At 40.0% G+C, this 72,089-nt stretch overlaps 1 protein-coding gene and 1 pseudogene across 1 annotated transcript; both read right to left on the bottom strand.

Moving 5' to 3' along the window:
- Nucleotides 1–39,124: 39,124 nt before the first annotated feature.
- LOC124967944 (vomeronasal type-2 receptor 116-like) lies at nucleotides 39,125–50,758 on the bottom strand. The gene is given in 8 exon segments (XM_047530371.1): nucleotides 39,125–40,047; nucleotides 44,264–44,383; nucleotides 45,685–45,916; nucleotides 46,815–47,145; nucleotides 47,147–47,597; nucleotides 47,994–48,134; nucleotides 48,137–48,275; nucleotides 50,645–50,758. Coding segments are annotated over 8 exon segments (2,451 nt in total).
- Nucleotides 50,759–58,552: 7,794 nt separating this feature from the next.
- On the bottom strand, nucleotides 58,553–67,387 carry LOC124967943 (vomeronasal type-2 receptor 116-like; annotated as a pseudogene).
- Nucleotides 67,388–72,089: the final 4,702 nt, after the last annotated feature.

Genomic DNA, 72,089 nt, shown 5'->3' with positions numbered 1-72,089 from the left:
GAAACTCAGATGTCCTGCCTTTGAAGTGATGTCAGAAGGTGAGAGAGTGAATCCAGGTGTGCTTCCCTTTACAAATAAAGACCAAGAAGAGAAGCCAAGATCTGTTGTTCCCCTGTTGAGGGTGATAACTGGAGTGGAGGAGGGAGGTCACAGCGACACTGCAGAGCTTTGTGAGTTCTGGGAGAAAGCACGGGGCATCCTTGTCCCATCTCCCCAGTTCAGATCAATCCTGATCCAAAATGGCATTTTCACGGTGGAAGAGAGGTCAGCTGGAGGACCAAGCAATACCTACTCTGTGCTGAGACTCAAGAAGTGTTCTTGTTTAGATGTCTTTGGACTTCAGAGGATCTCAGCTCAGTTTGTGGGAGCTACTGAGGGGTCCACACTGCTGCATCTCCAAAGAGAAAGGGTCCAGTTCATGTTGCACCCTCTGCTAGCTAAGCTCTGTGCTACAGTGTCCTCTTAGGACCTCCCCGACCGATGATGTAGGAAGCATCCACAGGGTTTTTCCCTCTGACTTGGGCCTCAGACTACTCAATTTCCACCTTGCAAAGTATGTGGGGAGCACTGCCATGCCTCCTGCATTATGCAGGTGACCTGTCCAGACTCTTGCAGCACATGAACAGTATACCAGAAGTTCACCTTGAGGAGCTTAGCATTCTGTGGACTCAGTGAGAAACTCCTTCACCGAGTTCATGCACCCATGGCCCAAAAAGCTTTTTACTATCTTCCAACCATCCCTTAGTCTCACTGATCTTCCAGGCAGCTCTGCTGACCCATCTATGGCCTCCATAGCACCTGAGAAGCATACTCCACGTGATTTGGTCTGAAAATGTGCCAAGAAGCAGCTGGGAGGACATTCCTCTCCCCCTGTGTCATATGCCAGTAGCTAACCAGCTTGATCTCAGCTACTTGGCCTCTGGAACCTCCATGAAGACAAACCCACAGTGCTCGGGCACTGAATGGAGCCTGCCTGTGCCATGACCTCATCTCTGCCAATCCACAGGCCTCAGACACCTCAATCAAGACATCCTGCCTCTACTTTCTCACACTGTGTACTTAATGTGCCCAGGCCTGCTAGAGTGAGCTCAACCAAGTGATCCACCCAAACTGACAGCAACCTGCACCTACAGATGTGAATGGCACACCATGGTTTGCCACCATGTCCAGGAAACTATATCCCAGCCCATAAAATAATCACACAAACCACGTCAGTTGGGACTAGTGAGTCACCACAGGCATAGCTAATGTTGGTCACTGTTGGGGAAGGTACCTGGGGACAGCACTACTGTGCTCACATGGAACCAAGTACAACTTAGTCCACCCAACTGAAATCTGAGTTCACAAGTACAGGATGGACTTTTACTACAACAGTCATCATATAAAACTGGGAGAATAGATGGGCATAGTGGTGCACACTGTAATCTCAGTGACTTGGGAGGCTGAACAGGAGGATTACCAATTTGAATCCAGATTCAGTAACTTAGTGAGACCCTAAGCAACTTAAGGCAAACCTGCCTTAAAATAAAAAATAAAAAAGGGCAGGGATATGGCTCAGTGTTTAGGCACCATGGGTTTAATTCCTGATACAAAAAAAAAATAGTAGATGTAATTGGTACATTAGACACACAAATACACTTTTAAGAACAAAATCAAGAAAAACCAAGGTACCATGACAATAACTTTCTAGAAACATATTCTTTAGAAAAGGGTATGAATGAATTGCCTGATAAGGTAATCAAAACACTATTTTTAAGAAAAAACAATGAAATATGAGAGGTCATCCACAATTCAATCACAAAATTGAAACAATATATCATTTGAATGGAAATAGAGAAAGGAGATATGTCATAACAAGCAGCAAACTAAAATATTGGAACTGGAAAAACTCAATGAAATCAAATATACAGTTAAGAACCCCAACAGAAGAGTATAAGAAGCAGAACAATGAATATCTCAATTACAAGATAGGTCATTTGAAATTACCCGGTCAGAATTTTTTTTTAATTTTAAACAAATGGAATACATGTTGTTTCTCTGTTTGTACATGGCTTAAAGGCATACCATTTGTGTAATCATAAATTTACATAGAGTAATGCTGTTTGATTCATTCTGCTTTTTTTCCCCTTCCCCCCACCCCTCGCACCCCTCTTTTCCCTCTATACAGTCCTTTCTTCCTCCATTCTTGCCTCCCTCCCTAACCCTAACACTAACCCCTACCACCCCGCATTATGTGTCATCATCCACTTATAAGCAATATCATTCGTCCTTTGGTTTTTTGAGATTGGCTTATCTCACTTAGCATGATATTGTCCAATTTCATCCATTTGCCTGCAAATGCCATAATTTCATCATTCTTTATGGCTGAGTAATATTCCATTATATATATATATATATATATATATATATATATATATATATACCACAGTTTCTTTATCCATTCATCAACTGAAGGACATCTAGGTTGGTTCCACAATCTGGCTATTGTGAACTGAGCAGCTATGAACATTGATGTGGCTGTATCTCTGTAATATGCTGATTTTAAGTCCTTTGGGTATAGGCCAAGGAGTGGGATAGCTGGGTCAAATGGTGGTTCCATTCCAAGTTTTCTAAGGAGTCTCCACACTGCTTTCCAGCATGGCTACACTAATTTTCAGCCGCACCAGCAATGTATGAGTGTACCTTTCTCCCCACATCCTCCCCAACACCTGTTTTTGCTTGTATTCTTGATAATCGCCATTCTAATTGGGGTGAGATGGAATCTTAGGGTGGTTTTGATTTGCACTTCTCTTATTACTAGAGATGTTGAACATTTTTCCATATGTTTGTTGATTGCTTGTACATCTTCTTCTGTGAAGTGTCTATTCATTTAAAATTTATTTATTTCATGGAACGCATTTAATAAAAGAAGTAAAACTCAACAAATCAATGACCTAACACTACAGCTCAAAGCACTAGAAAAAGAAGAGCAGACCAGTACCAAAAGTAGTAGAAGACAGGAAATAGTTAAAATCAGAGCCGAAATCAACGAAATCGGAACAAAAGAAACAATTGGAAAAATTAACAAAATAAATAGTTGGTTCTTTGAAAAAATAAATTAAATTGATAAACCCTTAGCCACACTAACAAAGAGAAAGAGGGAGAAAACTCCAATTACTAAAATTCGGAATGAACAAGGAAACATCACAACAGACACGAGTGAAATACAAAACATAATTAGAAGCTATTTTGAAAATCTATACTCCAACAAAACAGAAAACCTTGAAGACATCAACAAGTTTCTAGAGACATATGAATTACCTAAACTGAACAAGGAGGATATACACAACTTAAATAAATCCATTTCTAGCAATGAAATAGAAGAGGTCATCAAAAGCCTACCAACAAAGAAAAGTCTGGAACCAGATGGGTTCACAGCCGAATTCTACAAAACCTTTAAAGAAGAGCTCATTCCAATACTCCTCAAAGTATTCCATGAAATAGAAGAGGAGGGAACCCTCCCAAACTCATTCTTTGAAGCCAATATCACCTGATACCTAAACCAGACAGAGACACATCGGGGAAAGAAAATTTCAGACCAATATCCTTAATGAACATCGACACAAAAATTCTCAACAAAATTTTAGCAAATTGCATCCAAAAATACATTAAAAAGATAGTGCACCACGATCAAGTGGGTTTTATCCCAGGAATACAATGTTGGTTCAACATCCAGAAATCAATAAATGTCATTCACCATATCAACAGACTTAAAGTTAAGAATCACATGATTATTTCAATAGATGCAGAAAAAGCATTCGATAAAATACAGCATCCCTTCATGCTCAAAACACTAGAAAAAATACGGATAGTGGGAACATTCCTTCACATTGTAAAGGCCATCTATGCTAAACCCATGGCCAATATCAGTCTAAATGGTGAAAAACTGAAAGCATTCCCCCTAAAAACTGGAACAAGGCAGGGATGCCCTCTTTCACCACTTCTATTCAACATTATCCTTGAAATTCTAGCCAGAGCAATTAGACAAACCAAAGAAATTAAAGGGATACTACTAGGAAAAGAAGAACTCAAACTATCCCTGTTCGCTGATGACATGATTATATATTTAGAGGAACCTGGAAATTCCACCAGAAAACTTTTAGAACTCATAAGTGAATTCAGTAAAGTAGCAGGTTACAAGATCAATGCTCATAAATCCAATGCATTTTTATACATAAGTGATGAATCTTCAGAAAGAGAAGTTAGGAAAACTACCCCATTCACAATAGCCTCAAAAAAAATAAAATACTTGGGAATCAATCTCACAAAAGAGGTGAAAGACCTCTACAATGAGAACTACAGAACACTAAAGAAATAAATTAAAGGAAATCTTAGAAGATGGAAAGATCTCCCATGTTCCTGGATAGGCAGAACTAATATTGTCAAAATACCCATACTACCAAATGTGCTATACATATTCAATGCAATTCCAATTAAAATCGCAATGATGTACATTACAGGAATAGAGAAAGCAATTATGAAATTCATCTGGAAGATTAAGAAAGCCAGAATAACTAAAGCAATCCTTAGCAGAAAGAGTAAAGCTGGGGCCCACAAATTGGGAGACCAGGAGAAAATCTTTCTTGCTACTCCTCTGAGAGGGGATTAATATCCAGAATATATAAAGAACTCAAAAAACTTAACATACGGATAGCAGTAGACTTCTCAACCCAGACACTAAAAGCTAGAAAGGCCTGGAACAACGTATTTCAAGCTCTGAAGGAACATGGTTGTCAACCAAGAATCCTATACCCAGCAAAACTAACCTTCAGATGAGGAAGAAATAAAATCATTCCATGATAAAAAAAAAGTTAAAAGAATTTACAAATAGAAAGCCTGCGCGACAGAATGTTCTCAACAAATTATTCCATGAGGAGGAAATGAAAAATGACAATGGAGGTCAGCAAAGGAAGGAACTACCTTAGAGAAAAACCACTCAAAGGAGAAACCAAGCCAACTTAAAAACCAAAAATAAGCCAAATGACTGGGATTACAAATCATATCTCACTAATAACCATGAACATTAATGGCCTAATCTCATCAATCAAAAGACACAGACTAGCAGAATGGATTAAAAAGAAAGACCCAACAATATGCTGCCTGCAAGAGACTTGTCTCATAGAAAAAGACATCGACAGACTAAAGGTGAAAGGATGGGAGAAAACCTACCACACACATGGACTCAGTAAAAGAGCGGGGGTTTCCATCCTTATATCAGATAAACTGAACTTCAAGCCAAAGTTAGTCAGAAGGGATAAAGAAGGACATTTCATACTACTTAAGGGAACCATAAATCAGGAAGACATAACAATAGTAAATATTTATGCCCCAAACCATGGTGCATCCCTTTACTTCAAACAAATCCTTCTCAATTTCAGGAATCACAAAGACCACAACACAATAATTCTGGGTGACTTTAATGTACCACTGTCACCACTAGATAGATCTTCCAAACAAAAACCAACCAAAGAAACAATAGAACTCAATAACACAATCAATAACCTAGACTTAGAAGACATATATAGAATATTCCATCCATCAATGAGCAGATTCATTTTCTTCTCAGCAGCACATGGAACCTTCTCAAAAATAGACCATATGTTATGCCACAAAGAAGCCCTTAGGAAATGCAAAAATATAGAGATACTGCCTTGTGTTCTATCAGATCATAATAGACTGAGAGTAGAAATCAATGACAAAATAAAAAACAGAAATTACTCCAACACATGGAGAATAAATAATATGCTATTGAATGAAACATGGATAACAGAAAACATCAGAGAGGAGATTAAAAAATTTTTGGAGGTCAATAAGAATGATGATACAACATATCAAAATCTCTGGGACACTATGAAAGTGGAACTAAGAGGAAAATTCTTTCCATGGAACACAGTCCAGAAAAGAATGAAAAGTCAACAACTAAATAACCTAATATTACAGCTCAAAGCCCTAGGAAAAGAAGAACAGAATAACAGCAAAAGTAGTAGAAGACAGGAAATAATTAAAATCAGAGCTGAAATAAATGAAATTGAAACAAAAGAAACAATTCAAAAAATTGACAAAACAAAAGTTGGTTCTTTGAAAAAGTAAACAAAATAGACAAAACCTTAGCCACGCTAACAAAGAGAAGGAGAGAGAAAACTCAAATTACTAAACTTCATAATTAAAAAAGAAATATCATGAAAGACACCACTGAGATACAGAACATAATGAGAAGCTACTTTGAAAATCTGTATTCCAACAAAATAGAAACTACTGAAGACATTGACAAATTTCTAGAGACATATGCTCCTCCCAAACTGAACCAGGACGACATACATAATTTAAACAGATCAATATCAAGCAATGAAATAGAAGAAATCATTAAAAACCTACCATCCAAGAAAAGCCCAGGACCAGATGGATTCTCAGCCGAGTTCTACAAGACCTTCAAAGAAGAACTCATTCCAATACTTCTCAAAGTATTCCAGGAAATAGAAAATGAGGGTACCCTACCGAATTCATTCTATGAAGCTAATATCACCCTTATACCCAAACCAGGAAAAGACACATCAAGGAAAGAAAATTTTAGACCAATATCCTTGAAGAATATAGATGCAAAGATCCTTAACAAAATATTGGTAAATTGTATCCAAAAACATATTAAGAAAATTGTGCACCATGATCAAGTGGAGTTCATCCCTGGAATATAAGATTGGTTGACAAATGTAAATCAATAAATGTAATCCATCATGTCAATAGACTTAAGGATAAGAATCATATGGTTATTTCAATTGATGCAGAAAAAGCGTTTGACAAAATACAACACCCTTCATGCTCAAAACACTAGAAAAAATAGGGATAGTAGGAACATACCTGACCATTGTAAAGGACATTTATGATAAGCCCATGGCCAACCTCATTCTTAATGGAGAAAAACTGAAACCATTTTCTTAAAAAATGGGAACAAAACAGGGATGTTCTCTTTCACCACTTCTATTCAACATTGTCCTCAAAACTCTAGCCAGAGCAATTAGGCAAACCAAAGAAACTAAAGTGATACGAATAGGAAAACAGGAACTTAAGCCATCACTATTTGCTGATGACATGATTCTATATTTAGAGAATCCAAAAACCTCTTCCAGAAAACTTCTATACCTCATCAATGAATTCAGCAAAATAGCAGGCTATAAAATCAACACGCATAAATCTAAAGCATTTTTATATGCAAGCAATGAAACATCTGAAAGGGAAATGAGGAAAACAACCCCATTTGCAATAGCCTCAAAAAAAATAAAATAAAATACTTGGAATCAATCAAACCAAAGAGGTAAAAGATCTCCACAATGAAAACTTCAAAACATTGAAGAAAGAAATTGAGGAAGACCTTAGAACATGGAAAGATGTCCCAGGTTCTTGGATAGACAGAATTAATATTGTCAAAATGGCCATACAACCAAAAGTACTATACAGATTCAATGCAATTCCAATTAAAATCCCAAAGATGTACCTTACAGCAATAGAGCAAGCAATTATGAAATTCATCTGTAAGAATAAGAAACCCAGAATAGCTAAAGCAATCCTTAGCAGGAAGAATGAAACAGGAGGTATCGCAATACCAGAACTTCAACTATACTACAAAGCAATAGTAACAAAAACGGCATGGTATTGGTACCAAAATAGACAGGTAGATCAATGGTACAAAATATAGGACATGGACACAAACCCAAATGAATACAATTTCCTCATACTAGACAAAAGTGCCAAAAATATGCAACAGAGAAAAGATAGCCTCTTCAAAAAATGGTGCTGGGAAAACTGGAAATCCATATGCAACAGAATGAAACTAAACTCCTATCTCTCACCCTGCACAAAAATCAAGTTACAGTGGATCAAGGACCTTGAAATCATACCAGAGACCCTGCATCTTATAGAAGAAAAAGTAGGTCCAAACCTTCAATTTGTTGGCTTAGGATCAGACTTCCTTACCAGGATTCCCATAGCACAAGAAATAAAAGCAAGAATCAACAACTGGGATAGATTCAAACTAAAAAGCTTTCTCTCAGCAAAGGAAACTGTCATCAATGTGAAGAGAGAGCCTACAGAGTGGGAGAATACCTTTGCCACTCATACTTCAGATAGAGCACTAATTTCCAGAATATATAAAGAACTCAAAAAAATCTACACAAAGAATACAAAAAACCCAATCAACAAATGGGCTAAGGATATGAACAGAAACTTCACAGAAGATCTACAAGCAATCAACAAATATATGAAAAAATGTTCAACATCTTTAGTAATAAGAGAAATGCAAATCAAAACTACACTAAGATTCCATCTCACCCCAATTAGAATGGCAATTATCAAGAATACAAGCAACAATAGGTGTTGGAGAGGATGTGGAGAAAAATGTACACTCATACATTACTGGTGGGGCTGAAAATTAGTGCAGCCACTCTGGAAAGCAGTGCGGAGATTCCTTAGAAAACTTGGAATGGAACCACCATTTGACCCAGCTATCCCACTCCTCCACTGATACCCAAAGGACTTAAAATCAGCATACTACAGAGATACAGCCACATCAATGTTCATAGCTGCTCAATTCACAATAGCCAGACTGTGGAACCAACCTAGATGTCCTTCAATTGATGAATGGATAAAAAAAAAAAACTGTGGTGTAAATATATACATATATATATATATATATATATATATACACAATGGAATATTACTCAGCTATAAAGAATAATAAAAGTATGGCATTTGCAGGCAAATGGATGAAATTGGAGAATATCATGCTATGTGAGATAAACCAATCTCAAAACTCCAAAAGACGAATGATCTCACTGATAACTGGATGATGACACATAATGGGGGTGGGAGGGGGGCAAGAATGGAGGAAGGAGGGACTGTATAGAGGGAAAATAGGGTTGGGAGGGGTGGGGGACAGGAAAAAATAACAGAATGAATCAAACTTCATTACCCTATGTGAATGTATGATTAGTCAAATGGTACGCTGTTACTCCATGTACAAATGGAAACAACATGTATCCAATTTGTTTGCAATAAAAATAAATTTTAAAAAAATTTCAACAAATATCTGAGGACATATTCAACAACCTTAACAACATCCTTAGCAATCCGGGAAATGCAAGAAAACTACATTGAGATTTTTATTAGCAGTTCAGGATTATGTAATAATAATAAATGCTGGCAAAGATGTGGGGAATAAAGGATAGTTATGTGATGTTGCTGGGGGATTGTATATGAAGACAGTCACTACGGATTTAGAGTGGTCATTCCTCCAAAGGCTAAGAGTGGAACTCCATATGACCCAGTTACAGCCCTCTTCAGTGTTTTTCCAAAAGAATTAAAGTCAGCATACTATAGTGATGCAATCACACCCATGCAATTCACAATAGCCAGGTTATGGAGCAAATATAGAATTGTCTAGCAACCTATGAATGGATGAGGAAAAGGTGGCATACTGACCCAATGGAGTTTTGTTCAGCTGTAAAGAAGAATGAATTATGTCATTTGGAAGAAATGGATGGAAATAGAGAGCATCATTATGATGAGCAAGTTAGACTGAGGAAATGTTTTATCGCATATGTGAAAGAGAGAAAAAACTTTTTAAGAAATGACCTCAAGAAATCAGACAGGAGATGGGTGGACAAAGGTGGAGTTGAGCAAGAGGTAACAGGGAGGGAGGAGAAGAGGTATGCGGAGCTACTGGGGAATGCAATCTACCAAAATTCTGTCCTTGTATGTAGGAACATACCACAGTGAATTCAATCACTATGTTAATCATAACGCTGCAATGACAAGGTCATAATATGGTAATTGACCATATATTGTACCATTCTGTATGCTGTGTCCTCACTCTGGTGATTATTTCCTTTGCTATTTAGAAACTTTTCAATTTGAAGCAATCTCATTTTCATATTTATGTTTTTGGTGGATTTTGAGGTGGATCACATCCTAAATGCCTTTCCCCAGACCCATGTCATGGAGCTGTTCCCCCAGGTTTGACTCCAGTAATTTTCAGTTTCAATGTTTAAATCACTTGAGGTTTTTTTTGTTTCTTTGTTTAGAGTGCTTTAATTCACTTGAGTTTTATTTTTGTTTAGTGTTTAAAACAAAGATCTAAATCTGTATTTGGGTTAATGCTTGCTGAGTGTCATTTATTATTAAAAGAGACTCGCTGTGTGTTTTTGGTGTATTTTCTGAAACTCAGATATTTTACCTTTGAAGTGATGTCAGAAGGTGAGAGAGTGAATCCAGGTGTGCTTCCCTTTACAAATAAAGACCACGAAGAGCAGACAACAGTTGTTGTTCCCCAATTGAGGGTGAAAACTGGAATGGAGGAGAGAGGTCACAGCGACACTGCAGAGCTTTGTGAGTTCTGAGAGAAAGCACGTGGCATCCCTGTCCCATCTCCCCACTTCAGATCAATCCTGATACAAAATGGCATTTTCATGGTGGAAGAAGGGTCAGCTGGAGGACCAAGCAATACCTGCTCTGTGCTGAGACTCCAGAAGTGTACTTTTTTAGAGGTCTTTGGACTTCAGAGGATCTGAGCCCAGATTGTGGGAGATACTGAGGAGTTCACACTGCTGCATTTCCAAGGAGAAAGGCTCCAGTTCATGTTGCGCCTCTGCTCGCTAAGCTCTGTGCTACCGTGTCCTCTTAAGACCTCCCCGACCCATGATGTAGGAAGCATCCACAGGGCTTTCTCCCTCTGACTTGGGCCTCAGACTACTCAATTTCAACCTTGCAAAGTATGTGGAGAGCACTGCCATGCCTCCTGCAACATGCAGGTGACCTGTCCAGACTCCTGCAGCCCATGAACAGCATCCCAGAAGTTCACCTTGAGGAGCTTAGCATTCTGTGGACTCAGTGAGAAACTCCTTCACCAAGTTCATGCACTCATGACCCGGAAAGCTTTTTACCATCTTGCAACCATCCCTTAGTCACATTGATCTTCCAGGCAGCCCTGCTGACCCATCAATGGCCTCCATAGCACCTGAGATTCATACTCCACGTGATTTGGTCTGAAAATGTGCCAGGAAGTAGCTGGGAGGACATTTCTCTCCCCCTTGTGTCATATGCCAGTAGCTGAACAGCTTGATCTCAGATACTTGGCCTCTGGAACCACCATGAGGACAAACTCACAGTGCTCAGGCAGTGAATGGAGCCTGCCTGTGCCATGGGCTCATTCCTGCCAATCCACAGGCCTCAGACACCTCAATCAAGATGTCCTGTCTCTACTTTCTCACACTGTGTACTTAATGTGCCCAGGTCTGCTAGAGTGGACTCTCCAACAAGTGACCCAATCAAACTGACAGCAACCTACACCTAGATATGTGACTGTCACACCATGGGTTGCAACCATGTCCAGGAAACTACATCCCAGCCCGTATAATAATCACACAAACCACTTCAGTTGAGACTAGTGAGACAACCACAGGAATAGCTAATGTTGGTCACTGTTGGGGAAGGTACACAGGGACAGCACTACTGTGCTCACATGGAACCAAGTATAACTTAGTACACCCAACTGAAACCTGAGTTCGCAAGTACAGGAGGGACTTTTACTACAACAGTGATTATATAAAATTAGGAGAAAAGATGGGCATAGTGGTGCACACTGTAATCTCAGTGACTTGGAAGACTGAACAGGAGGATTGCTAATTTGATTCCAGATTCAGTAACTTAGTGAGGCCCTTAGAAAATTAAGGCACACCTCCCTTAAATTAAAAAATAAAAAAGGGCAGGGATATGGCTCACTGTTTAGGCACCATGGGTTTAAATCCTGATACAATAAAAAATTAGTAGATGTAATTGGCACATTAGACACACAAATACACTTTTAGGTACAAAATCAATAAAAAAGTAAGGTACCATGACAATGACTTTCTAGCAACATATTCTTTAGAAAGGGGTATGAAAAAAATAGCCTGAGAAAATAAACAAAATACTATTTTGAAGAAAAAACAATGAAATATGAGAGATCATCCACAATTCAACCACAATATTGAAATGATTCATCATTTGAATGGAAATACAGAAAAGCGATATGTCATAACAAGCAGGAACTAAAATATTGGAACTGGAAAAACTCAATGAAATCAAATATACAGTTAAGAATCCCAACAGAAGAGTATAAGAAGAAGAACAAAGAATATCTTAACTACAAGATAGGTCATTTGAAATTACCTGGTCAGAATTTTTTAAAAAATATATTAAATAAAGAAAAATGAAGAGAGCCAATGAGACTTTTGGGACAACATTTGGTGAACAATGAGCTTTTTGGAATGATAAGAGAGGAGAGTCACAGTATAACTATATTTTTATAATAATGGCTGAAATCCTTCCAAATTTTGGGGAAAATACAGACATCCAGGTCAAAGAAGCTCAATGGACCTTAATTATCTTTGACCAACAAGGACCAACAAGGGTCCTGTCTCAGGCATCTTACTGCCAAACTGTCAAAAATTGAAAACAAAGGGAGAATTTTCAAAACACCAAAAGGAAAGTTTCAAGACACGTGTTAGTCTAGTAGACTAACAGCAGATTTCTCAGCAGAAACCTGATAGGCCAGGAGAGAGTAGAATGATGCATTCAGGATCCTGAATGACAAAAACTTTTAACCAAGAATACTATACCCAGCAAACTGTGCTTTAGAAATGAAGGGAAAATGGTATCTCGCCAAGACAAGCAGGTACTGGAACAAATCATAACTGCAAAACAGTCTCAGAAGAAATGCTTCAGGTAATACTGAATCTAGAAGCAAAAATAAGAAATTATCATCATGAAAACACAAGAAACTATAAAGGTCGTTACTAGAGAAGATATAGAAAAATGAAAGAAAAACATCAAAACTTCTTAATTCACAAATCACAAAGATGAACCACAAGAGAGGAAGAGGGGACCAAAGCACACAAGACAGCTGGAAAAAAATAACAAAATAACAGGAGAAGCCATTCCATGTCAAAAATAATCTAGAGTATGAATGGATTACACTCTCCAATTAACTTCTGAACACAATTCTTGTGATCATCTCAATAGGTGCATGACATCATTTGATAAAAGCCCTCAACTGAATGGATATAGAAGGAGTGTTCCTCAATTAAATAAAGGCTGTATATGAGGAACAAAAAGAAGAGTGGGAGACACCCTGAGGGATTGCACGTTTCATTCTGCCCCTTTTTCCTCTGTCGCCAACACTACAATTCACTGTTGCTCAGATTCCTGTCACACTAGTTGATTTGTCAGTTCTTAACATTCACACACATGGGACCCTACCTCATGCTCTCCTGGTGTCTGCCTTCTCTCTAAACATGGTGATTTTGGAGGGCAATCCAAGATGGCAGGCTAGAGGGTGACTGCATCTCCTGTCACTCCAGAACCCAGGATTCAAGAAGGGGAGGCATTGAGAGACTCAGATTAACATAGAGCCACAGGTGAGTCTCCCCCAATAGATGACGCTCGGCCTGGGTGGCAGGATCAGACAGGGGTGTCTTCTCAGAGCAGGACAGGCAGCTAGAGTCTTCCCCAGGCAGCCCTGCTCCCTCCGGCGGCGGGCTCCCTGTATGGCCAGCTTCTCGGAGCAGGCCACCCAGTGAGAGCCTTTCTGCACAGAGCCGGCTCCAAGTCCTAGAGCCAGTGGTGAGCTCCGGCCCACACGCAGCCTCTGGGACCAGGACAGGGCAGCCAGAGACTTCTCCAAGCAGCCCTGCTCCCTCTGGCAACAGGCTAGTTCCACGGCCAGCTTCTCGGAACAGACAGACCAGTGAGAGCCTTTCCACACAGTGCCAGCTCCAAGCCCTAGAACCAGTAGCGGTCTAGGGGCAGTTTTCTTCAGAAGCACTGCATTATCAACTTTCTACAAGACTTCAGGCTACTGAAGGCTGGGAGGTGATATACTGGAAATCTACAGCGACACTATGAGCCAATAGAGGAAATCTGCAATATCTCAGAGTCCCACTGATATCAGACCAATATAAGAAAACAAGGGAAGAAAATGTCCCAAACAAACCTAGATACTATATCAATAAAACCCAATGACAGCCCAGCAGAAGAAATGTCAGAAAGGGAGTTCAGAATGTACATAATTAAAACAATCAGAGATACAAACGAGGAGATGAAAGAGCAAATGCAGGCATTAAATGATCGCACCAATCAACAGTTAAAAGAGGAAATACAGGAAGCAAGTGATCATTTCAATAAAGAGTTAGAGTTACTGGGAAAAAAAGCAAACAGAAATCCTAGATGAAGGAAACAATATACCAAATTTAAAACTTCATAGAAAGCATAACCAATAGGATAGAACACCTGGAAGACAACCTCAGACATTGAAGAAAAAATATTTAACCTTGAAAACAAAGTTCAACAAACAGAGAAGATGGTAAGAAGTCATGAACGAAATCTCTAAGAATTATGGGATATCATGAAAAGGCCATTTTAAGAATTATTGGGATTGAGGAAGGCTTAGAGAAACAAACCAAAGGAATGAACAATCTATTCAATGAAATAATATCAGAAAATTTCCCAAATATGAAGAATGAAATGGAAAACCAAGTACAACAGACTTATAGGACTCCAAATTTACAAAATTACAACAGACCCACACCAAGGCACATTATTATGTAAATATCTAACATACAAAATAAAGACAGAATTTTAAAGGCCGCAAGAGAAAAGAATCAAATTACATTCAGGAGGAAACCAATAAGAATCTCAGCAGATTTTTCAAACCAGATCCTAAAAGGTAGAAGGACCTGGAACAACATTAACCAAGCCCTGAGAGAAAACGGATGCCAACCAAGAATCTTATATCCAGCAGAACTTACTTTCAGATTTGACGACGAAATAAGATCCTTCCATGATGAACAAAAGCTAAAGGAATTTACAAAAAGAAAGCCAGCATTACACAACATTCTCAGCAAAATGTTCCATGAGGAAGAGATGAAAAACAACAATGCAAATCAGCAATGGGAGGAACTAACCTAAAGGAATAGCCAAATAAAGGAGAAACCAAATCATGTCAAAAAACAAAAATGAGTCAAATGACTGTGAATATTAATCATATCACAATAATAAACCTGAATGTTAATGGCTTGAACTCATCATTCAAAAGACATAGACTGGCAGATTGGATTAAAAAGAAAAATCCAACAATATGCTGCCTGCAAGAGACTCATCTCATAGAAAGAGATACCCAAAGACTACAGGTGAAAGGATGGGAAAAACATAGCATGCACATGGACACAGCAAAAAAGCTGGAGTATCCATCCTCATTTCAGATAATGTGGACTTCAAGCCAAAACTAGTCAGAAGGGATAAAGAAGGACATTACATACTGCTTAAGGGAAGCATAAATCAGCAAGACATAACAATCATAAATATCTATGCCCCGAACATTGGCTAATCCATCTACATCAAACAAATCCTTCTCACTTCCACAAAACAAATAGATGACAACACAATAATACTAGGTGATTTTAACGCACCACTCTCACCACTAGATAGATCTTCCAGACAAAAATTGAATAAAGAAACCATAAATCTCAAGTGTACTCCGGCACACAAGCAGCTTCAGGGACCAGGATAGGGCAGCCAGAGACTTCCCCAAGCAGCCTGGACCCCTGCGGTGGGAGGTGACTTTCAAGGCTAGCTTCTCAGAGCAGACCACCCAGTGAGAGGCTTTCTACATAGAGCCAACCACAAGCCCCCAAACCAACAGAGCACTTCAATCCGCAAGCAGCCTCTGGGATCAGGGCAGGGCAGCCAGAGACCTCTTCAGGCGTCTCTGCCCACTCCGGCCACAGGTTCTTTCCACGGGTGGTCCAAGATGGCAGCCTAGAGGGTGACTGCACCCCCAGTCGCTCCAGAACCCAGGAGTTAAGAAGGGGAGGCATTGAGAGACTCGAACTGAAATAGAGCCACCGATGAGTCTGCCCACTGGCTAAAGCTCGGCCCGGGTGGCAGGCCCAGATAGAGTTGGCTTATTGGAGCAGGGCAGGGTGGCTAGAGTCTTCCACAGGCAGCCCTGCGCACTCTGGCGGTGGGCCCCGCCCACACAGCCAGCTTCTCCAGGTTCTCGGAGCAGGCCCCCTAGTGAGAGCATTTCTGACCAGAACAAGCTCCAAGTCCTGGAGCCAGTGCTGTGTACTCCGGCATGCAAGCAGCTTCAGGGACCAGGATAGGGCAGCCAGAGACTTCCCCAAGCAGCCTGGACCACTGCAGTGGGAGGTGCCTTTCAAGACTAGCTTCTCGGAGCAGACCACCCAGTGAGAGCCTTTCTACAAAGAGCCAGCCACATGTCCCCGAACCAACGGAGAGCTTCGATCCGCAAGCAGCCTCTGGAATCAGGGCAGGGCAGCCAGAGACTTCTCCAGGTGGCTCTGCCCACTCCAGCCGCAGACTCTTTCCATGGGGTGATCCAAGATGGCAGTCTAGAGGGTGACTGCATCTCCAGTCGCTCAAGAAGGGGAGGCTTTGAGAGACTTGGACAAAAATAGAGTCATGGGGTGAGTCTCTCCCACTGGGCAAAACTTGGCCTGGGCAGCAGGAACAGATAGGGGTGGTTTATCAGAGCAGGGCAGGGCAGCTAGAGTCTTCCCCAGGTAGCCCTCCACACTCCGGCAGTGGGCACCTCCCACACGGCCAGCTGCACGGTGCAGGCCCTCAGTGAGAGCCTTTACGCACAGAGCCAGCTCCAAACACTGGAACCAGTAGGGGGCTAGGGGCTACTTTCTTTGGATGCACTGCATTATCAAATTCCTCCAAGACATCAGGCTACTGAAGGCTGGGAGGTGATACACTGGAAATCTACAGGGACACTATAAGCCAATAGAGGAAATCTGCAATATTTCAGGGTCCCACTGACAGCTGACCAATAAGAGAAAACAAGGGAAGAAAATGTCCCAAACAAACCCAGATACTACATCAATAAAACCCAATGACAGCACAGCAGAAGAAATGTCAGAAAGGGAGTTCAGAATGTACATAATTAAAATGATCAGAGAAGCAAATGAGGAGATGAAAGAGCAAATGCAGGCATTGAAGGAGGAGATGAAAGGGCAAATGCAGGCATTAAATGATCACACCAATCAACAGTTAAAAGACCAAATATGGGAAGCAACAGATCATTTCAATAAAGAGTTAGAGATACTGAAAAAAAAAAACTGAAATACTTGAAATGAAGGAAATAATAAACCAAGTTAAAAACTCCATAGAAAGCATAACAAATAAGATAGAGCACCTGGAGACAGAACCTCAGACATTGAAGACAAATTATTTAATCTTGAAAACAAAGTTGAACAAACAGAGAAGATGGTCAGAAATCATGAACAGAATCTACAAGAATTATGGGATATCATGAAAAGGCCAAATTTAAGAATTATTGGGATTGAGGAAGGCTTAGAGAAACAAACCAAAGGAATAAACAATCTATTCAATGAAATAATATCAGAAAATTTCCCAAATATGAAGAATGAAATGGAAAACTAAGTACAAGAGGCTTATAGAACTCCAAAATTACAAAATTACAACAGACCCACACCAAGGCACATTATTATGAAAATACCTAACACACAAAATAAAGACAGAATTTTAAAGGCCACGAGAGAAAAGAATCAAATTATATTCAGAGGGAAACCAATAAGAATATCAGCATATTTTTCAATCCAGACCCTAAAAGCTAGAAGGGCCTGAAACAATATTTATCAAGCCCTGAAAGAAAACGGATGCCAACCAAGAATCTTATACCCAGCAAAACTTACCTTCAAATTTGACAATGAAATAAGATCCTTCCATGATAAACAAAAGCTAAAGGAATTTACAAAAAGAAAGCCAGCATTACAGAACATTCTCAGCAAAATATTCCATGAGGAAGAGATGAAAAACAATGATGCAAATCAGCAACAGGAGGCGCTAGCCTAAAGGAATAGCCAAATAAAGGAGAAACCAAATCATGTCAAAAACAAATATGAGTCAATTGACTGGGAATACAAATCATATCACAATAATAACCCTGAATGTTAATGGCCTGAACTCATCAATCAAAAGACATAGACTGGCAGATTGGATTAAAAAGAAAAATCCAACAATATGCTGCCTACAAGAGACACATCTCATAGAAAGAGACACCCATAGACTAAAGGTGAAAGGATGGGGAAAAACATACCATGCACACGAACACAGCAAAAAAGCTGGAGTATCCATCCTCATTTCAGATAATGTGGACTTCAAACCAAAACTAGTCAGAAGGGATAAAGAAGGACATTACATGCTGCTTAAGGGAAGCATAAATCAGCAAGACAAAACAATCATAAATATCTATGCCCCAAACATTGGCTCATCCATGTACACCAAACAAATTCTTCTCAATTCCAGAATTCAAATAGACCACAACACAATAATACTGGGCGATTTTAACACACCTCTCTCACCACTGGATAGATCGTCCAAACAAAAAATGAATAAAGAAACTATAGATCTCAACAACACAATCAACAATTTAGACTTAACGGACATATATAGAATATACCATCCAACAAAGAATGAATACACTTTCTTCTCAGCAGCACATGGATCCTTCTCTAAAATAGACCATATTTTATGCCACAAAGCTACTGTTAGCAAAAAGAAGATAGAGATACTACCTTGTACTCTATCAGATCATAATGTATTGAAAGTAGAAATAAATGACAGAATAAAAAACAGAAACTTCTCCAATACCTGGAGATTAAATAATACACTATTATGTGATGAATGGATAACAGAAGACATCAGGAGGGAAATAAAAAAAATTCTTAGAAGTAAACGAGAACAAAGACACATCACATCAAAATCTCTGGGACACTATGAAAGCAGTACTTAGAGGAAGATTTATTTCATGGGGCGCATTCAAAAAATGAAGTAGAAGTCAACAAATAAACGACTTAACACATCAGCTCAAAGCGCTAGAAAAATAAGAGCAGACCAACACCAAAAGCAGTAGAAGACAGGAAATAGTTAAAATCAGAGCCGAAATCAAAGAAATCGGAACAAAAGAAACAATTGGAAAAATTAACAAAATAAATAGTTGGTTCTTTGAAAAAATAAATAAAATTGATAAACCCTTAGCTACACTAACAAAGAGAAAGAGGGAGAAAACTCAAATTACTAAAATTCGGAAGAAACAAGGAAACATCACAACAGACACGAGTGAAATACAAAACATAATTAGAAGCTATTTTGAAAATCTATAATCCAACAAAACAGAAAACCTTGAGACATCAACAAATTTCTAGAGACATATGAATTGCCTAAACTGAACGAGGAGGACATACACAACTTAAACAAAGCAATTTCAAGCAATGAAATAGAAGAGGTCATCAAAAGCCTACCAACAAAGAAAAGTCTGGGACCAGATGGGTACTCAGCCAATTTCTACAAAACCTTTAAAGAAGAGCTCATTGAATACTCCTCAAAATATTCCATGAAATAGAAGAGGAGGGAACCTTCCCAAACTCGTTCTATGAAGCCAATATCACCCTGATACCTAAACCAGACAGAGACACATCGAGGAAAGAAAATTTCAGACCAATATCCTTAATGAACATCAACACAAAAATTCTCAACAAAATTTTAGCAAATCGCATACAAATATATATTCAAAAGATAGTGCACCACGATCAAGTGGGTTTTATCCCAGGGATGCAAGGTTGGTTCAACATTCGGAAATCAATAAATGTAATTCACCATATCAACAGGCTTAAAGTTAAGAATCACATGATTATTTCAATAGATGCAGAAAAAGCATTCGATAAAATACAGCATCGCTTCATGCTCAAAACACTAGAAAAAATTGGGGTAGTGGGAACATCCCTTAACATTATAAATGCCATCTATGATAAGCCCATGGCTAATATCATTCTAAATGGTGAAAAACTGAAAGCATTCCCCCAAAAAACTGAAACAAGGCAGGGATGCCCTCTTTCACCACTTGTATTCAACATCATCCTTGAGACGCTAGCCAGAGCAATAAGACAAACCAAAGAAATTAAAGGGATACGAATAGGAAAAGAAGAACTCAAACTATCCCTGTTTTCTGATAACATGATTATATATTTAGAGGAACCTGGAAATTCCACCAGAAAACTTTTAGAGCTCATAAGTGAATTCAGTAAAGTAGCAGGTTACAAGATCAATGCTCAAAAATCCAATGCATTTTTATACATAAGTGATGAATCTTCAGAAAGAGAAATTAGGAAAACTACCCCATTCACAATAGCATTGAAAAAAATAAAATACTTGGGAATCAATCTCACAAAAGAGGTGAAAGACCTCTACAATGAGAACTACAGAACACTAAAGAAAGAAATTAAAGAAAACCTTAGAAGATGGAAAGATCTCCCATGTTCCTGGATAGGCAGAATTAATATTGTCAAAATGGCTATACTACCTAAAGTGCTATACAGATTCAATGCAATTCCAATTAAAATCCCAATGATGTACCTTGCAGAAATAGAGCAAGCAATTATGAAATTCATCTGGAAGAATAAAAAAACCTAGAATAGCTGAAGCAATCCTCAGTAGCCAGAGTGAAGCAGGGGTTATTGCAATACCAGATCTTAAACTCTACTACAAAGTAATAGTAACAAAAACGGCATGGTATTGGTACCAAAATAGAAAGGTAGATCAATGGTACAGAATAGAGGACATGGACACAAACCCAAATAAATACAATTTTCTCATACTAGACAATGGTGCCAAAAATATGCAAGGGAGAAAAGATAGCCTCTTCAACAAATGGTGCTGGGAAAACTGGAAAACCATATGCAATAGAATGAAATTAAACCCCTATCTCTCACCCTGCACAAAACTCAACTCAAAATGGATCAAGGACCTCAGAATCAGACCAGAGACCCTGCATCTTATAGAAGAAAAAGTAGGTCCAAATCTTCAACTTGTTGGCTTAGGATCAGACTTCATTAACAGGACTCCCATAGCACAAGAAATAAAAGCAAGAATCAACAACTGGGGTAGATTCAAACTAAAAAGCATTCTCTCAGCAAAGGAAACTATCAGCAATGTGAAGAGAGAGCCTACAGAGTGGGAGAATATCTTTGCCAACCATACTTCAGATAGAGCGCTAATTTCAAGAATCTATAAAGAACTCAAAAAACTCTACACCAAGAATACAAATAATCCAATCAACAAATGGGCTGAGGAAATGAACAGACACTTCACAGAAGAAGATGTACAAATAATCAACAAATATATGAAAAAATGTTCAACATCCCTAGTAATAAGGGAAATGCAAATCAAAACTACCCTAAGATTTCATCTCACCCAATTAGAATCGTGATTATCAAGAACACAAGCAACAACAGATGTTCGCGAGGATGTGGTGAAAAAGGAACACTCATACATTGCTGATGGGGTTGCAAATTAGTGAAGTCACTCTGGAAAGCAGTGTGGATATTCCTCAGAAAGCTTGGAATGGAAACACCATTTGACTCAGCTATCCCACTCCTTGGCCTATACCCAAAGGACTTAAAATCACCATACTACAGAGATACAGCCATATCAATGTTCACTGCTGCTCAATTCACAATAGCCAGATTGTGGAACCAACCTTGATGCCCTTCAGTTGATGAATGGATAAAGAAACTGTGGCATATATGTACAATGGAATATTACTACGCAATGAAGAATGATAAAATTATGGCATTTGCAGGCAAATAAATGAAATTGGAGAATATCATGATAAGTGAGATAAGCCAATCTCAAAAAACTAAAGGACAAATGATCTCGCTGATAAGCGGATGAGGACATATAATGGGGGGTGGTAGGGGTTAGCATTAGGTTTAGGGTTAGGTTTAGGGTTAGGGATAAGGAGAGCAGTAAGAATGAATGAAGGAAGGACTGCATAGAGGGAAAAGAGGGGTGGGAGGGGTGGGGGGGAAGGGAAAAAATAATCAAACATCATTGTCCTATGTAAACGTATGATTACACAAATGGTATGGATTAACTCTATGTACAAATAGAGAAACAACATGTATCCCATTTGTATACAATAATAAAAAAAAGAAAGAAAAAAGAAACCATATATCTCAATAACACAATCAAAAATTTAAACTTAATGGACATATATATATAGAATATACCATCCAACAAATAACGAATACACTTTCTTCTCAGCAGCACATGAATCCTTCTCTAAAATAGACCATATTTTATGCCACAAAGCTTCTGTTAGCAAATATAAGAAGAGAGAGATACTCTATCAGATCATAATGGATTGAATTTAGAAATAAATGACATAATAAAAAACAGAAACTTCTCCAATACCTGGAGATTAAATAATACACTATTATATGATGAATGGATAACAGAAGACATCAGGAGGGAAATAAAAAAATTCTCAGAAGTAAACAAGAACAAAGACACATCATATCAAAATCTCTGGGACACTATGTAAGCAGTACTTAGAGGAAGATTTATTTCATGCATTCAACAAAAAAAGTAGAAATCAACAAATAAATGACTTAACACTACAGCTCAAAGCCCTAGAAAAATAAGAGCAAACACAAAAAGTAGTTGAAAACAGGAAATAGTTAAAATCAGAACAAAAATCAATGAAATTGAAACAAAAGAAACAATAAGAAAAATTAAGAAAATAAATAGTTGGTTCTTTGAAAAATTAAACAAAATTGATAAACAGCCACACTAACAAAGAGAAAGAGGAAGAAAACTCCAATTACTAAATTTGGAATGAACAAGGAAATATCACAACAGACAAGAGTGAAATACAAAACATAATTAGAAGCTATTTTGAAAATCTATACTACAACAAAACAGAAAACCTCAAAGACATCAACAAGTTTCTAGAAACATATGAATTACCTAAACTGAACGAGGAGGACATACACAACTTAAATAAATCCATTTCAACCAATGAAATAGAAGAGGTCATCAAAAGCCTACCAACAAAGAAAAGTCTGGGACCAGATGGGTTCTCAGTCAAGTTCTACAAAACCTTTAAAGAAGAGCTCATTCCAATACTCCTCAAAGTATTCCATGAAATAGAAGAGGAGGGAACCCTCCCAGACTCATTCTTTTTTTTTTTTTTTATTGTGAACAAATGGGATACATGTTCTTTCTCTGTTTGTACATAGAGTAAAGGCATACCATTTGTGTAATCATACGTTTACATAGGGTGATGTTGGTTGAATCATTCTGTTATTTTTCCCCTTCCCCCCACCCCTCCCATCCCTCTTTTCCCTCTATACAGTCCTTCCTTCCCCCATTCTTGCCCCCCTCCCGAATCCTCACTCTAACCCTAAAACTAACCCCTCCCACGCCCCATTATGTATCATCATCCACTTATCAGCGAGATCATTCTTCCTTTGGTTTTTTGAGATTGGCTTATCTCACTTAGCATGATATTCTCCAATTTCATCCATTTGCTTGCAAATGCCATAATTTCATCATTCTTTATGGCTGAGTAATATTCCATTGTATATATATGCCACAGTTTCTTTATCCTTTCATGAACTGAAGGGCATCTAGGTTGGTTCCACAATCTGGCTATGGTGAATTGAGCAGCAATGAACATTGATGTGGCTGTATCTCTGTAGTATGCTGATTTTAAGTCCTTTGGGTATAGGCCAAGGAGTGGGATAGCTGGGTCAAATGGTAGTTCCATTCCAAGTTTTTTAAGGAATCTCCATACTGCCTTCCAGAGTGGTTGCACTAATTTGCAACCCCACCAGCAATGTATGAATGTACCTTTTTCCCCACATCCTCGCCAACACCTGTTGTTGCTTGTGTTCTTGATAATCGCCATTCTGATTGGGGTGAGATGGAATCTTAGGGTGGTTTTGATTTGCATTTCTTTTATTACTAGAGATGTTGAACATTTTCCCATATGTTTGTTGATTGTTTGTAGGTCTTCTGTGCAGTGTCTGTTCATTTCCTTAGACCATTTGTCGATTGGATTATTTGTAGTCTTGGTGTTGAGTTTTTTGAGTTCTTTATAGATTCTGGAGATTAGTGCTCTATCTGATGTATGATTGGCAAAGATTTTCTCCCACTCTGTAGGCTCTTTCTTCACATTGCTGATAGTTTCCTTTGCTGAGAGAAAGCTTTTTAGTTTGAATCTATCCCAGTTGTTGATTCTTGCTTTTATTTCTTGTGCTATGGGAATCCTGGTAAGGAAGTCTGATCCTAAGCCAACAAATTGAAGGTCTAGACCTACTTTTTCTTCTATAAGATGCAGGGTCTCTGGTCTGATTCCGAGGTCTTTAATCCATTTTGAGTTTAGTTTTGTGCACGGTGAGAGATATGGGTTTATTTTCATTTTGTTACATATGGATTTCCAATTTTCCCAGCACCATTTATTGAAGAGGCTATCTTTTCTCCATTGCATATTTTTGGCCCCTTTGTCTAGTATGAGGAAATTATATTTGTTTGGGTTTGTGTCCATGTCCTCTATTCTGTACCATTGATCTACCTGTCTATTTTGGTACCAATACCATGCCGTTTTTGTTACTATTGCTTTGTAGTACAGTTGAAGTTCGGGTATTGCAATACCCCCTGCTTCATTTTTCCTGCGAAGGATTGCTTTAGCAATTCTGGGTTTCTTATTCTTCCAGATGAATTTCATGATTGCTTGTTCTACTTCTGTAAGGTACATCGTTGGGATTTTAATTGGAATTGCATTGAATCTGTATAGCACTTTTGGTAGTATGGCCATTTTGACAATATTAATTCTGCCTATCCAGGAACATGGGAGATCTTTCCATCTTCTAAGGTGTTCTTTAATTTCTTTCTTTAGTGTTCTGTAGTTCTCATTGTAGAGGTCTTTCACCTCTTTTGTGAGATTGATTCCCAAGTATTTTATTTTTTTGAGGCTATTGTGAATGGAGTAGTTTTCCTAACTTCTCTTTCTGAAGATTCATCACTTATGTATAAAAATGCATTGGATTTATGAGCATTGATCTTGTATCCTGCTACTTTACTGAATTCACTTATGAGTTCTAAGAGTTTTCTGGTGGAATTTCCTGGTTTCTCTAAGTATATAATCATATCATCAGCAAATAGGGATAGTTTGAGTTCTTCTTTTCCTATTCGTATCCCTTTAATTTCTTTGGTTTGTCTAATTGCTCTGGCTAGAGTTTCAAGGACGATATTGAATAGGAGTGGTGAGAGAGGGCATCCCTGCCTTATTCCAGATTTTAGGGGGAATGCTTTCAGTTTTTCACCATTAAGAATAATATTAGCCATGGGCTTAGCATAGATGGCCTTTACAATGTTAAGGAACGTTCCCACTATCCCTATTTTTTCTAGTGTTTTGAGCATGAAGGGGTGCTGTATATTATCAAATGCTTTTTCTGCATCTATTGAAATAATCATGTGATTCTTGACTTTAAGTCTATTGATATGGTGAATTACATTTTTTGATTTCCTGATGTTGAACCAACCTTGCATCCCTGGGATGAAACCCACTTGATCATGATGCACTATCTTTTTAATACATTTTTGTATGCGATTTGCTAAAATTTTGTTGAGAATTTTTGCGTCGATGTTCATTAAGGATATTGGTCTGAAATTTTCTTTCTTCGATGTGTCTCTGTCTGGTTTAGGTATCAGGGTGATATTGGCTTCGTAGAATGAGTTTGGGAGGGTTCCCTCCTCTTCTATTTCATGGAATACTTTGAAAAGTATTGGAATGAGCTCTTCTTAAAGGTTTTGTAGAACTCGGCTGAGAAACCATCAGGTCCTGTACTTTTCTTTGTTGGTAGGCTTTTGATGACTTCTTCTATTTTATTACTTGAAATTGGTCTATTTAAGTTGTGTATGTCCTTCTCGTTTAGTTTAGGCAATTCATAGGTCTCTAGAAACTTGTTGATATCTTCAAAATTTTCTATTTTGTTGGAATATAGATTTTCAAAATAGCTTCTAATTATGTTTTGTATTTCAATCGTGTCTGTTGTGATATTTCCTTGTTCATTCCGAATTTTGGTGATTTGGGTTTTCTCTCGTCTTCTCTTTGTTAGTGTAGCTAAAGGTTTATCAATTTTGTTTATTTTTTCGAAGAACCAACTATTTATTTTGTCAATTTTTTGTATTGTTTCTTTCGTTTCAATTTCGTTGATTTCAGCTCTGAGTTTAACTATTTCCTGTCTTCTACTACTTTTGGTGTTGGTCTGTTCTTCTTTTTCTAGGGCTTTGAGCTGTAGTGTTAGGTCATTTATTTTTTGAGTTTTACTTCTTTTATTAAATGCGCTCCATGAAATAAATCTTCCTCTAAGTACTGCTTTCATAGTGTCCCAGAGATTTTGATATGATGTTTCTTTGTTCTCGTTTACCTCTAAGAATTTTTTAATTTCCTTCTAATGTCTTCTGTTATCCATTCCTCATATAATAGCATATTGTTTAATCTCCAGGTGTTGGAGTAATTTCTGTTTTTTGCTCTTTCATTTATTTCTAGTTTCAATCCATTATGGTCTGATAAAATACAAGGAAATGTCTCTATCTTCTTGTATTTGCTAACATTAGCTTTGTGGCATAATATATGGTCTATTTTAGAGAAGGATCCATGTGTTGCTGAGAAGAAAGTGTATTCACTCTTCGTTGGATGGTATATTCTATAAATGTCTGTTAAGTCTAAATTATTGATTGTGTTATTGAGATCTATGGTTTCTTTGTTCGATTTTTGTTTGGAAGATCTGTCCAGTGGTGAGAGAGGCGTGTTAAAATCACCTAGTATTATTGTATTGTGGTCTATTTGGTTTCTGAGATTGAGAAGGATTTGTTTGACATACATGGGTGAGCCACTGTTTTGGGCATAGATATTTATGATTGTTATGTCTTGCTGATTTATGGTTCTCTTAAGCATTATGAAATGTCCTTCTTTATCCCTTCTGATTAACTTTGGCTTGAAGTCCACTTTATCTGAAATGAGGATGGATATCCCAGCTTTTTTGCTGAGTCCATGTGCATGGTAAGTTTTTTCCCATCCTTTCACCTTTAGTCTATGGGTATCTCTTTCTAAGAGATGAGTCTCTTGCAGGCAACATATTGTTGGATCTTTCTTTTTTATCCAATCTGCCAGTCTATGTCTTTTGATTGATGAATTCAGGCCGTTAATATTCAGGGTTATTATTGAGATATGATTTGTATTCCCAGTCATTTGACTCATTTTATTCATTTATTTGCTTATTTTTGACACGACTTGGTTCCTCTTTATTTGAGAGTTCCTTTAGGATATCTCCTCCCTTTGCTGATTTGCTTGTTTTTCATATCTTCTTCATGGAATATTTTACTGAGAATGTTCTGTAATGCTGGCTTTTTTTTGTATATTCTTTTAGCTTTTGTTTATCATGGAAGGATTTTATTTCGTCGTCAAATCTGAAGGTAAGTTTTGCTGGGTATAAGATTCTTGGTTGGCATCCATTTTCTTTTAGGGCTTGAAAAATGTTATTCCAGGCCCTTCTAGCTTTTAGGGTCTGGATTGAAAAATCTGCTGATATCCATATTGGCTTCCCCCGGAATGTAATTTGGTTCTTTTCTCTCACAGCCTTTAAAATTCTGTCTTTATTTTGTATGTTAGGTATTTTCATTATAATGTGCCTTGGTGTGGGTCTGTTGTAATTTTGTGTATTTGGAGTCCTGTAAGCCTCTTGAACTTGATTTTCCATTTCGTTCTTCAGATTTGGGAAATTTTCTGATATTATTTCATTGAATAGATTGTTTATTCCTTTGGTTTGTTTCTCTAAGCCTTCCTCAATCCCAATAATTCTCAAATTTGGCCTTTTCATGATATCCCATAGTTCTTGGAGATTCTGTTCATGATTTCTTACCATCTTCTCTGTTTGTTCGACTTTGTTTTCGGGGTTAAATATTTTGTCTTCAATATCTGAGGTTCTGTCTTCCAGGTGTTCTATCCTATTGGTTGTTCTTTCTATGGAGTTCTTAATTTGGTTTATTGTTTCCTTCATTTCAAGGATTTCTGTTTGTTTTTTTTCAATATCTCTAACTCTTTATTGAAATGGTCTTTTGCTTCCTGTATTTGCTCTTTTAACTGTCTATTGGTGCGTTCATTCAATGCCTGCATTTGCTCTTTCATTTCATCGTTTGCTTCTCTTATCATGTTGATTATATACATTCTGAACTCCCTTTCTGACATTTCTTCTGCCATGTTGTCATTGGATTTTATTGATATAACATCCAGATTTGTTTGAGGCATTTTCTTCCCTTGTTTTCTCATATTGTTCAGTTATCCGTGGACTGCAGAGAAGTTGCAGATTTCCTCTATTGACTTATAATGTCCCTGAAGATTGCTAGTGTATCCCCTCTTATCCTTCAGTAGCCTGAAGTCTTAGAGGAAGTTGATACTTCGGTGTTCCCTAGGTAGCTGCCTCTCTAGGGGTGGTGGTCTTCAGGTGGGGTATATTCCCTGCTAGTGGGCAGAGGTGCCTCTACTTGTTCACCAATGGTCATCCAAAGGGGAACTAGACTGCGGGCTGAGGCAATGCCTGTTTGGGCCTGTGTCTCTGGTTTTACCATCTTTGTGGGAAAACCTCACTCGCCGGGGAAGACCCACCTGGTGGGGAGGTCTCGCTAGTCCGTTCCCCTCCTAGAGGTTCCCCTCAGTCCACAACTACCGCCTGGGCAGGGCAGCCTTCCCAAGCAACGTTTCCAGGGGCCTGGACTACTTCCTGGGCTTGGGAGCCCTGCCCTTCGCAGACGAGTCTCCTTAGGTGGCCCCTCCTCAGAGAAGCTGCCCGCAGTCCTGGAACCTTCGCTCCACCCCTCAGCTGGTCTCTGTGTAGCTCTTTCAAGAAAAGGTGCTTAGATCCCCGGCTCGGACCGTGCTTTGCACCTAATCGCCTAGCTATGCGACCCCTCCTCTGAAGAGTCACTTGGAGCCTGGTACATATGCTCCAAGCCCCAGTGACCCGTCACTCGTCTCTTCCTCCAGGCAGCCACCCGGTGTTCTGTGTGGGCGCTTGGAGACCAAGTCACTCACTGCACACCTCCACCTCCTCAGGACAGCCCCCTCCCCGTTGCTCAGGTGGTTGTTGAATCCAAATAGCTCGCCGCCCAACTCTTTCTCTGGCAGCCCCCGGAGCCCTGGCAGATTGCTCCAAAAAACCAAAAAACCAAGCAGTGTGCTGCTCGGCCTCCTCTGCAAGGGTCCCCACTTTCCGAGCTCACTGTTCCAACGGGGGTAGGTGTGTCTTGCTGCCTGGGCAGGGCAGCCTTCCCAGGGGCCCAGACCTACCTCCTGGGCCTGGGAGCCTCACCCTTCGTAGACGAGTCTCCTTAGGTTGTCCCTTCTTAGAGAAGCTGCCCGCAGTCCTGGAACCTTCACTTCGCCCCTCAGCTTGTCTCTGTGTAGTTCATTCAAGAAAAGGTGCCTAGGTCCCCGGACCGGACCTTGCTATGCAACTAATCACCTGGCTATGCGACCCGCCCTCTGACCAGTCACTTGGAGCCTCGTACATATGTTCCAAGCCCCAGTGACCCGTCGCTCGTCTCTTCCTCCAGGCAGCCACCCGGTGCTCTGTGTGGGCGCTTGGAGACCAAGCCACTCACTGCGTACCTCCACCTCCTCTGGGCAGCCCTCTCCCCGTTGCTCAGGCGGTTGCTGGATCCAAACAACTCGCCGCCCCACTCTTTCTCTGGCAGCCGCTGGAGCCCTGGCAGATCGCTTCAAAACCAAGCGGTGTGTTGCACAACCTCCTTTGCAAAGTTCCCCGCTTTCTGAGTTCACTGCTCCAGCGGGGGAGGTGTGTCTTGCCGCCTGGGCAGGGCAGCCTTCGCAGGCAACGTTCCCAGGGGCCCGGACCTCCCTCCTGGGCTTGGGAGCCTCACCCTTCGCACATGAGTCTCCTTAGGTTAGAGAATCTGCCTGCGGTCCTGGAAATTTCAATCCGCCATTTTTCGCTCCGCTTCGCTGTCCGTTTTTACCACTCTGGCGGGGGAGGGGCGTCCCGCCGAGTCACTCTACTTCACAAAGTTCTCTGCGTTCCGGGGCTACTGCCCCATCCGGGACGCCTCCCCTATGGGAGAAACTCACCCGGCGGTTTTGAGTTGGTCCCAAGTCACTATCTCCTCTTTTTGAATCTTGAGTCCTGGAGCAACATGAAATGCAGCTGCCCTCTAGTCCGCCATCTTGAACCCCCTCCCAGACTCATTCTATGAAGCCAATATCACCCTGATACCGAAACCAGACAGAGACACATCGAGGAAAGAAAATTTCAGTCAAATATCCTTAATGACCATTGACACAAAAATTTTCAACAAAACTTTAGCAAATCGCCTTCAAAAATATATTAAACAGATAGTTCACCACGATCAAGTGGGTTTTATCCCAGGGATGCAAGGTTGGTTCAACATCTGGAAACCAATAAATGTAATTCACCATATCAACAGACTTAAAGTTAAGAATCATATGATTATTTCAATAGATGCAGAAAAAGCATACGATAAAATACAGTATCCCTTCATGCTCAAAACACTAGAAAAAATAGGGATAGTGGGAACATTCCTTAACACTGTAAAGGTCATCTACGCTAAGCCCAGGGCCAATATCATTCTAAATTGTGAAAAACTGAAAGCGTTCCCCCTAAAAACTGAAACAAGTCAGGGATGCCCTCTTTCACCACTTCTATTCAACATCGTCCTTGAAACTCTAGTCAGAGCAATAAGACAAACCAAAGAAATTAAAGGGATACGAATAGGAAAAGAAGAACTCAAACTATCCCTGTTTTCTGATAACATGATTATATATTTAGAGGAACCTGGAAATTCCACCAGAAAACTTTTAGAACTCATAAGTGAATTCCATAAAGTAGCAGGATTCAAGATCAATGTTCATGAATCCAATAGATTTTTATACATAAGTGATGAATCTTCAGAAAGAGAAGTCAGTAAAACTACCCCATTCACAATAGCATCAAAAAAAATTAAAATACTTGGGAATCAATCTCACAAAAGAGGTGAAAGACCTCTACAATGAGAACTATGGAACACAAAACATAGAAATTAAAGAAAAACTTAGAAGATGGAAAGATCTCCCATGTTCTTGGATAGAAAGAATTAATATTGTCAAAATGGCCATACTACCAAAAGTGCTATACAGATTCAATGCAATTCCAATTAAAATCCCAATGATGTACCTTGCAGAAATAGAGCAAGCAATTATGAAATTCATCTGTAGGAATAAGAAACCCAGAACAATTAAAGCAATCCTCAGTAGAAAGAGCGAAGCAGGGGTATTGCAATACCAGATCTTCAACTGTACTACAAAGCAATAGTAACAAAAACGGCATGGTATTGGTACCAAAATAGAAAGGTAGATGAATGGTACAGAATAGAGGACATGGATACAAACCCAAATAAATACAATTTTCTCATACTAGACAAAGGTGCCAAAATATGCAATGGATAAAAGATAGCCTCTTCAACCAATGGTGCTGGGAAAACTGGAAAACCATATGCAACAGAATGAAATTAAAACCTATCTCTCACCCTGAACAAAACTCAACTCAAATGGGATCAAGGACCTCGGAATCAGACCAGAGACCCTGCATCTTATAGAAGAAAAAGTAGGTCCAAATCTTCAACTTGTTGGTTTAGGATCAGACTTCCTTAACAGGACTCCCATAGCACAAGAAATAAAAGCAAGAATCAATAACTGGGATAGATTCAAACTAAAGAGCTTTCTCTGCAAAGGAAACTATCAGCAACACGAAGAGAGAGCCTACAGAGTGGGAGAATACCTTTGCCACTCATACTTCAGATAGAGCACTAATTTCCAGAGTATATAAAGAACTCAAAAAACTCTACACCAAGAATACAAATAATCCAATCAACAAATGGATTAAAGAAATGGACACTCTCAGAAAAAGATATACAAGTAATCAACCGATATATGAAAAAATGTTCAACATCTCTAGTAGTAAGAGAAATGCAAATCAAAACTACACTAAGATTCCATCTCACCCCAATTAGAATGGCGATTTCCAAGAACACAAGCAACAATAGGTGTTGGCGAGGATGTGGGGAAAAAGGTACACTCATACATTGCTGGTGGGGTTGCAAATTAGTGCAGCCACTCTGGAAAGCAGCATGGAGATTCCTTAGAAAGCTTGGAATGGAACCAGCATTTGACCCAGCTATCCCACTCCTTGGCCTATACCCAAAGGATTTAAAATCACCATACTACAGAGATACAGCCACATCAATGTCCATAGCTGCTCAATTCACCATAGCCAGATTGTGGAACCAACCTAGATGTTCTTCAATTGATGAATTGATAAAGAAACTGTGGCATCTATATACACTGGAATATTACTCCACCATAAAGAATGATAAAATTATGGCATTTGCAGGCAAGTGGATGAAATTGGAGAACATCATGCTAAGTGAGATAGGCCAATCTCAAAAAATTAAAGGATGAATGATTTCATTGATAAGTGGATGATGACATATGATAGGGGTGAAAGGTCTTAGCGTTAGGGTTAGGTTTAGTGTTAAGGAGGGGTGCAAGAATGGAGGAAGGAAGGACTGTATAGAGGGAAACGAGGGGTGGGAGGGGTCAGGAGGAAGGACAAAAAATAACAGAATGAATCAAACAACATTACCCTATGTAAATTTATGATTACACAAATGGTATGCCTTGTCTCCATGTACAAACAGAGAAACAATATGTATCCCATTTGTTAACAATAAAAAAATGGTTATTTTGGAAGTCACCTCTTTTATGTACATAAATAACACTGTTCTTTCCATTGCTGAGGGGCATTCCACTACCCCATATACCATGATGTTGTTTTATACCCTCCTGATGATGGACATTTGGGTTATTTCCAAGTTTTTGCTATCATGAAGATTGTATGATCCTTCTAATAGAAACCTATTGTGGTTATATTCTTTCATGATTCTTGGGTGAACATCAAGAGGTGGAATGAATGTTGGATCATATGGTAAGTCAGTGATGAATTTTAAAAAATAAAATATATGTAAATTGATTTTCAAAGACTCCTATTTCATTCACATTGTTAACACCAGTTGGTATTTTCAATTCTCTGTATCATAACCCAATTTGTGTTGCTTTAACACAAAACCAGTTTTCATATGTAAAAGGAAAGGATCACTTACTTCACAGATCTGGAAGCTGAAAGCCCAAAGTGAGATTGCGTATCTGTGGGCCTAATGTTGTGTTATAACATGTTGAATAAGATATGGTCATGGCTACATATGATGTGAAAAGAAAACGTGGCCATGGTCAAAGGACAAGAAATGAGGGGCATTGCTTGGTAATGACTCATTCTCATGGTGGGAAGTGCAGGCCTGTGAAAATGGAATGTTCCACAAATGTCCACATGGTGAAGAATTTGTCCTCAGCTGGTAGTGCTGCTGGGAGGTGGTAGAACTTTAGGAGGTGGAACAAAACTGGAGGGAGGAGGTAACTGGAGTCTTCCCCTGGAAGGGTATATTTGTCTCTGGTCCCTCACCCATGCCCTCTCAACTCCCAGCCACCATAAGGACAGCAGCTTTACTCTACCATACTTCTGCCCTGATGTTCTGTATGACCACATGCCCAGAGTCAATGGAGTCAGTCATGCATGAACTGAAACCCTACAGCTGGTGGTCCAAAATAAATTGCTCCTCCTTTAAGTTGCATTGCTCAGGCATTTTCACCACAGTGATGAAAACTTGGTAACAGGAAGTTGGTGCTAAGAACCTGAATGGTGATTACAATATCCACAGTAAAGACTAAGCCTAGGAGGATTTAGATGGAAATGAAGACTGTCTTGAGGATTAGACTAGAGGCCATATGTGTTAAATTCTGGCTAAGGACTTGTCTATGTTTTGCCCATGTCGTGAGACTCTGTGAAGTTCAGATTAGGATTTATAGAATAAAGAATATGGCAGAAGAAATGTCAAGGAAGAACAGCATTCAGGCAGTGGTTTGGGAGTTTCTCATTGCTTTTATCCAAATTTACATTAAGAATTGGAAGCAAAGCAGATCAGAAAGATCTGAAGCACCTGCAGTTTGGCCAGAAAAGGACCACGTGTAAGTTGGAGGTCATGTAGGGTGTGCTTTGCAGAGAGATTAACACCATTGAAGAGAAGCTGAGCCCCTTGCACTGGGACAATAGGGAAGATAACACAAGTGCATCTCAGCACTGATGATTCTACACCAGTCACTACAGGCTCAAGGATATAAATGAGAAACCTCTCTGTAAGAATTTGCTGAGAAGAGAGAGCCCTGCTCCCACATAGTCACCTAGCAATTTGTTTTCCCAGCAATCATTTCACCATGGTCGCCATGCAATTACCAGAGGCTGCTTACCTTTGGTCCAAGGTGACCAGGAACTGCTTCTTTTGCCAACAGATCTTGACAATATCCACATGTTGCTTGTTTTGCAGACATTCAGAATGAGAGTATTATGGTCCACAGAGCCTTCTACCTGGACTTCTAGAAAGGCCAGGGAGCCCAGTCAAAATGTGACAGGGTAGGAATTCCTGCAGCCATATCCTGAGAGGGTAATGCTTGAAGATGTGAGTGAGCTAATATTGAAGGGGAGATCCCAGGAAGTTAAGAGATACCAGGAATGTGGAACTGCTGCTGAGAATAGCCACAGACAACAAGCAGAGCCAGCTCAAGGGAATGAGCACATGAGTTTCAGCCAGAAAGCCTATAGGGTCAGAGCTAATCAAGAGCTTTCAGTTCAACATCCCACCACCACATGCTCTGGATGCCAGAATTGCAGGGAAAGGATTGAATGTTTGCTCTGCTGGGTTTTGGCCTTGCTCTGGGCTAATGCTGTCTTGATATTGTGTGGTTTCCTTTAGGAATGGAATGTTTAATCACATTGCCATCGTATGTTGGAGACAGGCAACTTCTCAAAATGTTGTAGGAGCTCACAGCTAAGGTTTCCTGAGGCTCAGAGCAGTCTTTGGATTTGGACATTTGAACAATGCTGGAACATTAAGACTTTGGGGAGACTCTGCATGATGGAGTGACTGCAAATTTTCAGTATGAGAAGGGCATGAGTCTTTTGGGTCCAGGGGCAGAGAACTGTGTTTGAGATACTGAATGTCCCTGTGGCCTCCTGTGTTGAAGGCTGCTCCTCAGTTGGTGGTGCTATGGGGAGGTCGGGGAACTCTGGGATGCTGGAGCAATTGGAGAATGTAAGTGACTGGTGGCACGTCCTGCAAGGGTATGTCTTGTCACCAGATCCATTTTATTCCTGCCTGCTGTGAGGTGAGCAGCTGAGCCCTGCCGCATCTTTCTGCCTCATCACACGAAATAAAGGCACCAGCTGATCCCGGGCTGACACTTATTGGACCTGAGCAAAAACAAATTACTCCTCCTTTAATTTCTTTTTCCTCAGACATTTTGTCTCACTAAGGAAAACCTGATTATTCCATGGCCTTAGTCCATTTATGAGGGCTGTGACACCTGTCCCAAGTGTTCCTCATGAAGCCCCTTCAAAAATTGCCCCATTAAAGATGAGACTTCCAATAAATGAACACAATCCAAGTAGAGGTCACTGTTACCTCTTCTAGGACATCAAAAGACATGTCTCCTCTCTGTTTTAAAATTTTCAACAAGTCTTATGTGTTTTGCCCATTTTTGTGTCATTTTTCATGAAATGTTCAAGTCTAAAATACACCTAGGAATCCAATGCATAATGGTCCACATGAGTCATTTTCAGTTTCCTGTATTGAGAATATTTTCTCCTGAATTGTGAACCACTTGCTATTTTACACGCTTCTTTGATATCTTTTAGCCTCTTTCCAATGTGCGAAGATTCAGGGGTGGGAATTGTCTTTTTTCTTTCTTTCTGGTACTGAGATGTGAACCCAGGGGCATTCCACCACTGATCCTCATCTCAGACTTTTATTTTTTTCAATTCTAAGACAAGGTCTTGCTAAATTGCAAGGCTGGCCTCTCAATGAAGTCCTCCTGCCTCAGCTACCTACATCTCTGGGATTACAGGTGTGTGCCACCATGATGAGTGCCAATTTTCATTCTTTGTGTGAAACAAGGAAGAGAACAATGTGATGCCCTTCAGGACCATTCCACATGTGGTGTGAACATTGTGAATAGGTCCTCTGAGGATAACACGGGTACTGTGGATAATTACAGCTGTCTGTCAAGCTATCATTCTCTTCTTACTCTTTCAATAACCAGGTATGTGAGCGTGAATTACTTTTTCTCACTGTAGCACCCGTGGACTTTAGGTGTGGTTAATCACAGTGCTTGGTCCAGGCATGGGGACTCTTCACCTTATCTGATACTGTTCTGCCTGGTGCAGTGAAGAGGTCCTAAATGAGCATGTGATTGAATCTGCACAAGAAAGACAATGAATTTTCTGTTTTGGAAAGGAGACACTGCAATTTATAGACATAAGTAGATTCAATGTTCGTTTGGGTTCCCATTACTTGTAATTCATATAAACTGGATGTTCTCATCTTAAATGTATGATATATTTTATGGGGTATCACTGGATCTGTCTTTGTACTAAACCTAGAGTGACAGCTGTCATGTCTATCCAACTGTTTGCTTCAGTCTCATCAAGTCCATTTATTTCCCCCACACTTCTCCCCACCCCACCTCTCCATGTATCACTCTGTTCAAATCCTCTCTTTTCCTGAACCCTCCAGGTTTTGATTAATGATCTTGTCCCATCCTGGTCCACTGGAGATCTTTTTGCCATGATAGAAGAAACACGCTTTTGAGTAGGTAGTCTTAAAAATCCAACAAGGATGGAATAAGAGATGAAAATGATGGCTGATCTGTTTACAATGGGTGCAAACATGTACATGAAAAATAAATCATCTCATGAAGGAACCACACATCATGAGCAATGAAGTCCTTACTCAAGAAGAAAGAGTCATAGTGATTAATGAAATTCACAAAATTGAGAGGCATAAGAGAAAAATCACCTCCATGAAGCTAAGAAATAATTCAACCAATCTTGTAAATTCTGACCAATTTATAATGGAAGAACAGGTTTTCATTGGATAAAGAATATGCCAAATGTGTAACATGTATAGAAAATATTGTGGTAATAATATTGACAATTTCCTAGTGAATGTTAAAGTAATAGATGAATGTTATGGTCAACTACACTATCAGGCATCATATTAGCAATGTAACCAAAAAGAGGATGAAAGGGAATAGAGAATGGGAGAGATGAGATAAAGCTGTCATCAGCTCAGGTTTCACCCAAATATAGGAACCAAGAAGGTGACTTAAGTGTGGTACAAGAAATGCTGCTTCTACACCAAGAATACAAATAAACCCAATCAACAAATGGGCTAAGGATATGAACAGACACTTCTCAGAAGAAGATATACAAGCAATCAACAAACATATGAAAAAATGTTCACCATCTTTAGTAATAAGAGAAATGCAAATCAAAACTACACTAAGATTCCATCTCACCCCAATTAGAATGGTAATTATCAAGAACACAAGCAACAATAGGTGTTGGAGAGGATGTGGAGAAAAAGGTACACTCATACATTGCTGGTGGGGTTGCAAATTAGTGCAGCCACTCTGGAAAGCAGTGTGGAGATTCCTTAGAAAACGTGGAATGGAACCACCATTTGACCCAGCTATCCCACTCCTCTACTGATACCCAAAGGACTTAAAATCAGCATACTACAGAGATACAGCCACATCAATGTTCATAGCTGCTCAATTCACCATAGCCAGATTGTGGAACCAATCTAGATGTCCATCAATTGATGAATGGATAAAGAAACTGTGGTATATATAGACAATGGAATATTACTCATCTATAAAGAATCGTAAAATTATGGCATTTGCAGGCAAATGGATGAAATTGGAGAATATCATGTTAAGTGAGATAAGCCAACCTCAAAAAAAACAAAAGACGAATGATCCCACTGATAAGCAGATGATGACACATAATGGGGGGTGGAAGGGGAGCAAGAATGGAGGAGGGAGGGACTGTATAGAGGGAAAAGAGGGGTGGGAGGGGTGGGGGAAGGAAAAAATAACAGAATGAATCAAACCTCATTACCCTATGTAAATGTATGATTACGCAAATGGTATGCTGTTACTCCATTTACAAACAGAGAAACAACATGTATCCCATTTGTTTACAATAAAAAAAGAAAATTTTAATAAATCATGCTATTATAATAAAAGAAATATTAGTGCCAAAAAAAGAAATAATGCTTTCCTTTTACAACACTGAATCTGAAAATCTAGCAGAGAAAAAAGTTCTTCTCTATTAATTCATAGGATATATAGGATACCCACATATATGACATAAGGTATTTCATTTGTGTTCTCTGTTTTTATATAATATAGCAAAGCACAGAGATACATATAGGAAAATCTGTATTTATATATACTGCAGCAAACGGAAGTGCATATATATTATGAGCAAGTGGTGATTTAAAAGGGGTCAATGGAAAGATGTATTTATCTACCCATGGTAGAAAATCTAACTATTGTGCATCTATAAGTTGGATTCCAACATGAACATACAAATTCAACAAATTGCTAGTACAATTTGAATCATATTTCTTATAGCATGTGACAAACTGTGTCTAAAATTCTAAGAAACACATCAGAGAAAAATTCTGAAAAGTAATCTCAAGAATACTGAGAAAAAAAATAAGAATCAATATATTAGCCATTTCCAAAACATACTCTACTTAGTAAATGAAGTATATTACATATTTTATAGAAAAAGAAATCACTGAAACACATAGAGGGATTTTAAACTAGAGCAAACAGCCTGCAGGAATTTAGAACATATTATGTATGACTAAAGTCAGTGAAGGAGTCTAACAGAAGCCAACATGCAGATGGGAAGGGCACAGATGCGTAGGATCTGCAGGATGCATTGCAGATTTCATGAATAAAAATCACTTCAAGTGCAAGTCAATGGTAAATAAGATATTTGCAGGTGGGACAACTGTCATTAGTGCAGAAAGGGGTGTGGATTGCTGGTTCATTGATATCTCATGTAGAAATCCAAAATCAACCTGTTGAAAGGGTGTAGATTTACCTTCTGACACTTGATTTTCAAAAACAAACTCAAGAAGGCTTGTTACTCCCACAAAGAGTTTTATCTCTGAACCCACGTAGGGAGCTCCTACCTGGTCTCAGTAAAATAACATAGCACTTGGGGGCAAAGATGCAGCCCAGGAGCCCAGCGCTAGAGGCCAGGATGGAGAAGACCTCCACGGCCACCATGACCTTGCCCTTGGTGCTGTGGTGCACAGGGAGGAAGGTGAGCCAGACACTGCAGAACACCAGCATGCTGAAGGTCAGGAACTTGGCTTCATTGAAGGTGTCAGGCAGGTTCCTGGCCAGGAAGGCCACCGTGAAGGTCCCCAGGGCCAGGGAGCCCAGGTACCCCAGGCCACAGTAGAAGGCAGTGACTGAGCCCTTGTTGCAGGTGATGATGATGTGACCATGTTCAGAGTGTGTGTCTGAGTCCACAAAGGGAGGAGAGGTGCCCAGCCAGACTCCACAGAGAGTCAGCTGGATCAGGAAGCAGCTGGGAATGATGTAGTTAGGTGCCCCTGACACCAGCAATCGCCTCATCCTTCTCCCTTGGGCAGTGACCTTGAAGGCCAGGATCACAGTGAGAGTTTTGGCCAAGACAGTGGAAACAGACACAGAGAACACCATGTCAAATGCTATTGGCTGCATGGTGCAGGTGGCTGTGTTGGGACGGCCAATGAAGAGCAGGGAACAGAGGAAACAGAAGGTGAGGGAGATGAGCAGGATGTAGCTTAGAGCCCAGTTGTTTGCCTTGACTATGGGAGTGTGTTGGTGCCTCAGGAAGACCCCAAGTACAGCAGCTGTGAGGGCAGAGAGGCAGAGAGCTGTGCAGGCCAGCCCCATGCTCAGGTGATCTTGATAATCCAGGAAGGTCACAGCTCTTTGGAGACAGTGGCTTCTCTCTGTGTTGGCATACTGGTGATCTGGACACTTCACACACTGGTCCATGTCTGGGGAGGAATGCAATTTATCCTTCGTCTATGTTCACTGTTCCTCTTGTACCTCAGCCCACTCTTGGGCAGCTCATTGGACTGTTAATCAAGCTGTCCTCTGTGGTTTCTTTAGTCACCAAGTAAAGAGTGCTCTAGAGGGAATAGATGGCTTTATACTGTTCATCTTTATGGAGCCATAAACCAAGCTATTATTTCTTCTCCTGTTTTCAATGGCATACTTAGGATGCCATATTTTTTCTATTCTCAGAACTCTAAAAGACATCTCACTACTTTCAACCTGTATAACCTATCACCTGGGTTTACTCAGTCAATAACCAATAATGATGAGAATTAAGTACTCATTTGTTTGAGATATGAATTTCACTAGGTTTCAAGGAAACACAGATGGTCAATAATACTTGATAACTGGTAGACTAAATGCTCTGACCCTCGGGTATGTTGTAATTTTCATCCCAAACATAAAACTTCTGCCTAGGTTTGCATTTTATCAGTAGGTCAGTTTGGAGAGTATTGAGGTCATTCCACTACTGAGTCCATCCAGCCAGGAATAGGTTTCAAGCCCCATTCATTTCAGTTTCTTAAGTATTTTTCTGATTGCTTTTGTATAGTTTTTGGTAGAGTCTTTAAAAACAACCACTATTTTCTCTCCAGTTATTCTGCAGTTTAAGAAGTTGTGTTAGTCATCTTTTCAAAATTTCATTTGTGAATGGTTTAGGACTGGGATGCTACAATCAATCATTTTCAGTACACGGATCTTGTGTTCAGTCACCACTAACCTTGATGACTTCTTCAACCATTTACCTGTATTTTAGGCTTATACAATACTATCTTAGGAAAATAACATCTGACTTTCTTCTTCCTTCCCATTAAGTGTTTCCTTCAATTTCTCATAGGCATGTTGCACTGCCAAGATGCCAGCACAATGTGGGGCAGGAGGGGTCACGGGCAGCCTGTCATCATGTTCTGGTTTCAACCTTGGGTGTCACATATGGTGCTCCCTTTTGGATCCTGGAAATGCCTCTAATGATGAAGGTGATTCCCACCTAATCCTAAGTCAGGAAAATGCATTTCTGCTGTTTATTTCTAATCTTCATTGGTTTTCCATGTTCTTTCCATGTTCTGCAGTTTCTAGACCATTATTTCTCTTTTTGCAGAAACTGGCATATTGCATTACATTGCAAAAAACAAATTTGTTCATTTTATAGCTTTCTTATAATATATAACTTGATTTGGAAAAGGACATGTGACTTTAATTGAAGAATGAAAGTTATAGTTATTTTCCTCTAACATCATTTTCAGATATGGGTATTAAAGTTCAGTTATTCTTGTAAATGAATTGGATTGGCCCCTTACTATTTCCTGAAGGAGTTGGAGAATATAAATATTATTACATTTACATATTATATTATTGTATTATTTTTTAATATAAATATTATTGCATTTCATAAATTTCACCAGTGAAGCAGTTCGTGGCCTTAAACATTGTGGGAAGTATTCAAGTGTGGGCTAAACTTTATCAATAGGTATAAAATTTTTTGCTATTTTTGTTTGTATTGTGGTTATGGAGATCTAACCCAGGACCTCAGACATGCCTGGCAAGTACTCACCGTAGAGTCATTCCCCAGCTGCTAGGAAATTTTAATTCCTTCTCGGGACAGTCTGTTGACTTCACTAACCTTTGCAAGTTTTATATATATTTTAAAATATACCAATGTGAAAAATTCCTATTTTTTTTACTGAAGATATTTTCATTTTTTTTATATTTTACAGACTGCATTTTGATTCATTGTACACAATGGGATATATCATTTCATTTCTATGATTGTGCATGGTGTAGATTAATACCATTTGTGTAATCATACATGGACATCAGGGTAATGATGTCTGCCTCTGTTTATATGATAAAAATTTTCTGTAGAACCATAACAATAACCTCTTTTTACCAATTTTACTCTTCCTTGTGAATTAATTTTAGTAATGCCTCATCAATTTTTAAGGGATTTTACTATAGACTCCTTATCCTGTCTTTCTTTTCTAAGTTTTTGTGTTGCATTCATCTTTTCTCTTCTTCTATTGTGTCTGCATTTAGTTTGTTGCTCCTTTCTACCTCATGATGAGTGCTTCATACATAGCTTTTTAGGTGTTCTTATTGAAAGAGATGTAGTAAATAACATTCTCCTATTTACAAGGATGGGTTTTAAATTCCTCTCTAATGACAGTTTTACTTCTACCCCACAGTTTCATTAATAATATTTTCAATGTTGGACTCATTTGAATCTTTCTCTAAACATCTTCTTTAACATATGGTGTATTGAAAGGCATATTCCTTTTTTTTTTAAATCTGCCTCTTTCCATTGTGTTTTTAGAAATAACTTTCCTATTAAACACTGATTCTCTGAACAATGTCTAGCAGCTTATATTCTAGCCAATCTAGTTATAACATCCTGTTATTTCTCACTAACTTTTTCTTTTTTTTGTAGTAGGGATTGAACCCAGGGGCACTTAACTCCTGAGCCCACATGCACAGTCCTTTTAGTTTCTAATTTGAGGCAAGTTCTTGCTAAGTTGCTTAGGGATTGGTTAGGTTGCTGAGGCTGGCTTTGAACCTGAGATCCTTCTGCTTCAACCTCCCATGCTACTGGGATTACAGGCAAGTGCCACCACACCTGGCTCTCTCAAAATTTTAAATTTGTGACTTTTATGAAGTGTTGTTTGGTGTAAAAATTCCCTTTTATTTATTTCATTTTCATTTAATTTTTAAAAATTCTACACACCAGGATACACCCTGTCATAATCACAAAAGCATGGAGAACAACCAGATCCAGTTCAGACCCCAGCACTTCTCCCCAGTTCCCCCACTCCCCACCACTTCACTGATCCCTCTTTAATCCACTTATTTACTTACTTACTTCTTTATTTATTTTTCAATCCATTTATAGTTCACATTCTTTTAATGAGCATCCTGTAGATACACCTGATGCTGCCACCCACTGTGCCCCCCCACGTGAATCTGTGCTCAGATTCTGTTCGCTGTCTTCCCTGTCGCCCTCCCTTCTTCCTCCTCCTCCATCCCCTTTTACCGCTCTGCTGATCTGAAAGGTTTTTTAATGCATAAGTGTGTGGATACTGACACTATCGGGTACACGCTTCTTCATGCCTGTGTGGGACATGGACGTGACCATCCCATAAACCAAGGTGCATAGAGAAGTGTGCAAACTGACTGTATTGCCTTCTGCATTGTCAGCCTCAATATATTTTTAAGCAAAATTTGAAATGTTGTTATATTAAGCTACACATATACCACATGAGGAAGTTAGAAAAATCCTGCATGGAATTGATTCTAGCTATCATCTTCAATCTTACTTTTCTGTCATGTCTCTGTCTCATTCCAATACTCATTCCCACATTCTCTGTGTTTCAGTCAGAAGGAACCATTTTTAATGTCCACGAATATTACATGACTTACTTATGTGTCATTTTTGCCATTTCTACAAATCCTAAAAGAATTTATTCCATCCTTCCTGCATCAGATACAATAGGAATGCTCCCGACACTAATTCCACCCTTCTTGTAACAGATCAAATACCAATGCTTCTGTGAAACATTCCAAAATGAACTTTAAAAATCAGAGAACACAGTTGAGTCCATCTGCTAGGTTTCTGTGCAGCCCTCTGACTCTTCCTCGAATTCATATCATTATATCTTGTGTATCCCACTCACCTGTGAACTACTGGAGAGCAGGGAATGAAACCTACTCATGGCAGCATTGAACGCATGCTTTATCGCTCAGCTTCATCTGCATGATAAACCAGGGACTATCTGAAGACCTGCTGTGTGTCAGGAGCAGTGCCAGGAGTGTGAAGGGTGTGTACCCACAATGTGGTCTAAACGTACTTTCAAAGGAGACAAAGACAATTGTGCATTAAATTCCATGGTGGAGATGAATCTGACATTCCTGTGGGATGGTGCAAGGGGGCTTCTTGAGATAGCAATGCCCACAGTGTGTTTAGAACGATGTAACCAAATGTGTATTTCAGGCATATAGAGTGTATTATTTCAAGTTGAAATACCACTGTGAATAACAATTCAATTCCTACCTGAAGGAAATAAGAGTTCTGTCTCTGAAGTCTCTTCCAGATCTTTTCCCTTTGCTTGTGTGGACTGAGGAATATGAAGGAGGATAGGGGAATCTCTCCACAAGGCATGGGTTCACCTGTCTCATTAGAAATCTTGTTCTCCGGGCAGGGATGGCAATTGAAACAACAGGCAGCCTTTCCCTCCTGAGGGGATTTCCTAAATCCAGGACCACATCTCTCAGTGCAGACAAAACGAGGGGTTTGAGAAAAATCAGATTGATGTTGGGAACTACTTGGACTTGTTGGACTTGTCCTCCAGTAAGTCCAGAGTTTCAGAGAATGGGAACTTAATAATCACAGTCCCCATATCCAAATGCCCAATGAATTGATTTGATATTGCTATAGTTATGATATCACATGTCCCTCAAAGACCTGGTGTTAAAGGCCAGTGGTGCCTCCTAGTAAGGAAGCTGGAGCATAGCCTTGAGAGGATGTTGGGATCCTGGCCCAATCCAGTGTCCCTCTACTTCCTGTCCACTATGAAGGCAGCAACTTCCTGTGCCACACACTCTCACTATCATATACTTCCCTAGCTACAAACCCAAAAGCTAGAGGCCAAATGACCACAGATGGAAACACACCAAACTGAGTCCAGGAAACCCATTCTTTCTTGTAAGTTAGATAGTCCCAGGCCACTTGTCAGAGGAATGGAAACTGAAACAGTTGCCATGTGTGTTTTATGACATGAAATATATGAACAATTAGAATCAAGTTGGAAAGTACATGGTTCCTTGTACTTTCTTCAAAGTCTGACCATGAACTGAACATCAAAATGGAGTGAAAATAGATCATTCCTCCTGTGTTATTTAGGTTAGTGTTACTGTGACCAAAACACTTGACAAAACACCTAAGAACGACTTATTGTAGGAGAAGTCATTTGGGCTTGCAGTTTTGGAGGTTCAGTTTATGGTTGCATGACTCCATTGCTCTGGACCTGAGGTAAGAAAGAACATCATGGAGGAAGGGGGAGAGGGAGGAGAGGGAGAGAGGGGGGATGGGGAGGGGGAAGGGGGTGGAATAGGGGAGGAGAGCCAGGGTCTAAATATATAATGCCCAAGACATGTCTCTAGTGATCCCCTTCCTCTAGCCACACACACCTACCTGCAGTTACCACCGAGTAATCCATTCCAATATTAATCCATATGATGGCTTAATTAATTGATTTGGTTATAGCTCTTAAGATCAAGTTGTTATGACCCCTGCATTAACACAAGGGTTTTGGGGGAACACTTCATTTCCAAACCATATCACCTTTACATGTGATGATTCTCAAGTGCCATCTATATTTTATGACATGAAAGGTATGGCTAGTTAGAATCATGTTAGTAAATAAATGGGTTCATTTTTCACCTATCAGAGTATGTTTATAAGAAAATTCCTTAAAAGCATGTTGTTAAATGTACTTTGTTGGACCTTGACTAAGCAATCGGGGGCATACACTACAGAACAAAATCTTGTTTGTTCTTGTGTGGCTCAAGGCATTGTGATGGAGTCCAACCCACCTGTGTAAATCCTATGCTCCACTCTATCAGGTCCTCATGCAGAGACAGTTGTTGGCCACGTGGAGCATATGCGGAAAAGTTTCCCACTTTCACCTTATGTCCAAGACCTTCTGGAAAATTCCAAAAGTTGTGAATGTCATACGCTGCTTCCAATTTCATTTTCTCATCCAAGTTCACTTGTTCTCCAGCAGGATTTTCAAATTTTAGTTTCTTGAGAAAAGGGTGAAGCTAAAGAGACACATCATGTTATAAATAAGCATGTCCCAAAGTTAAGGCAGAAACTGTGAATTGGATAAAGCCCTCCCTGTCTTCAATCTTTGTTTTATTCATTTATTTATTGAAGCCAGGGACACTTAATCACTGATCCACATCCCCAATCCTTTTAGTATTTTACTCTGAGACAGGGTTTTGCTGAGTTGTTCTGAACCTTACTGAGTTGCTCAGGCTTGTTTTGAACTCAGGATCCTCCTGTCCCAGCCTCCTGAGCCTCTGGGATTATACGCATGTGCCACTGCATCCGGTTAATCCCTGTTTTATAATGCAACTTTAACACAAGCATCATAGTGTAGAAAAAATGATAGCCCAAAGACGTTTAAAGAATAATGTCTCTAGAATGATAGTTTCAGGAGAAGTTGCCCAACTAATCATGTGTAAGTAATGAGTAGGTTTGGGACTCTTACAAATTTTAACTGCCTAGTAAAAGCTCCCTGCATCTAGTGAGCATTAGTCTGAGTCTGCAAAATAATGTGAATACCTCAAGGGGTGTGAAATGTGTTCACTTATGTAAAGTGTCCATCAGAGTCCTGAGCTGGATTTACACACTTCAAGAGTGAAATCTCCTCTTATTAAGAAAGTCATGAGGAAAATCTGGACTTTTCTTGTTGAACATATCAGTTGGACAGAAGTCATGTGTAACACAAACCTGGATGTGGGTGTAGAACCCATTCCTTCCTTGCCACTGGCTCCTTCCTCAAGACCACTTCCACACAGGCCTATATTTACCTCCTGCACAGTGAAACAGGTACAGTTTCCTTTGTGCTTCAGAGAAAGGATCCTAAACTACTTTGTTTGCTCTCTGTGGCCATCCCTTGCAGTGGTGTGTGTCATGAGGTAGCAGGGATATTACCTGCCAGGGGGAAAAAAGGAGCCCTTCCCCATTGCCCATTTTCGGTGTGTCAACGTGGTGAAGAAGCATCTCATGAAGGGTGTGGGCCACAGCATACACGGCATTGTATATGTTATAACTCTCCTCACTCATGGACATGTCAAAAACATACTCAGGCACCCATTCCCATGAGGCATTTGGTGGACAGCTCTCCAAAGTTTTACAGTCCAATTTAGAATAGGAATATCCAAAACAGAAGTGCCACAGCCTAGCAAGGTAAATGTCTTCTGGGTATTTGGAAGGGTTAACTGTGCTGGTGAACTCTGTGAACCTGGGAATCTCCCCATGGTGGTGTGAAAACGAGCATGCCATGGGAAGAGCCTAAGATGAAATGTTTCATCTTGCTGACATCTTGCCATTGTGAGTTTACCACCCAGACTTTCCATGTCATGAAAGATTGCCCTATAGCAAACATTAAGTCTTCCCAAAAATTAGAGTCACCATGAATGATGATCACATTTGCTGATGATTCAATGATCAAGTGAAGATTGAACTCAGTGTCCTCTGGGATCACTTTCATAAAGGCTGCACAGACTCCATTCTGTTCCATCTCCTGCTTCAAGTCTGAGAGAATCTGAATATCTTTCTGGTCTTCTGAGATGAGCAGCCCCACCCAGGTCCAGTGCATATGAAGCAGCAAGGAGACCATGCCAAGAGCCAGAGATGTGTCCCTGGGAGCCATCTGATAGAGGAGAGGAAACTGGCCAGGGTCACTCAGTGTATGATCAAAAGGCCCAAGTTGAGCTGAAGGGAAAGGAACATTTGGAAGCAATGTGAAGAGAAGGATTGTCACAAAACATAGTCGAGTCCTGAACGGGATATTATATGAAGCAACAGGTGGAAGTGGTACCAAGGAAATTTGTTCATCTCATTTTCAAAGCCCTCTCTCATCCTGAGAGCTTTCTGGAAATTACTGACCAGCCTCAGATTTCCACCCAATTATTGGTCTGCCCCTGCTCCTCCTGCTCTCTATTCCAAAGAAAGAAAATGTGAACACTCCACCCAGTCTCTGAGGACTTACCCTTTGATAGTATACGGTTTGAAAATTGAAAATTGCTGAAATCGTGTCTCCTCCTTTAACCCTACCCAGGCCCTCAAGAATGGCACCAGAGGAGAATGGTTTAATCTCTCCCTTCCCACCCACTGTTACCTGTGGAAAGTTGTAGAGTTCCAGGAGTAACCCAGTCTGGGAAGATGTTTTCCATGATCTTCCTCTAAATACTGCTGCAGACCTGCTTTCTCTTCTACAGGTGTAATTGGGGATCACTTTTCCAGCCCCAACATCCAAAAGAAGGAACTCTCCAAAGCATTCCACTCACTGAATAAAATATTATAGAAATCAAATCCCAGAGACATGTTTGGTAAAATGTGGGGGTTCCTGTTGATCTCCTCAATGGCAAAAACCAATGCCAGCACCAACTGCTAGTTCTTCAAATTATACCTGCATAGAAGGAATAGGAAGGCTTAGGGGTGACTCAGATCTGATTCTCTTCCAATTCAATAGAATTACTTATGAATTGATTGGCTGCGTGTCCACAAAATTAACATGTTGAAGCCCTATGTCTAATGGGACTAAATTAGATCTGGGTTCTTATGTAGGTAATTAGGATTAGGTGAGACTAAGTTGGACCTATCCTGAAGGAAATTAGGGCCCTTAAAATAGAGAATGGGGGACATTACTTTATCTCTGTGCCGTCAGTGTAAAGACCTATAGGAGTGAATCCATGTTTTGTAAAGAGACCTTCACAAAACATCAGATATTCCGATGCATTGATCTGGGTATTCTGTTCTGCATAAGTGTGAAAATTGATGTATTTGTATTCATGCCACCCTGTTCATGGAATGAGGCTTATATAGCACTTGTGGCTAGGACAGTGTCTTAATGCTGAGCATCTGTCACTTCAGCCTCTCTGAAAACAGTTGGCTCTTGTACGACATGAATTTGTAGTGTGGAAAAATCACATGGCTTAGGCTCCTGTGGGCTTTTACTAAATTCCACTCACATAAGGGAAAATAATTTTATTTACTAATAAAAGTGTAATTTTGAAGAAGATTGTGGTTTTCAAATACCTTTGATTCTCAAACAAAAATGCTCTTCCATATTAATACATTATGGAATTACTGTTCCTAGAACAGTAACATTATTTTCTTAACTTAGGAGAGTTATGGGGAAACTTAATGACAATAGAAGCTTATTAGCTAATGAAGAGCCAGAATGCCTATGAATTGAGAACAATGCAACAGACAACACTGGCCGTGAAGTCACCTATGCTTCTGCTCCATCAGAACCTCAGGATTTACAACATCAACAACCAAGAAACCAGGATGAACAGCATAACATCAGTGAAGCAGGAATCCTGATAAGATAGGAACATTGGGGAGAAGCATGAAGGGATAGCAGATCTACAATGGTCTAAGAATATTAGACACTCAGCTTTGTAATAGTTAAGAATATCATTATCATTTACTTTAAAATGTGAAAATAATGACAAAATGAATAACCTTAGCAGTTGATATTACAAATTTCACCCATTACTACCAACTTGCTTACAAATACCCTCCCAAAACATTTGACTTTCCCCTCTTCTTCCTCCCCTTTCTTCTCCCCATTTTCTGGTTCTCATTCTGTTTCCTCTCTTTTTCTTCCCCTTCTTTTTGTTTTTCTATTTGAGGATAAATAACCTTGAAATGATATATAAGGTCAGAAATATGATTTCTTTGATGAGTTGAACATCTGTGCCTTTATGAATGAACCATCTGATTCCTAACAATGCATAGTGTACTTATTGAATTTATTTAATATTAACACAGCTGTGCTGGATTTCTTCTGATTGATGTTTGCTTAGGGTATAGTTGTATTTTCACTCATATTTTATACACTATTTTTATTTGACACAAAGTTTTTATGTGTTTTTTGGGTACAGTGTGACATTTCAACATGTTTATACAATGTGAAATATTCTTTTGTCTTTTGATAATAGCCCCTCTAAGTGGACTGAGATGGTATCTTGTTGAGGGTTTCACATGCATTTCTAGGATGATTAATGATGTTGAACGTCTTTGTCATAGTATATCCTTTGTTGAGAGACATCCTTTCAGGTCATTCACTCATTTTTTTTACCAAAATTTCCCCACATTTTGGAAAAGACATGGAAGTACAGAAAGAGGAATTTACTACCAGTAAAGACCCTTTCCACAATAACTGCCAAAAATATAGCCATAAAAAAGAATACTAAAAGGTTCACAATAGAAGCTCTATGCCACATTTAGAGGCAAAACTATTATAAAAATAGCAAACTTCTGCAGAAATTCTAAAGGCTAAAAGGGCATTGAATGATGTATTTCATGTCCAGAAAGAAAATCTTGCCAACCCATGTTACTGTGCATAGCAAAGTCATCCTTCAGAATTGAGTTAGAAGTGAAGACTTTGTATGACAAACATAAAATAAGGAAATTCATGACCACAAAACAGGCATTATGGTAGATAGTTTAAGATAATCATACATTCAGAAAAGGAAGAAAGAAAACAATCAAGAGAGCATAGCAAATAAAAATTCTCACTGGGATAATAGGTAAACAAATAAGAATTAGGAAATAAGCATCATTAGTACAGAAAAGCATAACATCTCTAATGTAAGAAGAATAAACAGAACAGTTAAACCAACCAGAAAAAAAAAACTCAACATGGCAAGGACAAGCAGAAGCTTTCAATACTAATCCTGCATGGAAATGGTCTTGATTCTCAGATTAGAGGATGCAGACTGGCTGAATATATTAAAACCAAGACCTACCAATATGCTGCCTGCAAGAAACTCGGCTGACTGACAAGGACCAACAGACTGAAAAGGAAAGGAGAGAAACTGACATTTCAATAAAATGCCATCAAATCTGAATGCAGCAGGCATAGCTAGATTCACATTTAACAAAAGCAACATCAAGACAAAATCGGTGAGAAGCAAAGAAGGAAGTCAGTACATAAGGATCAAGTGAACAATCCTCCAAGTGGATTTCGCAATTTAAAATACATATGCATCAATTATTAAAACAACAGTTACATAAAATAAACACTACCACACACAAAGGGAGACATTGGTCCCAATACAGTTACAGCATGTGAGTTGAATACCATGCAGTCACCAATAGATAGATCATCCAGAACAAGAACTATCAATAATGAAGCATCAGATTTAAATAGTGCTAGATCAAATAGACTTAGCAGCCATCTACAGAATATTTCATTTAACAGCTACAGAACACACATTCTTTATATTGGTACATGAGACTTTTCCAAAAATAGATCACATATTAGGCCATAAATCAAGTTGTAATGAATTCCAAAACTGAAATAATTTCTTTCATTTTATCAGGTCATAAAGGAATGAAAGAGAAATTAATAAGAAGAGGAATTACAGAAATGATACAAACACATGGGTATTGAACAATTAATTTTTTTAAAAAACAGGTTTAATTGAACAAAACAAAGAATAAATTTAAAATTTTCTAGAATTAAATGGAAATAGGAAGACGAGGTGCCAGAACTTTAGGGATACAGTGAAAGTAGTACTGCGAGAGAAGCTTATACCTATGAGTTCCTGAATTAAAAAGAGAAATCTCAAATGACTTACTGGTGCATGTTAAATTCCAAGGAAAAGACAAACAAAGCTTAAGTCAAAATCAGTAGAAGGAAACACCCAACAAAAATCAACGCAAAAATCCATAGGGTCTAAAATAATGCATAGGATCAATGATACAAATATTTGGTATTTCAAAGAGGTAAACAAAATTGTCAAACCCTTAGCTAAACTAACCAAAAGAAAGAGGGAAGACCCAACAAATAAGTTGGAGATGACAAGGAACATTTTGTAAGAGATAACATGGACAGTCATAGCAACATTAAGAAGTATTTTTAAAAACTATGTTAATAAATGGACAAATTCCTGGACATATTTGACCTACAAAGTTGAACCAAGAGTATATAAAAATTTAAATAGATCAATTAGAAGCTTTGAGAATAAGTAGTAATAAAAAGTGTTTAAAGAAGTAGTCTAGGGGTTTTTCAAGATGGCGGACGAGAGGGCGGCTGTATTTCACGTTGCTCCAGGACGCAAGATTCAAAACAGGAGATAGTGAGAGACTTGGTACCAACTCAAAGCCACCGGGTGAGTCTCTCCCATTGGGGAGGCGTCCCGGATGGGGCAGTAGCCTCCGAACGCAGGGAACTTTGTGAAGTAGAGTGGCCCGGCGATACGCCCCTCCCCCCGCTGGAGCGGTAAACACGGACAACTGGGATCAGCGTAGAGGAGGCGGATCAGCACAGCACTTGGACTCGGAGCAACCACTGGGGCTCCGGGCGGCTGCCTGAGGAGGAACTGTGTGGCGAGCTGTTTGGACCCAGAACGACCGCTTCTGAACACCGGGGGGTTGCCCAGAGAAACAGGAGAAGCACAGCGGGTCGCTTGGTCTAGGAGTGACTGCATCAGAGCCACAGGCAGTTGCCAGAGGAGGAGCTGCGTGGCGAGCTGTTTGGACTCAGAACGACAGCTCCAGAACACTGGTGGCCTGCCTGGAGGAGGAGAGTGGTGGGTCGCTTGGTCTAGGAGTGACTGCATGAGAGCTACAGGCGGTTGCCAGAGGAGGAGGCGAGTGGTCAGTTGATTGGACTAAAAGCAAGTGCTCCTGAACACCGGTGGCCTGCCTGGAGGAGGAGCACGGTGGGTTACTTGGTCTCAGAGCACCGCTCCTGAACACCCAAGGGGCTATCCCGAGGAGGAGGAGGAGGAACAGGGCGGGTCACTTGGACTTGGAGTGACTGCCTAGGGCTACGGGCGGTTGGCGGGAGGAGAAGACCCGAAGTAAGTTGTTTGGACTCCTAGTGCCTGTGTCAGAAACCAGGCCGCTGGCCAGAGGAGGAGGTGTGTGGCAGGTCTCTGGGTATCGGAGCTATTGTATGGGGCTCCAGGAGGCAGCTCAGAGGAGGGGCCGCATAGCCAGGCAATTAGGTGCAGAGCAGGGTCCCAGGAGCTAGGTGGCTTCTTGCTGGAAGAGCCGCACAGAGACATGCCTAGGGGCGGAGTGAAGTTTCCAGGGCTGCAGGGAGATTCTCTGGGAGAGACAGCCTAAGGAGACTCATCTGCTAAAGGTGAGGCTCCCAGGCCCAGGAGGTAGGTCCGGGCCCCTGGGAACATTGCAGAGGAAGACAGCCCAGCCCAGGTGGTAGCTGTAGATTGAGGGGAACCTCTAGGAGGGCAACTGACAAGCAAGACGTCCCCACTGAGTGAGTCTTCCCTGCCGGGGGAGGTTTTCCCACAGGGACGGTAAAACCAGAGACATAGGCACAAACAGGCCTTGCCTCAGCCCGCAGTCTAGTTCCCCATTGGATGACCATAGGTCAACAAGTGGAGGCACCTCTGCCCACTAGCAGGGAATATACGCCACCTGAGGGTCACCACCGCTGGAGAGGCAGCTTCTTCGTGGAGCTCCGCATTATCAACTTCCTCCAAGACTTCAGGCTACTGAAGGATAAGAGGGGATATACTAGCAATCTTCAGGGACATTATAAGTCAATAGAGGAAATCTGCAATATCTTAATGACCCACTGATTCCTGAACAATATGAGAAAACAAGGGAAGAAAATGCCCCAAACAAATCTAGATGTTACATCAATAAAATCCAACGACAGCATGGCAGAAGAAATGACAGAAAGGGAGTTCAGAATGTACATAATTAAAATGATTAGGGAAGCAAACGATGAGATGAAAGAGCAAATGCAGGCATTGAATGATCGCACCAATCGACAGTTAACAGAGCAAATTCAGGAAGCAAAAGGTCATTTCAATAAAGAGTTAGAGATATTGAAATAAAACCAAACAGAAATCCTTGAAATGAAGGAAACAATAAACCAAATTAAGAACTCCATAGAAAGCATAACCAATAGGATAGAACACCTGGAAGACAAAATTTCAGGTATTGAAGACAAAATATTTAACCTTGAAAACAAAGTTGAACAAACAGAGAAGATGGTAAGAAATCATGAACAGAATCTGCAAGAACTATGGGATATCAAGAAAAGGCCAAATTTGAGAATTATTGGGATTGAGGAAGGCTTAGAGAGACAAACCAAAGGAATGAACAATCTATTCGATGAATAATATCACAAAATTTCCCAAATTGAAGAATGAAATGGAAAATCAAGTCCAAGAGGCTTATAGGACTCCAAATACACAAAATTACAACAGACCACACCAAGGCACATTATAATGAAAATACCTAACAGACAAAATAAAGACAGAATTTTAAAGTGTGTGAGAGAAAAGAACCAATTACATTCAGGGGGAAACCAATAAGAATATCAGCAGATTTTCCAATCCAGACCCTAAAAGCTAGAAGGGCCTGGAACAACATTTTTCAAGCTCTGAAAGAAATGGATGCCAACCAAGAATCTTATACCCAGCAAAACTTACCTTCAAATTTGACGAAGAAATAAATCATTCCATGATAAACAAAAGCTGAAAGAATTTACAAAAAGAAAGCCAGCATTACAGAACATTCTCAGCAAAATATTTCATGAGGAAGAGATAAAAACAAAGAAACAAATCAGCAAAGGGAGGAATTATCCTAAAGGAACTGTCAAATAAAGGAGGAACCAAGATGTGTCAAAAATTTTAAATATGAACCAAATGACCGAGAATACAAATCATATCTCAATAATAACCCTGAATGTTAATGGCCTGAATTCATCAATCAAAAGTCATAGACTGGCAGATTGGATTAAAAAGAAAGATCCAAGAATATGTTGCCTGCAGAGACTCACCTCAAAGAAAGAGATACCCATAGACTAAAGGTGAAAGGTTGGGGAAAAACATACCATGCACATGGACTCAGCAAAAAAGCTGGAGTATCCATCCTCATTTCAGATAATGTGGACTTCAAGCCAAAGTTAGTCAGAAGGGATAAAGAAGAACATTTCATACTGCTTAAGGGACGCATATATCAGCAAGACATAACAATCATAACATCTATGCCCCAAACAGTGTCCTCATCCATGTATGTCAAACAAATCCTTCTCAATTTTAGAAACCAAATAGACCGTAACACAATAATACTAGGTGATTTTAACACGCTTCTCTCACCACTGGACAGATCTTCCAAACAAAAAATTGAACAAAGAAACCATAGATATCAATAACACAATCAATAATTTAGACTTAACAGACATTTATAGAATATACCATCCAACCAAGAGCGAGTACACTTTCTTCTCAGTAGCACATGGATCCTTCTCTAAAATAGACCATATATCATGCCACAAGCTAATGTTAGCAAATACAAGAAGATAGAGACACTACCTTGTATTCTATCAGATCATAATGTATTGAAGTTAGAAATAAATGAAGAGTAAAAAACAGAAACTACTCCAACACCTGGAGATTAAACAATATGCTCTTAGATGATGAATGGATAACAGAAGATATTAGGAAGGAATTAAAAAATTCTTAGAGGTAAATGAGAACAAAGAAACATCATATCAAAATCTCTGGGACACTATGAAAGCAGTACTTAGAGGAAAATTTATTTCATGGAGCGCATTTAAAAAAGAAGTAAAACTCAAAAATAAACGATGTAAAACTACAGCTCAAAGCCTTAGAAAAAGAAGAACAGAACCAACACCAAAAAGTAGTAGAAGACAGGAAATAGTTAAACTCAGATCCGAAATCAATGAAAGTGAAAGAAAAGAAACATACAAAAAATTGACAAAATAAATACTTAGTTCTTCGAAAAAATAAACAAAATTGATAAACCTTTAGCCACACTAACAAAGAGAAGACGAGAGAAAACCCAAACCACTAAAATTCGGAATGAACAAGGAAATATCACACAGACACGACTGAAATACAAAACATAATTAGAAGTGTAAACGCCCCTGTTCCTTCTTTGGACACAAGGCTAGATATTATGGAGGCCATGAGAAGAGCCAGTTTCTCCCTTATCTCACTTTTCCCACTGGAAACCCCGCACAGGGCCTTCATCAGGTACACTAGAAATTTTGTGGCACCAGATAGCCTGTAACTGTTGTGAGAATCTAGGGAGGCAGCTCAGAATTTGGAGTCCGTCTCCTTTGGATCCACCAGTGTAATAATTAAGTGTGAGTTTTCCATTCTCCAGTGCTGCTGCTTCCTCTGCTTCCCACAACAGTAAGTCCCTCAAGTTGTCATGAGGTACACACCTGATTTACCATTTCAAACACTATCTTGTACAATAATTACCCAAGTCCTAGTCCTGGGGTCAAGGTTTTTGAGAGTGGAAAAAATGAAAACCCAATTTGCTAGATAGGAAGTTGAGTCCAGGGAGAAGGGATAAAATCTTCACTCATGGCAGCCAATTGGAATTCCAGTGCACAGGACCAGAGATGTAGCTCAGTGAGAGCAAGTGCCTGGCATGTGCAAAGCCCTGGGTTCAACCCCCAGAGCCCAAGTGAGAAAAGAATAGGAAAATGATTGACATTTACATGTGGAAACCTAACCAAAAGATAAGGTCAACAATTGACAGTTGAGAGAGAACCTCACTCAGCAAGAAAACAAAACCAGGCAGGCAATCTCTAAATTAATTTACATGATATAATGTATACATACATATATACAATTACATATATATTGAATTTACATATATATATGTGTGTATGTGTGTTTGTGTGTATGTATAATTTTTTTTTTTTGTTAACAGATTGAATGTAGAGGCAATCTCTAATCCTCATCCCTAGCTGGTTGTTTTTTTTATTTTGATACAGGGTTTCACTAAGTTGCTGAGATGGGCCCTAAAGTGATCCTCCTGCCTCAGCCTCCCAAGCTGCTGGGATTATAGATGTGTACCACCACACCCAGCAAGTTTTACTCAAATTACTAGAAAAAAAGTTTAGGAAATATATTGTGAGAATAAAATGTGTTAAGAGAAAGCAAACCTAATCGAAATGGAGAATTACCAGGTTACACTTTAAAAGACTGAAATGAAAAGGCATACAAATTGAAATAAAGGATAAAATTTTATAGAAAAAATCTCAGGTGCAGGATTGAACACTGGAATTAAAAAATCAGCAAATTGTAGAGAATACAAGGAATTTTCCAAGAACACATAAAAGAGTGTGAAAGACGTGAAAAACTCAAGGAAAATCAGAAAACCAGCAGTTATGTCAGGTGATTCCAAGCACTGAAAGAAGTTGCTTAAAGAAAAAACAAAAAAGGAAAGAGAATCCAAAGGTGAAGATTTAATGGAACATGATTTTTCATGCCTAGAGCTCTTGTTAATTTCTGGTTGCTTTTGTTTAATTTCTCATTTCATTTTTTTAATTTAATTTTTTTTTTTTTTTTTTTTTTTTTGCTTTTTGTCAAAAGTATTGTGTATGTTATGTGGTTCAGTGTGATAACTCGACATATGTATACAAACAGAATGGTCAGCATTTCCGTCTCCTTAGTCACTCCTCATGCATTTGTGCTGGGAACCTTTCCCCTCCCCTTCTCTAGTTCTCCGTGAAATATGCACAGTGTTGTAAGCTGCAGTTGCCTGCTGGGCTGAGGACCACTGGTTCCGAGTCTGCCAACCTAACTAGATATTGGTACCTATTACCGACCTACCTCTCTCCCTTCTTCCCACCTTCCAGACTGTACTGACCACTGTGTCACTCTGTACTTCTCAGAAACCAGCATTTTTAACTTCCACCTGTGAACATGTGTTTGCCTTTCTGTTTCTGGCTTATTTCACTGAGTAAATGTGCTCCGGTGTCATTCATGATATCATAATGACTCACTTTTATTCTTTATTATGTCCAAATAATCTTCCTGTACATATATCATGTTCTCTTATCTATGTATCTGTCCCTGGATACATCACTTGATTCCTATATGTATCTAGTAAGCACTAATTTAAAAACACCTAGGGGCTGGGTTGTGACTCAGTGGCAGAGGGTTTGCCTCACATGTGAGGCCCTGGGTTCAATCCTCAGCACCACATAAAAATAAACAAATAAAGGTATGGTGTCCATCTATAACTAAATTTTTATAAAAAAATTTCATAGATAAAGAATGCAGACCAGTAGAATAGAGGATGGTTAACAGGGAGACAGGAGGGGAAGGAAAGAGGAAGTATTGGGGACTGAAGTGAAGCAAATTATATTTCATACATTTACAATCCTGTGAAAATGAGTCCCAATATTAAGTGTAGTTACAGTGCACTAACAAAACACTAAAAAGTGGAAAAGAATTTTTGCATTGTATAGATGTAAAAAGAATTTCATTGACTAAAAAATGCATTCAGAAAGACTAGTGAATATATTACAGAACTTACATTAGTATATATATATACACATATATATGACAAAAGTGTGAGAAGGAAACAAAATCAGCATTAAATATTAAACATTTTATTTAAATATTTATCTTTACAAGTTGGCTGGTAAATAATTGAAATACAGCTAAGAATTCTAAGAAAACCTACTCAGGAAGAGCTGCTACATTGAGATAGCATTCTGTTTAGGAGCCTAAACGGCTGCTGGTGGTTACTTTCATATATTACTCTTTTTGAAAAAGAGACAGATCATGTTGAGGAAAAAGTTAAGTGTCTCTAGTTACTTCATAAGATTAGAATGCAAAATCAGTTTGGTTTTGGCTGTGCTTTCTCAGAACTATTAAAATGTAATAGAGAGACACAAGCTATCTGTCAGAATGCCTGTTTGCCATAGAACTTCTGTCTTTCAAATCTTTCAGACAGTTCTCCTCAGGTCTTATGAGAATAATGTAGCACTTGGGGGCAAAGATGCAGCCCAGGAGCCCAGCACTGGAGGCCAGGATGGAGAAGACCTCCACGGCCACCATGACCTTGCCCTTGGTGCTGTGGTGCACAGGGAGGAAGGTGAGCCAGACACTGCAGAACACCAGCATGCTGAAGGTCAGGAACTTGGCTTCATGAAGGTGTCAGGCAGGATCCTGGCCAGGAAGGCCATCGAAGGTCCCCATGGCCAGGGAGCCCAGGTATCCCAGGCCACAGTAGAAGGCAGTGACCGAGCCCTTGTTGCAGGTGATGATGATGTGGCCATGTTCAGAGTGTGTGTCTGAGTCCACAAAGGGAGGAGAGGTGCCCAGCCAGACTCCACAGAGAGTCAGCTGGATCAGGGAGCAGCTGGGAATGATGAAGTTAGGTGCCCCTGACACCAGCAACCGCCTCATCCTTCTCCCTGGGGCAGTGGCAGTTTTGACCAAAATGGTGGAAACTGCCACAGTGAACACCAGTCCAAATGCTATTGGCTGCAGGGTGCAGGTTGCTGGGATGGCCAATGAAGAGCAGGGAGCAGAGGAAACAGAAGGTGAGGGAGATGAGATGTAGCTGAGAGCCCAATTGTTGACCTTGACTATGGGAGTGTGTTGGTGCCTCAGGAAGACCCCAAGTACAGCAGCTGTGAGGGCAGAGAGCAGAGAGCTGTGCAGCCAGTCCCATGCTCAGGGGATCTTGATAAGCCAGGAAGGTCACAGTTCTTTGGAGACAGTGGCTTCTCTCTGTGTTAGCATGCTGGTGATCTGGACACTTCACACACTGATCTGTGTCTGCTGAGAAATGCAGAATGTCATCAGTCTGGGTGAGTATTTATCAGTACTCACAAGTCCACTCAAAGGAGTGCATTGGACAAACTTAGCTGAATAGTCGTTTGTTGCTGTGGGCAGTAACTTAATGAGTGCTGTTCAGGAAATGGCTGCAAGTCAGCACTGCCTACCTTCTTCATGGTCAGGGAAACTAAAATATTCTTTCTCCCTACAATCTTGCATATTCATAAGATCACCTTTTTTCTTTCATTATAAAAGTGGAAGACTCCCTGCCTTACTGAATTTAGGGTACAAAAATATAATCACTTAAACTGTGTGATTCATAAAAGCACAGATATAACCCTCACAGGTCTGGAGCCCAGGAAGTCAAGATGAAGGCACAGTCGCTCCCTGTCTGTGAAGGCTGTCTCTGTGCCTCAGATAGAGAGCCCTGCTGCTGTGTCTCCCATCACAATGTAGCAACTCCTCCAAACTTTTTTTTAATAATGACATTAACTCTGCTATGAAGGTGGACACCTGATGACCTAATGCTCTATGAGTTCATTCCATCTAACTGAGGGCCAAGTTTAAACACAGGAATTTGGAAGGACCCCAAACACCTGTATAGCAAAACTGTCCCTCTGAAAGCTGTGACCTGGTTAATCTAAGTGAGGGGCAATACTTACTGAGAAACCACCATGAGTAAGATAATTGGCCAAGTCCCAAGGTTACAGAGATGACCAGAAGTCTTCAAGGCCATAGGGAGTGCGTCCTCCCACCCCATAAGTCACAATCCCACCAGGGGTCATGTGTGAATTTTTGCTATAACTGAATTGAATCTGCACATTAATTTGGATAGCATGCTTTCCATTTTGAGTCTTCCCAGTCATGAGAATGCCTTGCTGCCCCCATCATTTCAGATATACTTTACTTTTCCAAATGATGATCTATAAATCTGTGGGTGGAAATCTTTCACATGTTTTCATCAAATTCATTTCTGGATCCCACATAATTTCAGGTATTGTCAACACCATCTCCTTAAATTTGTTTTCCAAAAACTACGTGACTCCTAAGTAGAAATTAAAATTGTGAATGCTAACCCAGCATTGGGCCACCACTGGCCTTTTACCAGGGTACTGAGTTGTGTGGGCTTCACATTCATGCAGGGTCGTGCTCTGACGATGTGCCTCAATCACTTATTCCCAGGTCCGGTCCTTCTGACTCCTTTGCTTGGCAGTGCTCCTGGGGCAGGGCCTCCCATGGTCAGGGAGTCCTGCAGTGGTGGATCTGTGTCCTCTGGCCCCAGGCCTCACCTCTGCGCAGTGTCTGCTCTAGTGTTGTGTGAAGGCCCAGCAGAGGTGGAAGAAGCCTTCTCCTCCATGGGCAGCAGGTCTCCTTGTTTGCATGAGATGAATGGGTCTTGAGTTTCGTCATGTTTGTGGTTATTGAAACCATAATATCTCTCTCTCTCTCTCTCTCTCTCTCTCTCTCTCTCTCTCTCTCTCCTCTGCATAAATCAGTTGGGGCTATGATGCAGCATCTTTATAAAATACAGCTGCATTTATTTTTTTATGTAAATTCTTTCTCTTGTCATGATTTTGTCAGTTCAGGGACCAAAGTCAAGCTATTAGGAGGAGGCGATGGAACATCCCCAGGTTTCCCAGCCTTTGACTGTAGGGAACATTCCTTCAGCTCATTTTTCAGCAGTCGCTGATGCAATGTTCTAAATAAACCAGTTTTGACAGAGAAACTGAGGGAATGGTGAAGACTTGCCATGGATTGAGTTCTTTGCAGTGACTGAGGCTGAGCTAGGAGCTGAGGGGAAACCTCGCTCAGCAGACATCACAGCCAGCTGTGGTGTGAGGTCACCCTGCTGCTCGCCTCATGCTGTGTGCTGGGGCTTGCCTTCCCCCAGTCCTTTGTCTCAGACTTGTTGCTGGTCAGAATCACGTAGGGTTACTTGGATTGTTTACATTAGTATGACCTATAGCATTTAGGTTGGTTCTGTTGTGTTTTAACAAGTGTCTTAACCTGACTGGATAATGTGCCTATATAGTTGTGTACAATCGTGAGTAAAATTAGATCTGTGCCTTCTGAGCCAGGTCTCCGAGGTCTGTTCACTGGTAGGCATTGTTCATCCTCACTCTCAGCAGGACCCCATCTCCAATAACAACATCTGACATCTATTTTACTCACACTTTCTAACCGTACTTACTAACGGGATTCCCTGTGATGTTTCCAGAGAAGCATGGGGGGTGTGGATGACGTCCATCCACTCATTTCATCTTCCAGCCCCCACCCAGCACCCTTTCCTGTAGTTAAACTCTGTCCCACTTAAGACAGGGCTTCTTTTAGTTTCCACACAGAACAGTCAATCCGTGGTACTTGTCTTTCTGTGTCTGGCCTATTTTGCTTGATTCCGTCCTCCAGTTCCATCCATTTCCCTGAAATTGATGGGACTTGACTTTTCTCTGGTTGAGCGATGACCGTGTGGTGGTGGGTGCTTCAGCTGGGTCCATTCTCTTGATGGGCACCTTGGCTGGCTCTACATTGTGAGTATTGTGAGCAGGCCAGAGCACAGGATGCAGTTGCTACCTAACATATTAACTTTATCTACTCAGTCCTGGATTCTTGGTATTTCTGTTGTTATTCTTTTGTGGAACCTCTGTACTGCTTCCCATGGAGGCTGTACTCATTTATATTCCCAGCATGTAGAGTTCCTTCTCCTCCTATGTCTCCTCCGCATTTGTTGTGATTGGGTTTCGTTAGTTTGTGTTTATTAGTGCATTTCAATGATACACAGCGGCCTGGTTCACTGTGACAACTCATGATGCACACAAATCAGAGTGTGCTCACTCAATCCCCAGTCCTCCCCTACCTGCTACTCCCCTTGCTCTGGCAGCATATACATTAAAATATGTTGTTTTGATAACAGCCCTTCTACCTGGACTCATTGGCATCTTGTTAAATCTGTGATTTGCAGCTCCGTGAGGAGTCCACTAAATAGGTATCATGTCCTTCTGAATGTCTTTGAAACACACTGGTCAATCTGCAGGTCAAACTTAAAATTTGTGGGAATTTTAAATCTACGGATTTGATTTCTTTAACAAATATGGGCAACTCAGAATTTTCATTTTGTCTTGGGACCTTTTGGTAATTATTATTTGTCTGGCAATTTCTCCATTTTATCTAATATTTCAGATGTATTAACATGAACTTACTTAGAACTTATTTTCATCATATTAACAATTTTTGTAGCTCTGTATAGATAACCCTCTTTCAATCTTAATGTCAATAATTTTGCATTTTTCTCTTCTATCTCAGTAGTGGTTTGTCAATTTTCTTTTGCTAAAATTGACTTTGGATTTATTGGTCTTTTATTTTCTTAAGTTTTCTTAAATTGATCATTTCCTCTCTTCTGTTCTCTTTGTGTTTAGTTTGCTGCCCTTTTTCTAAGTTTGCAATGTACTCTTAGGACATAAAACTGTCACTCTTTTCCATGTAAATGTGCATAATAAATCTTATTTCTATTATATATCTATCTGGCTACCTATCTATCATCTGTATATCTGCAGGATATTTCTTTGTAAGAATAGCTTTAGATGAACCCCACCAGACATAAGAGGTAGCATTTTAAATTTGAGACATTTGTATTTCTGTCATGATATTTATAACCCATGGGGTTGGCTTTGAAGTGTATTTTAAAATCTTCAAGCATGTAGGAGTTGCAGTTGGAGGGAGATGTTCCTGTTGTTGGTTTTGTTGGGATTCTGTTGTTTCTGAGATGAAGTCTCAACAGTTGCTAAGTTGCTGAGGCTGGCCCCGAGCATGCAGTCCTTCTTACACAGCTTCCTGAGACACTGAGGTTATATTTATGCACCACTGCACTCAGCTGCAGCTGTGTTCTTTATATGTTCCCCGGGAACATACCCTGGAAACTAATGTATTCCCAGTAATCTTTACTAAAATTGATGGTATGCTGGACTATATTGTTAGATTCAGTATATTTTAAATAAATTGAAATTATACTACTATGTTGTGAAGCTAACTACATAATAATCACAAAAAAAAAATGACAAAATACCAACTCTAGAGGTGATTTAATACCACAAACATGAGTGACTCCAAGATGATAGCTATTGTATACAAAACTCTTCAATTTTGGTCTGCCAGGCCTGGGTATATAGCTCAGTTGATGGAGTGTTGACTTGCATGCACAAGGCCCTGGTTGCAATCCCCAGTACCAAAATGGAAACAAACAAACAAACAAAAATTAATGGTCTACCAGCCATTTTACATCACCTCTGAATACCCACACCCACCTTCTTTGTTTACAAATCACACTGAACATTTTTGGTTAGGTTCTCTGAACAGTACGTGAAGTGGTAATTGCCAAGATTTAGCCATTCCTAGAAATTCTACTAAGAATGAATACCACCATTTGGCCATCTGATACACTGATTATACCACCCATTCAAAGGTTCCCTGCACCTTCCTAGAGCATGTAGATGGCACTACTGAATTCATCCAGGGAATCTCTATGCAGACTGATCCACTATGTTGGATTCTCATTCTTATATGTCATTTTTCCTCCTCATTGCAAACTAGAGAACAGGAAATCTGCCTGCCCCCTGAAGGTGTGCATGCACCACAGCATGGTACACACTGAAGAAATGCACTTTCCTCATTCAGAAGCAGCCTTCCTGAGCATCTGCTCTGCATAAGAACAGTGGTGGGCACAGGGAAATTAAGGAGGGCTAGGTCTATGTCTTCAAAGTGCTAGTTGGAAATCTCCATGTAGTTTGAAGGAAGAAGAAAGTAGACAAATAAATTATAATTGGTTACACATCCGGTCGGAGAGGAAGCTGAGGTTACTTTAAGGCTCTCAAAGGGACTTCCTGTGACAGTACTGTCTGCAGTGGGCCTAGAATAAGGAATCAAAGAGTGTAGTTCAAGGCACAAGGAGTGCTACTGCAGAGGGCGTTATTAACGATTAGCACAACTGAATCATCAACTTAAGAAAGGAATAATTCTCTCTCTGCTATTATCTCCCAGAACCTTTCCACTCCATTGCATAGGTGTGGGTACAGGAGATCTCAGGAAATTCTCCCTAAGGCATGCACTCACCTGTCTGGTTGGAAATCTCATCCTCTGGGCGGAAATGCTGCCAAAGCAACAGGCAGCTTTTCCCTCCTGTGGGGACTTCCTGAGTCCAGGTCTACAACTGGCACTGCAGACTGAGTGAGGAGTCTAGGAAAAGCAGATATGTGTTGGCAACAGGACTTTTACCTAGTTCCATAATAACTACAATGTTTTAGAGTATCATAACACTAATAAACATAGTTCACATATACCTACACATAGTTATTTGATCAGATCCAACTACACTGCAAATGTGATACTTATGAACATTTAGAAACCTATGGTTGAATGCACCTGTTTGCTTCCCACCCATCAGAAATTCACTGAGAAAATCGTGGAAGCATGCCAGTGAGTTGTTAAATAGACAAAGCTCATTTTTCAGTAAGCTCTGCAGAGCCACAACACCACCACAGCACCATGTTTATTCATGCATAATGCAAAGAATTATGATGAGGTCCAACACACCTGTCTATTTCCTGTGGCCCACTATATCTTGTCTTCAGACAGAGACAGCTTTTGACCATGTAGTAAATATGGGGAAAACGTTCCTATGTTCACCTTAAGTCTAAGGTCTTCTGGAAAATTCAAAGTTTGAGAATGTCATACTCAGCGTCCAATTGTCCTTTCTGATTCCCACTCTCTGGGTCTCCTGCAGGACTGTTAAATTTGATGTTCTTCAGGAAGGGGTGCAACTGAAAGAGAAGCATCAAGTTATGATGAGGTTTATAACAGAAAACCTGAATTAGGGGAAAACCTGCCTTTACTTTAATCCTTTTCTTGAAATAAAAGTTTCTCATAGACACATAATGGAGTGATGCAAATGAAAGCATAAGGAAATTAATATATCATAAACTTATAAAACAGAATCAACCTTAGGAGAAGATATCCAAATTCATGGACACATGATCAGTCTGTTGGCAAGCTCTCCACATAAACCTCGACACCCTTTCCTCTCCTTGTTCTCAGAGCACCTGTCACTCAGGTCAGGCCACAGTGTCTACCATGGCTACAGAATTGCATCAGATGACTCATACAAACCGTCCATTGTGCTCAGCATCCCTCAGGCAGTTCAAGAGCTAGTTCTCTGCTTGTCAATTAAGGACTTCCTGGAAGGAGTGGTTTCCCCTGTTGAGAGCAGAGGGAGGGTGGGATCCTGAGTTGCTCTCTCACTACACACTGATGATCTTCATTCCTGGCTCCTTTCCCCTTTCACACTGACATCAGGTTCTTGATCACCACCTAGGCATAGATTAACTGCTGGCAGTGAAAACAGTACAGAAGTGCTTGTGTTTGGGGAGACGGTCCTGCGCTGCTTGGTTTGAGGCCCTGTGGAATGCTTCAAGGCAGGATGCCACCTTGGTGAAGTTCACACCACTCAATGGGAGACATTACCTGCCAGGGGAGAACATGGGTCCTTTCCCACTCTTCACAGGTTGCACATCCTCTTGTCGAAGAAGCATCTCATGGAGGGTGTAGGCCACGGCATACAAAGCTGTGTATATATTGTAACTCCTGTCACTCATGGCCATGTCAAAGTGGTGCCATGGTAACCATGCCAAGGAACCTTTGGAAGAACAGTTCCTCAATGTTTTACAGTCAGACTTTGAGACTGAGCAGTTAAAATGCATCCACCACAATCTCGCAAAGGTATGTGTCCTCTGGGTATTTGGATGGATTAGCTGTCTGGATAAAATGTTCAAAACCTGAAATCTCCCCATGGTGGTGAGAAAAGAGGAGAGCACCATGGAATGGGTCAAGGATGAAAGGCTCTCACTTGACATTACATCCAACTGAGAGGTAGTGGTCCAGATTTTCCAAGTGTCCAAATTGTCCCATGTTCCAAAAGTGATGCCCAGAGCAGAGTCCATATCACCAAAAATGTGATGACATTTGCTGTTGAAGTCATTAACTGGTTATAATACACATAAGACCTTTTAGGTATAATGACACATTGCATGGGACCATATCACAATGCCTATGCAGGCTCCATTCCTGTCCATCTCTCCTCTCATCCTGAGAGAAATCAAATGCCTTTCTTGTCTTCTGAGATCACCAACTCCACCCATTTTCAGCTAAAATGAATCATCAAGGACACCATGCCAAGAGCCAGAAATGTGTCCCTGGGAGCCATCTGATAGAGTGAAGGAAACTGGCCAGAGTCACTCAGGATGGGTTCAAAAGGCCCAAAGGTGAGCTGAGGGGAAGAACATGGAGGTCTTGTGAGGAAGAGGGTTGGCACTAGGCACCCTCTCAGCACTGAAAGGTGTTCTACAATAGGTTGAAATGGTGGAACTTAAAAATTGCTTTCCTATTTTTCTAATCACCTCCCAAAACCATATCCTCCAAGGGTACTGACTAGTGTCAATTCTGGGAAACACTCTGATCTTGTTCTCTCCTCTTTACTCCAAAGAAAACAAATGTGGATACCCCATCAGACTCTGAGTCCTTATCCTTTGAAACACTTTGATACAGGCGTACACTTAGTCTTCTCCTTTCACTGTCTATAGTCCCCTGAGAAAGATGCCAGTGGAAAATGGTCTCAGCCCTTCCCACCACCCTCACCTGTGGAAATTTGTAGAGCTCCAATAGTGTTCCAACTTGGGCAGAAGGTGTCCACGCTGTTCCTGTAAGTAAGGCTGCAGATTTGCTTTCTTTCCTACAAGTAAAATTATGGATGGCCATTCCCAGCCCTGTGACCCAAATGAGGGTGCTCTTCATGGTCAACTGATGATTGTGCACAACACTATGAAATTCATATCCCAGAGACATGTTGGGTAAAAGATGGAGGTTCCTGTTGATCTCCTCAATGGCAAAAACCAATGCCAGCATACTGGTTGTTCTTGGGTTTCAACCTGTGCAGATGGCAGAGGGGTCTTTAGGGATAAGATTTCAACCATGATTATCCTTAAATCAAATGCAACATCTTGTTTGAATATTTGTTTCCCTTAAAATTCCTATGTTGAAAATATTCCCCCAAAGTGATGATGTTAGAACATGAGATCTTTGGGAGTTAACTAGGATTAAATATGGTCATGGGGGCAAATCTTTCAGAAGTGGGATTAGTGCCATTTTGAAAGCCCAGAGAGAGCTTGCTTCATCTCTGCAGGAAGAGAACACAGTGAAAAGACTCTATGCCATCGTGAACTTGGAAGGAGGACCTACCAGGTGACAAATCTGGCATGCACAAGTCTTGGAATTCCTGTCCTCCACAGATGTGAAAAATAAATATTGTTCATTAAGCCACAACAAACTCAAATCGTTTGCTGTTACAGCAGCTTGAACTGCCTGAGTCCATAACCTAATTAAGGATGAATGCCCACTCTAGTCAATCTGTCCCTACAGGTGGCTTTTGGGCCTTTAGCTTTGTAGCTAAAGCAAATAATATAACTTTTTTTCTCCTCTTCCTTCTCCTTCTCTTTCTTTCTGAGGCCACATAATATCAAATGATATAATACATAAGATAACAATTACTATTTCTTTCTGATTGATTGAAATTTTACTCTATTATCAATGGGTTATTTGATTTGTAAAGATGATTTCATCATTTCTCTGTTTGTTGGATTTCATCATAGCCCCTGGGTTTATTTTGCCTAGTGCATATTGTAGCTCCTGTCATTTCTCGACCAGGCATTATTCCACACAGTTTTTATTTAACATTTCTCATTAACCAGGATATATGTAAATTTGTGATTTTCATGTCCCGTTTGGGAATCTGTACCTCGATTGCACTTCTGTGATTATGAATATGCTCGCTTTGTTCTCATTGTTTGTGTTTAATTTGTTTTTCTAGAACTTCTTTGCTGTTCCCTGGATGTGCACCACTGGCATGCTCTCTGAAGTGGATAGGCACCTCCTCTGTGCAGTTCAGGGCCCTAAACCTTGCATCTATCCCTAGGGAATAACTTTTTTGAGCCTCCTGTATTTATTCTTCATTCTCTCTTCCACATCTACTTTTAATTCATGTTTTCTAGTCCTTGACTTTCGGTACTGGTCACATGTTTCCTTCAGAAGTAGAATTTAGTTCTCTCTATTCTTGTGTCCTATATCACCCATTACTTAATGTTTTAGTATATACGGGTTCAGTGCTATTCTCTAAAGATCATTTTTTAAATTTCTGGGTTTCCTCCTTTTTCTGTTATTCCATCTTTTTTTTATGACTAGATTATACAGTTCTTTATATTTTGAAGTTAGTATAACAAACAGTGGAGGATCTGGAGCTCAAATCCTACTTTTTATTTTTCATTTTAAGTATCATCTGTGTTGTCATCATTATCAATACCTCATTTCCTTGGGTGTTGGTGAACTTTGTGAACTCATCCTTGTAAGACTTTGACTTATGGAAAGCCTGACCTCTTGGTCTAGGATCTTTTAATCCAAGAAGAACGTCATGGTCTTCTGCTCCCTGTCATGTGAGGTGACACCAAGTTGAATATTTTTTTTTCTTTCTATGACCTCAAGTTAACCTGAGAGTCCCAAATTCAGTTGCTCCAACTTGCTTGATGTTCGGAGAAATTCTAGTTCTTGGCTGGCAGCAGTGAACATCTCAAGTGTGTAAACATGTGGGGAGGAGTGTTCTGCTCTGGCCACCTAGGAAAGTACACAACTGCCCCAAGTTGACTCAATGTTGCCAACGGAACCCATATAGGAATCTGGTAGTATGATCCCCCTTGGCACATTGTGATTGGGCAAGAAACCTATAAAATATATAGCTGTTCCTGCAATAAACGCGTTTGCAGGCTTCTCGCCACAAGTCTGCTTCCACCCAACTCCCGGAGTCTGGGTCTTGACTCCACACCCTTACCCCATGTATGAGCTAGCCCAGCACAAGAGAAGTAACATCTGGCACCCAACTGTTTTTGGGATGAATCAGTAATCATTGCACCATGGATCAGCCCTGAAAACACTTGGGACCTCCAAATTTGGATGAAGGTTCTTTACTGACAAGAAAATGACCCTCCAAGCCTCCACTTCAAGCATTGTAACTTCTGAGGATGAGGAGGAAACTGATAATAACAAAGGCCTCCCACTGTCTGCCCCTTCCCCTCTATACCCTTGGAATGAATTGCCATCTCCTGTTCTCTCTGCTCCCTCCAGAGTTCCTCTGTGAAGCTGGGAAGCTTTAAAAGGGCCTTCTTTCTCTCCCAAGAATCCATTTGCAGCATATCCCATCAATTTGGGCCCTGAGGTGGGCGAAAGACCTTGGATCTCCAGCCCACTTTCAGGCCTAGCCCTCCTTAGTAAGGCAACGCAGGATTCTGGTCCCGACTCCCTTTACTTTGAAGAAGTACTTAACCAACGGTCTGCTAATCTTCAAAATCCCTTTGATGTGGCTTACTGTTCTCAAAGCCTGAAACTTGTCTGCAATTTTTGCAGTGGAAAGCCTCCTATGAGGAGGAAGCAGAAACAGCACGTAATAATTTGGCATACAATCCCCTTAACGTTGGACATGCTTACAGGGAGTGGTGCTTATGTTAGCCTACAAGCTCAATCGACATGATTCTATATTTAGAGGATCCAAAAACCTCCTCCAGAAAACTTCTAGACCTCATCAATGAATTCAGCAAAATAGCAGGCTATAAAATCAACATGCATAATCTAAAACATTTTTAGATGCAAGGGATGAAACAGCTGAAAGGGAAATTGGTAACCTTATGTTTTTTGACCAAGTCAAAGATTTGCCTATGAAGGGGAAATATCCAAAGGCCATTACCGAGTTCCTAAACCTAGCTGATAAGAATTATAAGATCTCAAAGAATAAAGCTTAGTTATGCCAACAGGTTCAATAGTTAGGATTGCAATTGTCTCAAGGAACCCACAAATTAGGGCAGGAAAAAACCACCATAGGACAATATCCTCTGCCCCAGGAATATAAAAAATGGGCCTTACTTCAAGCTCTTGTCCTCAGCTTACCTATGAAGGAAGATTTAAACTGTTTGTCACTGAGAGGAAAATAAATCCTGGATAGGCAGCCATGGGCAGCTCAATAGCCAATGGCGTATCTCAGTGAGGAGTTAGCATAGTAACTTCATTCTCAAAAGTAATGGAAAATAAGGTCTTATAATCTTTGACATTCAAATCTGTCCTGAGAGAAATGGTTAAAATTCCCTCGGCATCAAGCTTCTGCTGGAGCCTGTTACCTCACTTCCTTTCAGATCTTAGTCAAGGATTACATTGAAATGTAAATAGAGGAAGCCAGAGGGCCCAGTGGGAGACCAGTCTCAAACTGAAAAAAAAAAAAAAAAAAAAAGGCAAACAGTCTTACCTGAACTCCAGCAAAAGTAAATTGCATGGTGCTTTACTATAATAATTAATGGCCGTGTTATTTTTCCAGGACTCTTGTTCATTCTTTAAATTCTATATTTTTTTTTGAGATCATGACTTTTTTGATCAGTTCTATTTTTTTATTCAACTCTAGAGTTATTCTTGAACATCTGTTACATTGCAATGGAGATAAAAACTACAAGGCCTTCACTTTTGTGTTATGTGTATATCCGTGTTGTCTAAGGTCATGTTGTCTATGTATGTACCTGATGACAAAATTGACATGAATAACAAGCATTCACAAAGTTAAAATTCAAAAAATGGGTCCAGATACCTTTAATTCATGTGATTCAAAAGGTTCAGTTTAAATTTGGTACATTAATCAAAGTAAAATATCTTTTAAAATTAACTCACAAGTCTCTAGGTTGTCAAATTAATAAAATGTTTAAGTTTATAAAATGTCTAATATCAATTGTTTCCAAGACTTTCTTCAACAGGAAAGAGCCAGTAGATATTGTTCAATGCATTTGTCTGATATCTTGGTTTTTACAGTAAAATAATACATTAGACTTAATGTTAGGTAATCCAGTTTCCCAAATCCACCTGTCAATCTGCCGTTAAGCCCACCTTTCCCGTTACAGGAATTTCCTGCTTACGTCGCTGTAACCTTCCTGCCTCCCACATTACATTCCAATATGTCATTGGTCCATCAGTCAGTCTGTAATAATCCTCCTCTGTGATTGTTTCCTCCCAGCCCGCGAAATTCCAATACAAAGAACCATGCGCCATCTTCTTTTTCCTTTTTCCCTTTCCCCTTTCCCCCGAGCGGACACGTTTTGTCCGCTTGAATAAAAGTTCCTTGTGTGAGACCTGGATCTGTGGAGCGTCTTTTCTGGGAGTTATCGACGAACCAAACTGCTCCCCTTTACATCTAACTAACATTTGGTGCCGAGAAACCCGGGATGGGTGTTTTTTTTCCGCTGACTAAGCAAGCGGAACCCCATCAGATTTCTCCTGCCCCGCAGATTCAGGCTCACCTTCCATTTACCTGGATGCCCAGTTTCTGCATACAACACCGGACTCCAAATTGGTGAGTTCCCCTTAGGCAGGCCCTGACCATTTAAAACACATCTCGGCTACCCGCACCTCCACCTGCTGTCCGCTGCAGGCCCCCTCCTTATTATAAAGCGGCCAATCCCCAGCTCCTTCCGCCGGCTCGCAGCCTTTCGCCGCCCGCCCAGCGGCTTCATCTCTCGCTGCCCTGCGTCTT

Source organism: Sciurus carolinensis, chromosome 17, assembly GCF_902686445.1.
Source record: "Sciurus carolinensis chromosome 17, mSciCar1.2, whole genome shotgun sequence".
Taxonomy (NCBI): domain Eukaryota; kingdom Metazoa; phylum Chordata; class Mammalia; order Rodentia; family Sciuridae; genus Sciurus; species Sciurus carolinensis.
The sequence above is the reverse complement of the archived record's forward strand: the minus strand, read 5'-3'. Positions and strand labels throughout refer to the sequence as shown.